Raw genomic sequence first — 64,270 nt, forward strand, 5'->3', positions numbered from 1 at the left:
TCCCCGCTGACTTTCAACTCTTTCACCGGAATCACGTTAAAATTGTCTCCTTTCGATACCCGTAATTCGCCGTCGATGGCCGCAAGAGTCGCATTTTCTGTCGCCATCTTCATTGATAAATACTGTTTAAGAATGTCTGCAGTAATAAGAATAAATAGGCAGAAAACTAGAACACAAGAAAGGGAGTTTTGAAACTCGATAACATCAACACCGATTTAGCCAAACTCGAGGATCAATTCGCATCATCATCCGCTAACTACTTCTTGGCTGCGGCAAGTCGAAACTCTCTTCAAATCACTCAGTTTTGTTCAGAAAATAGACAGGCGTGGAATTTCACTGATAAAATCCGAGATTTTCTGGAGGTTTCACCGTGTTCTCTGAACTCAAATTCCACAACAGAGAGAAAGAGAGAGAAGAGGAAAGGAATGGATCAACGTAACCTGTACTAATGAAGAACTTACAAACTGCCTTGAAATAAACTGGGCAAATTTCATACAGTACAGAAAACGGCGCCTGTCTATTTCACTATTGCATGCACATTACGTTAGCAAGCTACGCTAGCAGACAGCTTTAGAAAAGAAGCATATCGCCCTCTCTCGCCAAATACATTACATTACTGATCCAGGCCTCTTCGGGTTGATTTGTCTCCCCGCGCGTGTCTATCTCTTTCAATTTATATTTACTATTTTGTTAAAAAACATATATATTAAACAAATATATCAGGCTTTGAGAAAGTATAGTGGAATTATTTATCCGAGGTTGGTCTGGCAATTACTATTTTTCCCCGAGGGGCGAAGCCCCGAGGGAAATATAGTAGTTTTGCCAGTCCAACCGAGGATTAATAATTCCCACTATGCTTTCGAATGAAACGCCTGATATATTTGATTTATATCCTACTTTTAATAATTTATAACCAAAATCTATGCGCTGAGCATGCAAAGTCCTGTTACTTGCGTTGAATTACCTACTTTTCTCCGAGCCACCGCGCTCAGCGGAACGCAGATTATATTAGTGTCTGCGCTGACGCATCGCGCTGCATGCATGACTTGCATGCGCATATGCCCGGGAGAGAGAGCGCGCAAGCAGGTGCGCCGAGATATCCAGTTTTGTGAAATAATGACGTCAGAATATTGGTATATCCAAAAATATATCGAGGTCTGACGTCACGCAACATCATAGTTGAAATATATTAGGTCACATGATGCTACTTGAACCAATCACTATACAGGATTTACTCTATGTAGGATATAAATTTTATTATATCCTACATAGAGTAAATCCTGTATAGTGATTGGTTCAAGTAGCATCATGTGACCTAATATATTTCAACTATGATGTTGCGTGACGTCAGACCTCGATATATTTTTGGATATACCAATATTATGACGTCATTATTTCACAAAACTGGATATCTCGGCGCACCGGTTTGCGCACTCTCTCTCCCGGGCGCGCAAGTCCAGCGCGATGCGTCAGCGCAGACACTAATCTGCGTTCCGCTAGCTGAGCGCGGTGGCTCCATATAGGATAGGTGGCTCAGAGAAAAGTAGGTAATTCAACGCAAGTAACAGGACTTTGCATGCATGCTCAGCGCATAGATTATGGTTATAAATTATTAAAAGTAGGATATAAAACAAATATATCAGGCGTTTCATTCGAAAGCATAGTGGGAATTATTAATCCTCGGTTGGACTGGCAAAACTACTATATTTCCCTCGGGGCTTCGCCCCTCGGGGAAAAATAGTAATTGCCAGACCAACCTCGGATAAATAATTCCACTATACTTTCTCAATGCCTGATATATTTGTTTAATATAAAGCATCTTCATCATTCTTTTTCATAATAGCAAAACACATTATTGGTGTTTAATATACATTTTGCACTAAGTCAATAAAGGTTACAAGTTCTTCCAAAATTATTTAAATAATAATATTCGTCATCACATGGCATTTTTAAAACGGGTATCATGACATTTTGAAATCTTCATATATCTCAAACATATGAGAAGACCTTTTAATTTTCATACAGGAACCATACATATACACACACACATTAACAACAAGGGCTTAGGCTGGTTTGAGCATGGGGAGGTGGAGCAAAAATAGGGGGTCCCGGTGCACATCTAGGGGAGGTGGAACTGAACTTTGGAAAATCAGATGTTGAAAGCAGAAGAAGGAGTAAAAATTTCGTTGTCAGTGTCGGAACTATTCTGCCTCAGCGGGAGGGTGCATGTGCACCCAGTGCCCCCCCCCCCGCCTTCGCCCTTGCACACTTCATTTCCTATACACTTAAATTCCGAGGATTTAAAATAAATCCAGATCGGCTGTGAATAGTGACCAGCCGTATATTAGATTTAGATTTAAAAGTAGTTGATTTGAATATAAATCTAATTGATTTTAATTTAAATCTTTTGAGATTTAAAAGTTAATCCTTAAGACTTGAATTCAATTCAAAATTCGGCTGGTCACTTTTCACAGCCGATCTGGATTGGGATTATTCTTTCTAAATGTAGAAGATATTTATTTCTAGCTTCTGCAAATTTATCTTACTTTAGATTCTTATATCGATTTTCTTCCTCCTACAGAGAAAAAGCGATATACTCAAGAAAGTGGATATAGGCCTATATTCATAAAAATGATAACCATCCATTAGATTAATAATGTTTAACCAAAGAGTATCCTTTCCCATTTGTACATCAGTCGATCTTGTGTGGAGGGACGCAGTAATCATTTTACATCATTATATATATATATTATAAAGGAAAATTGCAAGCACTTTTTGTAATCATGAACAGGATGCCTATATTATTTTATGCAAATACACAATATTTACCAATCTGACCTGAAAAGGTGACATTTTAAGAACTCAAACCGGAGTTAAAAGATAAATCGAAAAAAAAATATTTCGGCTACAACGAAGACAATGTAAGTTTTATGCATATTCACCGCTTGACAACTAAATATTTTGCTTCATCATAATATTGGCAATATTGAATGAGTACGTGACGTCACACTGAGTCAAGACTCAAGAGGGTTGTGATTACATAGGTTTGTACGTACAAAAGAGAGATTAAGAAAAAAAAATAGCACGCGTTTCGCGCTCACATTATTTTTTGTTATAACACCGTGTTGATAATATAAAAAAAAAGTGTATGAAATGTTCAGGATTTGGGTCTAATTCTTATAGAAAAATTAAGCTCACGCACGCAATAGTGTCATATTTTTATCCTCTTCGTAATTTCCTACATGCACCAAGTGTTAGAAGGATTGCCAACTCTTTATTAAACCTGATTATTATGCTCATTCGCTTCGCTTTTATTCCCCCGTCTACTCCATGCATGCAAAACGTATAGCACCGAAGCATTTTAGATCGAGACCATAGAGATGTATCTCTATGATCGAGACCCATTGGAAGCTAGAGTTGGGGATTCTTAGGGAAAAGAAGTATGCCGCCCTCTGTGTTAATATACACTACAGGTTTGGAATGACATTTCGCGCTGTTGAAGAGAACTGAATCAGCATGATCAGTGCAGTGGGTCAGCCATGAAGGAGCTGGATCATGTCAGATGGAGCAAAAGGGTTTTTTTTAATTACGCGAGCGAAGTGAGAGAGCAAATTTGTTGACCTTTTTATTACAAAAGTCTACACATAGATTTTGACACAATGCTAAGACAATAACAATAAACATGTCCCTTTCCCTTTTTTCCCTATTTTTTTCTTGGTAGTTATACCTTTTTCTGGGAGGTGGGCGAGATGGCTCCGTAAGTCCACATCTTTTCGCCAGTGGATCAGTGTGGGATTAAGAAAAATATAAGGAACATAGTTACATGGGAATGCCTGTCATACATATTTTATACAGCCCCGTGAATTTGATTTGATCAAGGAGGTTATTATTTTGTTTGAACAATGCAAATAATTTATAATCTGTAAACAATTCTGATAAAGTTTGATTATATACTGAGAGTATCATTATCAGAAGAAAAACACATTCAAGCTATGTCAAGGTTTGTCCAATATTGGTCCTCCGTCATTAATCCCAATATTTAGAATTAAAAATTTTGTTTCAATAAAATTCTTTTTTGTAAATAATTTTATTCATTATTCACTGACACAGAACGAAAATAATTACCCTGGTTTGTTTTTCTTTCAATACTATAGGGGGGGGGGGTGCTATTTAGTACGGAAGTCTTGTTCGACATTCACTGCATTTGAGATTATAGATTTCATTTTGTCACTTTACCTGCATGTCCTTGACATTCATGTAAAGTCGTTGGGTCCAAATTGTATCAGTATAAATTAAGCATTATGTTTAAGTTATTAGGCCCTTATTTGTATGATTTCTTAATTTAATTTAAATTTACGGATTGAAGCGAGTTAAAATTATTGAATACACTATGAAGAATTTTGGCTTAATTCGCAAGTGTTGGGAGAGTTATTGCCTTTTTCACCGTATAGAAAGTCAAGCCTAAAATACAAACGAGTATATATATGTTTTTCTTTTTACAGCGCATGTTCGTTTTCTTATTTTCTTTCTTTCTTCCTTTATTTCTTCCTTATTTGTTTGTTTGTTTCTATCTTTTAATCTATCCCTTTTCCCATTTTGATATATTCATATTTCCGGTATATAATTTGCATGCACCATCATGCACTTATTGTTAAAATAAATTTAGTTTTCTTTCGGGAGGCGGAGGTATATAAAGCTTGTCATCCAGCTTACAATGATTAGCCCTGCTTCAGCAGCTAACTCGTTTTATAATGTTAGTGTTAATGTTTAAATGGGCCGTACTTTGCTTTATATGTGTTTTTTGTACTAATTTCTGTCAAATTATTGTAATTTTGTTTTGTATATTGAGAAATTTCAAACTTAGTCCTATTGTAAAAGGAGAAGAAAAGGAAATTAAAAACAAGTGCCCTGCATTTCATCTCATTCTGACTCCTGGCACAGTGATAGTTAGACAGTTTTTTTTAATAATTTGCACTTGTCAAAATGATTTATATATTTTTTTCATTATGAAAATTATTGCCCTTAAATGAATGTGTGAAAATATACTGGAATAATAAATTAGAAAAAAATTATCATTATTGAGTTTCTCAATTTTTAAAAATATTTCATTTAGGCCCTATTTCATTTTTTAAGACGAGATAATAGGTCTATAACTTAGTCATATGTACTAGAATTTTGAAAAGAGTGTTTGGAAGTTTGAGTGAAAAATCACATTTAGAATTTTGATGCTTTTTTTTTCTTGAAATGGTTTGATGTGTTTACAGAACCCCTCCCCTTGCCTCGGCTCATCATGCGTCAAAATAACCTCGTTTATTCTGTAATAGTGGGCGGGTCATTTGGTGACCGGTCTGTGAGGATTGATGGCATGCAAATAATTTTCAACCAATAAGAGAGCGACTCGAAAAGTGTCTTCTGAGCTGAGCGAGCGCGCGAAAGAAAACATGAATATTCATAAAACTTTGGACCAATAAAAAGGACTTGTTTCTCGGCAGCTTTATGATCTTATGACAATACATGCCCTTATTTGGTCATGTTTTGTTTGTGCATAGCGGTTTGATAGCGCATAATTATGTGCCGGAGCACCACCCACAGTCCACTCAATATTTTCATAGGGATGTATTCTGAATTAATATGACAGAGAAAAGGTAAAGACCTACAAATAAAAAAATATAACCTTGCTGATGTAAAAATACACAGTTTAAAATGTTGACAGAATTTTCAATATATCACACAATTGTTGATAAAATATCAATATTGGGACACTATAGTTTGTGTAGAACCCCGAGAACCCCCGAGATGTTAATGATAATGACCTAAATGTGCGCTAAAGTGTTGCGCATGTATCGCGCAGTTTGAAATTAATGGAATAAATTGCACGTGTCCAAAACTTCACTGTTCCCGGTACGGTACCGTCATCGAGCAAGTTTAATTAGAACTTCCAACTGATCTCAAACTTGTTCTAAGTTTCAGAAAAAACAAAAAAAAATCATCATCATGTATGACGAAGAAGTTGCTGCCCTTGTTGTTGATAATGGCTCTGGGATGTGTAAAGCTGGATTTGCAGGAGATGATGCACCGAGAGCTGTATTTCCTTCCATCGTTGGGAAACCACGTCACCAGGTAAAAACGTCATACCGTATACCCAGTTGTTGGGTGTCCGGACAGTCGATTTTAAACAGCCAATTGAAAAAGTTCACAATTCAAATCTCCTAAATGTTTTAGCACAAAATGTTAGACAATATTATAGAGAACAAATATTGATGACGATTAGCACTAATAAATGCACAGTTTTTGTTTAATCCAAAGACAAAAAAGAAGGCTTCATTTTTGTTACGTGTCCGGACACCCAACCCCCCCCCCCCCCATCCTACCGGTACGGTACCAACTACCTAGACCAAAAGCTTCAGTCTCTGTATTTTGGTTGTTCCGCTGAACTGCGTTGGCTCACTCACCAATACATAGGATTATAGTAAAATGTCAGAAATTGTTGAATAAATCCCCAGAAACGACGGTTATTCCTACCAACTACCATATGGGTAGGCCTAGAGGCTAGAGTCTACATATAGAATTAGAAGTAAGGACTGTTAACTTTGCCATTATGGCAAACTAGTGAACTACCATGGAAACCTTGATTATGATTGGCTGCTGAGCCTGTTAGTGTAACTCACTGTCAGTGTTATACCCAGTTGTTGTGTGTCCGGACGATCAATTTTAGAAAGTCATTTGGAAAAATTTACAAGCGAAGTTTCATCAATTTTTAATACAAAATGTTAGGAAATATTATTTATAGAGAACAAAATAGAAGATGATTGCAACTATTGAATTCGTATTTTTTGTGTAATCCAAAGACAAAACAGAAGGCTTCAAAAATATAAAGTGTCCGGACACCCGACCCCCCATCCTACTACTACTAGTTGCCATTATGGCAAAGATACAACAATCGCAAGTCCTTATAAAAATTAAAATATCAAAAGTAAACTTAACGGGTCGTTAGGTCTAACGACAACGTTAATGTTAGATTGATCTAACGTTAGGCCTAACAGTAACATTAGGCTAGGGCGCCTAAGTTAGATCTAACTTAATCATCTACTAGATCTAAGGCTAAGTAACATTAATGTAACGTTAGGCCTAGATCTGACGTTACTCATTAGATCTAACAATTAGAATCTATTAGGACTACTTAAAACAATTAGATCATCTAGTCTAACGTTAGATCTCAACTCGTTAATGTTAAAAGTTAGAATTAATGTTAACGTTAGATTCTTTCTAGATCTAACGTTAACTCGCATATCAAGATCTATTCTAGATCTAACTCTGTTAATGTTAGATCTAGAATCTGATTTGCAATAAAAAAACAAAACAGAATCTAAATCTAGAATCTAGATCTATTTTATTAAAAATCCACTGAAACTTTCCGAAATAAAGAACAGTGACTTTCAATATTGTGTCATTATGCAACTTTTGAATTTTGACCTTGCCCTACATTTCAAGGCACTGCATCTCCATGTGAACCATAATCATATCATGTAGGGTACAATTTTAAAGAGAATCAAATGATCTAAATCATTGGTATCAATCACACATCAACATTCACTAAAATTAAAAAACGAGGAGGGATTATCGATTTGTTAGATCTGACAACTTATCAGACAAACATGTTGATGAAATGCTCCCCTGACCCCCATCCTCTGATATCACAGAATTTATTTTAATATGCCTGCATTCTTTTCAAATAGGTTATGAAATTTAGATTTAGATATAGGCCTAATTGCAAAATTATGTAAAATTTTCATGGTGAAAAATAATGAATATTAATATATTTAAAGTGTAAGAGTCTAGATCTAGATTAGATTTCTAGATCTAGATCTAATTATGGTATGAAACATTGCTTGATCTAGAGATTCTACATATTTTTTTTTTTTGGGGGGAGGGGTTTAAAAACTGGTTGAAATAGGAATTTTAGGACTTGAATGTCTTTCTTGAATGGCCATCTAGCCATACATTCTAACCCTAAATTTGGTATACAACTCTTAGTAATATGACAAATGTATTTGTTTTTGTTTTATTTTCATTTTACAGGGAGTAATGGTTGGTATGGGTCAGAAGGATAGTTATGTTGGTGATGAGGCCCAGAGCAAGAGAGGTATTCTCACCCTGAAGTACCCCATCGAGCATGGTATCATTACCAACTGGGATGATATGGAGAAGATCTGGCATCATACCTTCTACAATGAACTTCGTGTTGCCCCAGAAGAACACCCTGTCCTCTTGACAGAAGCACCCCTCAACCCCAAGGCAAATAGAGAGAAAATGACACAGGTAGGTAATGGATTGGAAAGACGGTGTCAATGAATATTTAGAAGGTGTGAAAACAATTTTAGGCTTCCCAAATATATGATTCTTGAAACAGAAAGTATTAGCTTGCTGTAAAAATGATCTATCAATCAATCAATCAGAAATATGTAATGGAAATTGCTATTTATTACATATAGGTAAATTGCAAGTTTGCATCACTACTTTATGATAAACAAATAGAACGATAATATGTATTACGGAAATCTTATCAATTTGTACTGTGTGATTAGAAAATCCAAAATATTCATTGAGAATGAGCAGACATCAAGAAGAAAATGTTTATATAGATCTACAAAGATTTATTCATTATTTTTGGTGCAATAAGTACATGTATCTACTTGAATTGTTCTTTTTGTTGTATATTTATGAAAATATTTATGAATTCTTAATTATCAAGTTACACATACTCTCTGTTATGTGTGTACTATTTGCACTTTGTTGATGGGAGTTGGTGTATTAATTTTCCAATTACTCTTAGGACATCCTTTTTAACATGTAATGTGATTCCTTTTTAAACTACATTTTTATAAAAACATGGAAGAAAAAAAAATGCATTTGAGTGATATTTAACAAACCACAAATGTGAAAATAAAAAGTAAAGTTTATTTTCTCTGCGTGTATTTCACCCTACCCAGCTCATGTTCGAAACCTTCAATGTTCCAGCCATGTACGTTGGCATCCAGGCAGTGCTATCCCTCTACGCCTCCGGTCGTACTACAGGCATTGTACTGGACTCGGGGGATGGTGTCTCCCATACCGTACCCATCTATGAGGGTTATGCCTTACCCCATGCCATCCTTCGCTTGGACCTTGCTGGTAGAGATCTCACTGACTATCTAATGAAGATCTTAACTGAGAGGGGCTATTCATTCTCTACTAGTGGTGGGTAAACCTACTTATTAGTCTTGTGTCCTGTCCCATAATGAGATATTACAAGAAGTATTTACTATCAATCGTACACCAAGTGATTTGCCAAATATTGACAATTATCATTGATTATACATCTAACCCATTGGAGACTAAATGATTTTGAAAAACACTAATTTTCCATAGATTCCAACCCACATAATCATGCATGCTCAGTCTAATGGGGCCCAGAACCTATTGAAATTTCTGGCATCCTAGCTCATCAAAATTATTTGATTTCACTTAGAAAACAAAATTGAAATTGTTCCCGAAAGGAAAACATCGATAACTTCAAGAAATAAAACAGACATTTTGTAATAAAAGGAAATGTATGACACCTTATCTTTCATATGATTCATTGGGTGAATAAGATGACAAATTGATAGAATAATAATTAAAAGCTGAAATTCATTTGATACTTTTGAAAAATTGGTTCACTTTTGGTTTATTCATAAAAGTTGTCAGCCTCTTGTTGCAGAAAGAATTTTTATCAAATGCAATGTACTCTAGAAAATGAAATGAAACTTTTTTTTCAACCAACCAGTAGCCTATATTTGGGATTCCCACTTGAGATTTTGTTTTTAGATGAATTTAAACTGAACTCTTTCTAAAATGGGCTCAAGAATAGTACAATATCTCTTGTAATGTTGCACTGAAGCTCTATCTAATGAAGATATTAACTTACTACATGAATAAATGTGTGCTTCATGTGACATGTGCACGGTGTGGGTTATATCCTTTACAGATATACTACACACTTAACATTTAGAGATCAATCGGCCAAGATTTTGTAGGAATGTGAACAATATACTACAAATTTTTGAGCTCCAATCATCTATCGGTCAAAATTTGTCAGAATTTAGTATGTGACTATGTCTGAATTCTGCCTGTATATATAGTAACTTGTTGATTCACAGAAAAATACACTTTTGTCTATTTATACCATGTGATAGTCTCCGTGTAATATCTACTTAAGATGTGAATACATTCATGGCTAATTAAAAGTTGTTGTTTTTTTGGAAATCCAATGGAAATTTGGCCATACTCTATTCTCTGTTAACAAAGCATAATAATAATATTATTATTAAGAAAGCATGAGATGTATTCTTCTAGTCCTAGATCAGACATTTCCTTTAGTGAATTCTCTCAAAGGGAGATTGATGTAGTCATTGGCGGCGGAGCAGAGGATTATCTTTTGTGTTTGGGGGGGACGCAACAATACGCGTCCCCCCCCAAACACAAAAGATAATCCTCTGCTCCGCCGCCAATGGATGTAGTTAGTCTTGTGCTCTTGCCTTGTTGACTGATATTTTTCTAAAATTCTCTGTGAAAGAAATCAATACATTTTTAAATGTGTAACCTGTAAGTGTAATTGACTTTCCTAAGTTTCTATAAATTAAGTTATTTATTATTAATTGCAACTCTCAAGATATTTTGTTGGTATTTTATATCATTCTAAGATCATCTTATATGCTAACTATTGCCAGGTTATATAGAAATCTGCATTAAAGAATGTTTTTTTTTTAAACATGGAAAAATATAGGCTTCAAGAATCAAAGGTATTTAATCAAATTATATGTAATGTTTTTTCTTCTTTGTTCAATAGCCGAGCGAGAGATTGTGCGTGACATCAAGGAGAAGCTATGCTACGTGGCCCTAGACTTTGAGCAAGAGATGGTGACTGCTGCTACATCGGCTGCCCTAGAGAAGAGCTATGAACTACCAGACGGTCAGATCATCACAATCGGTAACGAAAGATTCCGCTGCCCAGAGGTTCTGTTCCAACCTGCATTTGTTGGTAAGGATCATCATGATACATACTAAAGTTATTAAACAGCTTCTGTTTCAAAGAAAGATTAACTACTTGCCCGGGGAAGGGGGGGGGGGGTGATCATTCCACATCGTTCTATTTATCACACGTCTGTCAAAGTGACATTCAGAAACGTGTCCAGACAGTGTCCTAGACTCTTATTTTGCATGCTGGGAAAGCAAACATATTAAAAAAAATGTAAAGTGAAATGTAAACTTAAGTAATGTTTGTAAGTATATAAGGTACATGGTAATAATAAATTGGTACTTATATAGCGCATAATCAATTAAAATTGCTTTATGAGCTTTATACAAATTGATCTCCAATATTACAATTACACTACAACAAAAATATGTTTTCAAATGTCTTTGGTACAGGCTTAATTCTCAATTTGTTGATATTTTTAACTGTAGATCCATTTTGGTTGTCAACTTGCCATTATGTAGAGATGAGTCTAGCAAGAATAAGCGTGTTTGTATTTTTTATTCATTTTCTGTTATTATTTCTCTCTGATAGGTATGGAGTCCAGTGGCCTTCATGAGACCACCTACAACAGCATCATGAAGTGTGACGTGGACATTCGCCGTGACCTCTACGCCAACACCGTCCTGTCCGGGGGTACCACCATGTACCCCGGAATCGCTGACCGTATGCAGAAGGAGATCACTGCCCTTGCGCCCAGCACCATGAAGATCAAGATCATCGCTCCTCCAGAGAGGAAGTATTCTGTCTGGATCGGTGGGTCCATCCTTGCCTCCCTCTCAACATTTCAGCAGATGTGGATTAGCAAACAGGAATACGATGAAGCAGGGCCTTCCATTGTCCATCGCAAGTGCTTTTAACTTAGTATGGACGGTTTTGCAATTGTTATGTTCTTGATGCCAATACTACTGTATACTCATTTTACTTGCTATTGGATGAATTTGCGATTTTGCACTTGACTTTTGTCAGCGTTAGGGTCAAGTTTAATTGATCTGACTTTATAGTAGATGTTCGATTTTACTATCAATCAATTACATTCCTGAAAACAGATACCGGTACTGCTAAATTTGATATTTTAAAAACATGCATAAATCATTGTATTGGCAGTTGGAGCTAATAGGGGATTGTAATGCTGAATGATGATGATGATGATGATGACAGCGACAAAGATGATGATGACAGTGATAGTGGCAATGGCTACCATGATGGAGATGGTGTTGTGAAAACTATTTCCACCATAGCATTGGCTATAGTTCAATCGACCATGTTGACCATTTAAAATGTTTCTGTTATCCCTGAAAAAGTTCAGGAAATCATTTCATCTTTATTACTTGTACCCCTGTAAATGATTAATGTTAAATCAATTGTTTTCTTTTGTTCAAGTTTCTTAACACTGTAATGTTGAGGCTTGTGATATTTTATACCTTGAAGAGAGCCTTCATAAATGGCCAGAAAATTAAATAGGAAATATAAGATGAAGGAGAAGGGGGAGGAGGAGAAGAAGAAGAAGTTGAAGAAGAAGAAAACTGAAGGTTTAGTGTATGTGGCATTATGTCTTAGCTTTTTATGAGGGACTTCATCAGTTGTCAAGATGATGATGATGATGATGACGATGATTGATGATAATGATGATGATGAAGAATATAGAAGAAAATGATGAAGAAGAAGAAAAACAACAACATGGTTTTCATATTGGAAGAAGAAGAAAATTGAGGTTTTAGTATGTATGTGATATTATTTCTTACCTTTTTGAGGAACTTCATCAATTGTCAAGATGACGATGATGAAGAAGAAGACAAATAAATGTGGTTTTAAATATTCTAAATTGAGGTTGAGGTTGAGGAAGATACTCAAGAAGGAGATGGAGATAATGATGAAGAAGGTTCAGTGTAGAAATCTGCATTCACTATAGCTTAGGGGATATATTCATAAAGTATATAGTATAATTCATTACTGTTATGACTACTATACAATGTACTTTCATTCATCTCTACAACCATGCATACTTTGGTAAAAATGACATGGGTTTTAAATAAAGTGCAGCATATTTTGTACTTCTTAAATTTCTCATAAAAATTTCAAAATTTTTAGATAAGTTTTTGTCGCTATGTTTAAAATTGAAGGTGCTACTTCTCTTAAAAGAGCAAACGAATAGCAATGTTAGTGGATTCATAATCTTAAGTATATAATTCTGAACTGTAACGTAAAATTTTGTGAAATCTAGATGGATTTTGACTGAGTAATAGAGGTTTACACTCAAATGTTGTGATCTCGTGGGGTTTAAAGACGCAAAATTATTAGGTGGTCTGTCAACGACAGATCACCTATTGATTTCGCCAGAATTTTCTTTCTTTATTTATTTATTTTTATTTCTTCCGTACACTTTTTTGTACACGCGTTCATTCGAAATCGACATGGTCAATTTCCTTCAAATTTCTGTCAGTCATCAAGCCCTATGATTTCTAGTAAAATTAACTTTTTCAAGGTCATCACGTCATCGTGACGTCATCCAGGCGCCATTTTGTAAAATCACATTGTCGATCATATCTCCATTATCAATTATAAAAAATGAATCAAATTAACATCACATCAACTTCAGGTCAAAAGTCAACAGGTCATGTCATCAAAGGTCACCTGGAGGTCACGACGCGCGCGTACGCGCTCGTCAAAAATTTAAAATGCTCAAAATCACTTTTTGACTAAAATAAAGTACGTTTCAGGTCATTTTAAGCATTTCAAAAATTTGCGCGCGCACAGGTATGCGCGCGCGTTTCCGCAGATAAAGCCTTCAACGCAACGCAGAAACGCCGTTTTTTTTATATCATTGCATTGATAATATAATTCTGAGCAATTTGATACATTGATCAACCTTCTACGACCATTAATAACGAAATTAACACCCGTTAAAGTTTGCAGCACGTGTGCGCGCGAGCTCTTACTATAGGCCATATATGGGCAAAAACATGCCTATTAAAAATTCACTGTAGCTCTTTAAATAGTCCGTTGACCCCTAATTTTTTTCATATATCGATAGAGTATGAGTTGTAGATTTGATTTCATGTCACCATTGTCCCTCAATTTGATCATGACGTCATCAAAATTGCGCCTAAACTTAAAATTTCATTTTTTCAAAAATGACGTCATCAAATTTATGCAAATTTGATCATAACTCCGTGAATATTGATCATTTTTCGCCCAGATTTCGATATGGTGTAGTTTAGAATGTACTCTTTCTCAACAGTTGGCATGAATTTTCATTTTGAAAAACGCATCATGGTGTAAAATTGCGATGAAAAGAGGCATGTCATTTTTCCTCATTTTACGTGTAATCTCTATGGGACATGACTTTTTCTCAAAACTAGATTCTACATTCCTCTATTTCGTGAGCTATATCTCCATTTTTTCTTGTTAGTTATCCCTGAGCTTTTGGTATGTTGTAGCTGAGATTCTAAGCTTTCGGAAGTGTGCCCTCCTTTTTTCAAAGTCATTAGGTCATCGTGACGTCATCCAGGCGCCATTTTGTAAAAATCAGGTCATTATCATATCTCGATAACGAGTCATCAAAAATCAACTATATATGGTATACATCAACTTCAGGTCAAAGGTCAACTAAAAATTTCATCAAATTCCGCGCGCGCACCTCGACGCGCACGTACGCGCGCATCAAAATTTTAAAATGCTCAAATTCGTTCCAAATAAATTTTCCATACGTTTCAGGCCATTTTAAGCATTTTGCAAAAAAACGCGCGCACGCACATGCGCGCGCGTTTTCGCGCGTAATTGCATCTTCCAACATAGAATCGCCAATTTTTTTATATCAATGCACCGATAATATAATTCTGAACAATTTGATACATTGATCAACCTCCTACGACAAGTAATAACGAAATTATCACCTGTTAAACTTTGCAGCACGTGTGCGCGCGAGCTCTCACTACAGGCCATATATGGCCAAAAAAAGGGGCAATTGAAAATTCACTATACCTCTTTAAATAGTCCGTTGACCCCAATTTTTTTTTCATATAGCGATAGAGTATGACTTGTAGATTTGATTTCATGTCACCATTGTCCCTCAATTTGATCATGACGTCATCAAAATTGCGCCTAAACTGAAAATTTCATTTTTTCAAAAATGACGTCATCAAATTTATGCAAATTTGATCATAACTCCGTGAATATTGATCATTTTTCGCCCAGATTTCGATATGTTGTAGTTTAGAATGTACTCTTTCTCGACAGTTAGCATAAATTTTCATTTTGAAAAACGCATCATGGTGTAAAATTGCGATGAAAAGAGGCATGTCATTTTTCCTCATTTTACGTGTAATCTCAATGGGACATGACTTTTTCTCAAAACTAGATTCTACATTCCTCTATTTCGTGAGCTATATCTCCATTTTTTCTTGTTAGTTATCCCTGAGCTTTTGGTATGATGTAGCTGAGATTCTAAGCTTTCGAAAGTGCCACCATTTTTTTCGATCAGATGCCAGGATCATGCCCGTTTTTCGCTTGCAAAATTGGATATGTAATTCTCAAATTTGCTTCCGTGTAATCTATTTGGGAACGTGTAATCTCTATGGGGAATATCGTGGCTCAATGGATAACGCACTTGACTTGAGTTCTCGAGGGCGCAGGTTCGAGTCCTGGGGGTGAACAAGATGATTTTTTTTTCATTTTTTTTTTCTTTTTACCACCTCGTACATGATCCTTTATGATAATTTAAAGGTATGAAAGTTAAAATTTAGCAAGATTAAACAGATTATAATTACTTTTTTCATATCACATGTATTTTCATATATCAAAGAGACCCTTTTCACAGTTCTTTATCATCTCCCGTCTTTTACAAGTATTCCATCCATAATGAACATTCCGTTGTCGTCATGAAGATCATATTGATCTGCATAAACATGGTATTAGTGATCATGATGGCGAGAATAAGGACAGACCACCTAATTCGTCCGCATGACGAATTAAAATCTAGTTTTTATTATTTTCTCAAGACCTTGCAAATGGGTGAACCTCAAAGCTCAAAAAAAAAATCAAGCACATATGAACCAATGTTAATTTTTGCATATTTGTAAAAATCAGGTGCTAAAGTAACTCTGTGCAAAATTTGGTGAAAATGACATGGATTTCATTTTAACTGGCTGAGAAACACAGGTGTGTGACTGTTGCAGTGGTATCTGTTGAAAAATGATAACTTGACAATTCTGACAACTTTTTTAAAATGGTTCCGAGATTTAAAACTAGGAAAAAATTAAGTCAAGTAATTTTGCAGATATTTGAAATGATATACATTTATTTTGTTTGGCTATGCCTGAATGGTAAACAATTCAGAGATATAGATCTTGAATGAGCCCAGATACTATACCAGGGGCCGTGGAACTTAGCCTCCACGTCTTTTTTTTTAAATAGACGTGTACAAATTACCATCTGATCGTGAATTTTTGCATAGTGAAGCTTATACCAAAAGTTTCAGTCTATTTTGTCAATTGCATCTCTGGAATATGACTTGCTTCTCTACATAATGTTTAGGAGGAGAAAGAAAGAAAAAAAACAAAAATTAAAATGTTTATAAGCTCCAAGCAGACAGATTTTTACTGTCTATAGGTCCTCTTTTTTCAAAACCGTTACAGTTTGCTATGGTTTATTTGTCTATATCATCAGGAATGTACTTCTAGATACTCATAGACATGTATTCTGACTTGGTGAGTGAATTAATATCTTTGGTTAAAAAAATTGTTGTGCATTTCATCATGCTTGTATAGTAGTTTATGACAGTAGTAATCCGATATTGTTGATTTGATTGTTTTCATATTTTTTGTTTATCCCTTCATTTTTGTTTTACCTTATATTTGAAATATATTTGGGATCTTTTCATTTTTGTCAGTGCATCATCAGTTATTCTTTTTATAGACAACAGCACCAAAATAGTGAAAGTATGTAATACAATTAATTCTTTGGGAAATAAAATTGAATTTTAGAAATTGCCAGATACTCAGATTCACATTCTTTTTTATTAAGTCAGTTTTGAAGAAGAATCAAAATCCCTCAAAGCTCGCATTCACCGGCATATTCAACAATATATTTATATTCATGAAAATCAAATAAAGGCAAGTTATACCCCCGCCCCCTACAAAAGGAAAAAAAAAGAGAAATAATACAAGCAGATAAATTTTAAGAAAATCACCAGATATTTATTTATCGCCTTTCCAATGTACGAAAAGATATAACTTTAAAGATAAATAACAGAACTAGAACGGTGCCTTAATAGTCCAATTATTGCTTCAGTCATTTAAAATGATGTTCAAATACATTATAGATGAAAGTAAAGTTCACTCATGAATAAATAAATGAAACTTCCGAAGAAAATGAAAAGGGAATATACAAGGTTGTATCAAGCTGGTTAGAAGTAAGATGAGGATAGAAAAATAGGCTCGGTGTAAAAATGGCAGAGGTAAAAATGGCAGAGGTAAAAATGGCAAAGGTAAAAATGGCAAAGGTAAAAATGGCAAAGGTAAAAATGGCAAAGGTAAAAATGGCAGAGGTAAAAATGGCAAAGGTAAAAATGGCAGAGGTAAAAATGGCAAAGGTAAAAATGGCAAAGGTAAAAATGGCAGAGGTAAAAATGGCACAGGTAATAATGGCAAAGGTAAAAATGATAGAGGTATAAATGGTCAGTTTTAAACCCCCATGCCAAAAAACCCAAAGCCCCTCCATGTACAGTAGATTAAATATGAAAGGTTCTGAGAAGAAATTTGGAATTATAATGTTTGACTAATGGAAAGGGTAACATTTCCAAGTGATGCTGTAGATCTTCTGCACCAAATTGATAACACTTGAGCTTGCATTTCTTATTTTTTCCTGGACTTGCATGCACGGTCTTCTCATGTCAAATCGCTCTTCTAATATTCAAATTTGAAGCACACTTTGGATCCCAAGTATTATACTTCATTCATTACAGGGGAAATTCACACTGACATAAAGATTATTGTAGAAATAGCAGAAAATAATTAAAATGATACTGGTGGGGGTTTTAGGGAATAATAATATAATAATAATAATACAGGCATATTTACCCAGGGAAGCCGCTTCAGTTCCGAAAACTGTTCTCCCAGCGGGCCCTGCTATTATCCATCAAGGATTTAAAAAGCTGTTAGAATTTTACATTTTAACGGTGACTTTATTTGCGAGCAGTTTTTCCCGCATATGGTGTAATAAAAAATATCAATGAAATGTCAATTTCTAAAAAAAAAAATGAAAATGGCTTTTATTGTAACATACAAATCATTTCACATCCGCACCTGAAATATTTTTTTTTTTTAGCAATCATGAACTGATTAAAATATTGAAAAGTATACATTTTGGTGCATTAAATACGGGGCAGCTGCTAGTATATGACGTCACAGATCATAAAAACTCAGACTTCTAATAACTATCTTAATCTTTGATGGGCTTGCCGCAAACTTTCACCAATATATTTTTCTGCTAATTTTACAGTAAACCATTTGTCAGGGTGAATTTCCCCTTCAAAACAGGTCGATAGAATGGTACCTAAGAAACACCTAAAAATTCAAATCCCTGATTCGCTACACATTTCAAAATTAATGCAGTAACCGTTACCATAGAAACTAGGTTAGGAACCTGACATCTACTTGGACTAGGTGCAATGAGGTATTGCTCTGAAAAACTGAACACTAGTTGCTATTATTATATCATTTACATTAAACTATATATACGTATCATATCAATATCTATTCGGATCCATTATGATGTTGAAATATGAAAAATTGCTTTTATTGCAGAACGTTTTGTTATTTTTCTGTTATCCAAGTTATGCCAGTGGTTCAAAGAAATCCCGAACTTGTCTATTTCAGTGTGTTAATGGTAGAGCACATTGGTCTTTACATTAAAATTTGTTGGTTATGTATGGGATGAAGTGCTGTTCTACTATACAAACTGGCCAAGATAAATACTTTCATCAATCACTAATTGAAATTATTTTGGCATGAAATAGTTTGATCATATCAACGATGAAGTATAGACCTAAAATGATGACAGAAAAATTCATATAATATCTAATCAGTTCATAATACTCCTTTCGTCGAGAGGAGTCCATTCAAGTTCAATAACTATGACTGATACTAACCGAAAAGGTTCTGTTTTTTTCCTTGTTGATGTAGCATATCATGATATTTACCTCTGCCATTTTTACCTCTGCCATATTTACCTCTGCCATTATTACCTCTGCCATTTTTACCTCTGCAATTTTTACCTCTGCCATTTTTACCTCTGCCATTTTTACCTCTACCATTTTTACCTCTGCCATTTTTACCTCTGCCATTATTACCTCTGCCATTTTTACCTATGCCATTTTTACCTCTGCCATTTTTACCCGGCAAAAAAAAAAATTAAAAAGGGTTTTAATAGGGGTGCCTTGTGAAATGACTTATAGACTATTGGGCCTACATATACCACGGGCGTAAATTCCGGGGGGGGGATACATCCCCCCACTTTTCGGAGAGGGGGTGGCATGTACAAACCCCCCCCCCCCTCTTTTCAAGACAGAAACGATGTTTTCTTATTAAATGATTAATACTACTGTTCATGTGTGAATTTATCTATAAATACGGTTAAAGTACTTAGATTTGCCAAATTTTGCATTCTTAAAATGCAAAATATCTCGCGCGGTCGCTCCGCTCCCGCGCTCAATCTAATCTTACAACAGTAAATTTTGACCATGACAAATTCCTACGTTTAGCATATTGCAAATGTTATCCCCTGCATCATGAGAGTATGATTATAATGCGTCCATTTATAAATTGTAAGATATCAATGACTTTTAAATATGGTTATAACTTTGATCATAAACCAATCAAAATATCAAAAGATAAATTAGATTATTGCTTCATTCGTATATATATAAATTATATTCAAATACATTACAGATGAAAGTAAAGAAATGAAACCTCCGAAGAAAATAAAAAGGGAATATCAAACTGGTTAGAAGTGAGATGAGGATAGAAAAATATAGGATCATGTTTAAGGGTTGCCTTAATTGTGAAATTACTTGTAGACCATGGGCCTACAAACCACGGGCGTAAATTCCGGGGGGGGGGGGATACATCCCCCACTTTTCGGAGAGGGGGGTGGCATGTACAGTTCCCCACCCTCTTTTCAAGACAGAAACGATGTTTTCTTATTAAATGATTAATACTACTGTTAATGCGTGAATTTATCTATAAATGCAGTTAAAGTGCTTAGATTTGCCCAATTTTGCATTCTTAAAATGCAAAATTTCTCGCGCGGTCGCTTCGCTCCCGCGCTCAATCTAATCTTAGTAATTTTGACCATGACAAATTCCTACGTTTAGCATATTGCAAATGTTATCTCCTGCATCATGAGAGTATGATTATAATGCGTCCATTTATGAATTGTATGATATCAATGACTTTTAATTATGGTTATAACTTTGATCATAAACCAATCAAAACATCCTTTAAATACACTGGCGTGAATGTGTGTGGGGCCGGGGGGGGGGGGGGGTCATACTATCCTAACATCTTTGTGGAAGCGGCATGGGCGGAAATTCCAGGGGGGACGTGCCCCCCTACTCAAAATAGTAGGGGGGACACAATATCAAATGTCCCCCCTACTATTTTTGGTCTTTTAAGATGGTAAGAAATACATAATTCAAAATCGAAATAAAACTTGTATTTTGGGATGATAACCTTTTTTTTTTTTTTTTTGCTTGTCAAATTTATTTTCGTCGAAACAACCTTAAATTTGGGGTGATAACCTTTTTTTTGCCTGTCAAATTTTCCAGCCCCTCGTCCCCCCTACCTTTTGGGAGAGATTTCCGCCCCTGGGAAGCGGGGATAATTTTGTACAAAACATCTATCTTGTCTATTAGCTAATTATACTCTATACTTCAACCTAAGAGTATACGATGAGTAACTGATGACATTGACTAAGTCAATGCCGTTAATGAAACACAGAGGCAAGTTAGGACAGCAATATTTCCCACACACTTAACAATTTCATCCGTTTATAGAATTTACTTCCATAACAATCTAATAAATATTTCGAATATGAATTTTGTTCCAATAGTGAATGTGGCATTACCTCCCAATATAATCTTAAAGATTATTCAAAATCTTTCCTTTTTGCAACATTTTCCTTTTAATTTGCATCATTGTGCTATTTCCACCTTTTGGTCTTTTGTGGCCTATGATGACCTACAATCATTTCATATAAGCACCCTTAATCCCGATAACAATGATTCCCTTTGCATTCTCATCTCACTTTTAACCAGTGAGCAAATGAGTTTCTTATTGAACAAAATATGGACTGTTTAATACTTACTAGTATTTGCTCTTTATATTTATTTTTTTTCCTTTGCTTCTGTAGTTTGATTTATTGATAATTTACCTCTATCCTCTTTGGTATTTATATGCACATCATTCTACACAAATGAAGCAACTTATTTGTCATGGCTCATCCACTACGCTCAGTTGCTGCATTTCATTACACACATCTTGAAAGTGGCTTTGGACATCATTTTGTCTCCCAACTACTGAAAATTTGTTCGCTCGCTTTGCTTTCTCAAATATTAGTGTTAACTGTAAATAATTTCTTTAAAGCCATTAAAAAAAATGTTACAGGGTTTTAACTGAAAGATGGTATTATGTATATATGTACATAGGCATATACCCCCGTATACATAGCCCTTGGCGTGGGGGTGTCCCAAATTTTTTGAATGTTCAGATCAATATATTGCTTGCTATCATCTCTCCCCCCCCCCCCCCACTGCTTCATCGGATTTACGCCAGTGCTACAGCACAATTCGTAGTCTTTGCCACATCTGATGTATCGCTAACAGCAAAGACACCTGCGGCCTCTTCCTAAATTATAGGCTACGTGATACCATTATAAATTATAAAAACTTCTAAAGTTGTGGAACTATCACAATTGCGCAAATGGCAAAAAATACGATTTCAGAAAGGAAATATTTGAATTATCTTGAGAATGATATTCGGAGATGAATTCTGAACGTATTGTCATTCATTGGATTGGTATGTGATTTTAAGTCTCCTATTAAAATGGGTGATATTCAGGGGCCGCGGAAGCGGGGGGGGGGGGCTTCAGCCCCCCACTTTTTTCCAACACCGTGTACAAAAACGTAAAAATGACCATATGATTGTAATTTTTTGCATGGTCAGCTCCCCCAACTTTTGGCTCAGCCCCTCCACTTTGAAAACCGTTCCGCGGCCCTTGATATTGTAAAGATATGGAAAATAATGCTGACCTATATTACGGCAGGAATTTGAGCAATGTCATCGGTAGCTCAGTAGGCTATACATGTGTAGCATAGTGAAGATTAATGTAGAGTGTGAATACACCAAAATGTACCTGAATTCCAGAAAAAGGGCAATTTTAGGGTAAACAAATTTTTTTCTTCACAGTTTTAAATGGTGTTGGAGAATGAATGGCATGAGCAAATGGAGAGATAGGTCGAGAATATTGAACTGTCCTGGGCAGAGAATTTATTTTTGTCAATTTTTAGTTATATATTTGTTGATATTTTGAATAAGGGCAGGTGTCGGTCTGTCACTAGTTAATTGACTCCGTAGAGCTTAAGCTGTCAGTAGGTATTTGATAGTAGGGGATAGAGAGAGTCCAGTATACCCACGCTGAATGGAGTAAGTCCTACCCCTCTATAATTGACCAATTAGGAGGTAAGAATAAACTTGGAATTTAAAATCAGAAATTTGAGATTTGAATTAAAATATTTTGGCCAATGGAAATAGGTTTTGCCCTGTCCATCAAAAACAGTGACAGTGGAGTTAGATCAGGTGACCAAAATATTATTATGGGATGGAAACATAATAGCAAATATAAAGAATTTTTTGGAATAGAGGTGTGAGCTAGGTATAGCTTGACTGAGTGTGAATGCAGCTAGTGTAAAATCCCATGTTTCCCTTTCCTTTTTGCACTTGCACCCGCATAGATTTTATCCACGTCCCAGGGCATTTGTCATCCCATCTTCTTCTTTTCTTTTTTCGTCTTCGTAACCAAATGGACTCCTGAAGAACCTGTTATAGTTAAATCAACGTAGAAACTTTTAAAATTTTGTCGTCTGTGTCTTCGATTTGCCGAGCGTTAAAGAGAGCAACGAATTAAAGACTGTGATTTGGCGAAGCAATAATCTTCAGTTAAAAAGCCTATAATTTTGTTCTTGAAATTTAAACAACTGGACATGATGTATCTTCTTTACTAATAAGTTCAGTAACGAACTGCAACAAGTTAAAGTATTCCAAGTGGAGTGTTGATCCTGGTGGAAACCTGTGGAAAAGGAGCTAGTGAACCGACCGTGGATTTATTGAGATGGAGGAAACGTCAGTCACATCGTAGCGAGGAACGTCGAGAGAGAATCCAGAAATCAGCTAAGTATATAGACAAGTTTCTTCATATAAAAAGGCCTATATAATTAGAACTATAAACATTTAATCTAATTATACTACGAAGGACATTAAAAAATTAGGGCCCACGGACTATAAAACTCTTTCTTTTCTCCTTATCCCTTACTAATATTGTGAGTGATAGTGTGAATGTACATGTATGTTGAGCTCATATTTTGGGTAATAGGCTACTAGAAAGTAGAAAGTAAACCATGTTAATGGGTTTTGAGGAATCCGACTGTTGAGAAAACCAAGGGAGACGTACGTGTAAGCATAAATTTTAGATATAATAAACAAGCGACCAAGTTAGAAATTTAAATCTTTTATTTGTCTTTGGCGTATATTTTACGGTCGTCTTTGTGTTAACTAACCTCCCCCCAGCTCGGCAGTGTTGAGGCGGTGCTTTTCCTGAGCTATATATATACAAACCTTACCAAACTTACCATTTCCCCGCCCGCCGGGATAAAGCCGCTGTCGAGGAGGGGTACGTGGGGGAGCGTTAGACATGTACATTTTAAAATTATGGATTAGGCCTATATACATTATCCACCGCTTCCACAAATATACCAGGATATGACACCCCCCCAAAAAATCGCAAAAGTATTAACCATGAAAACATTATAAATTGAATAACCAACATAATCAAATAATGAATAATGCGAGCGCAACGCGAGCTTAGAATTTTTGACAACCGTCCTCAAAACGGCCAAAATGAAAAAGATGCATGGATCGATATCTGTACCGGCTCTAAGCTGCTTTATAGGACATCAGAGAGAGGTCGAGTATTTTCCCTATGAATTATTAACAAGAAAAATGTGGTTGTTGTTTTGCTTTTTGTCATATTTCCCGGGCATATTTCCGGGAGGCTGGACAGAGGATGTGACCATGTAAGGTGTATAAACCACATAGGCCTACAGAACTTCGCTGTGGCTGTGCACCAGGGGATCCCCCACTGATGACGTCTGGGCTAGTTAGAACTTGAGCGCGCTCAATAAGCCGCTGGGATAGTCTCCATCAAGTATAATCATCGACCGAGAATAATATACAAAAATCATTAGAATATCATTAAGAGCTATTAAAAAGGCTGAGTAATAGTTTCTCTAATACTTTCATTATTTTATTTTTATTCAGGACTGTGCAATCCTTTCTATTCATTAAAAATACACCATTACCGGTATGAGGTATAAGAAAAAATCTCTTACAACAGCTGAAACAGTTCTGACCAAAATAAATCGGGAGAGAGCTCTAGCGATGATTCGATCTGCATATGCCTAGCTCGTATACATACGTACAAATGCCTATGGACGGACGTGGTGGTCGTGTGGTCTCCGAATTGTCGCAAAGTCAAGAGCCTGATCAAATTTTGTCTAAAAATTATTGCCTTGGTAAGTAGCTTTAAAGCCTTTGAATTAATTGGTGCAGTAAAACGGAACATGCGGGTCTGCCGGGAATGTTTCATTCCATAATTATTAGAGCCCAGGGCCAGGCCAAAGTTAGCCGTGCCAGGTTGGATTCTGAATTCTGGAAGTGGAAAACAAAACTTAACCTAACATTAACAACCTGCTATAGGCTGTATGATATTTGCGCTCATCCAACTCCAAGTACAATGCTTTATGCAGAAACTCGGACACAGGAATCGGTTGGCAGATCGCGCATGTTTTTGTAATTCTTTTCACTTTTCTACACTTTTTATACGGATTACGGGGATATCACAATTTTATGATACCCCAAGTGGAATTGCACACAACTGAAATTTAAAAAGCTACTGATCTTATTAGTTATTTGGAATTTTTATTTGTGTGTACTGCACTACGTCTTTGTGATTTATGATGATCGATTGATTTGGTGATTTCAAGTACAGTGTTGAAATAGTGGTGTTGCCTGTCACCAGTGTGTTGTGAGTGTGACAGCGAAAAAAATACACGAGTGCGCCCTCGAAATCACCCAAAATCATGCTTTCGGGGGCGACATAAAATCTTAATGTCGCCCCCGAAATTATTGCCGAGCGATAACAACTCAGTGGCCCACGAGCGCCATATGCTCGAGCTCCGCTTACCATTTAAAAATCATCAAAATCCGCACTCAAAATCATGAACAAGCCTTGAAAATAGCGAGGAGCACAGTTTCAAATTCCGAAGTTGCGTCTTTTTTTCTGTACCATTACATGGTATTAAAAAAAATCAACGCAACGGTCGGGAAACGGTTGCATGTATAGGGGTCCATTATGACTACCACCATGTGGAATTTCTAATGCACATTTTCCCCTACAGATATCACAATTCTGTGATAAAATAATTCGAATTACACAGGAAATAAATCCCACAGTCTAGACACCTCGCATTGCCATTGGTGAGTTGTCATTCGGCTTTGCTTTTCAAAACGGCCTATTAACATCCAAAATAACTTACCTTATTTGTTGATAATTACTAAAAAATTATTTGTTTTATTTTTCTAGGGGATGAGGTAAATATCAGACAATAAATCATCAAACAAAGCTCCATCTATTTTACAAGGCCGGCGGGAGGCTCACGCACGCCCGCATTGGCGTTTGTACTAGCTAGACAGTCTGAGCTCTGTCTCTCTGCCAGAGCTCTGGGGGACCATTCGCTCAGTAAAGGCCTCAATGATGGTGATTTTCTGTTTCAGACAGAGTTTACATTTCGGGTATATTATTAAGAAACTGCCAAAACAGTTTGATGATTTCTTCATTGTCATGTATATTTAAGTTATTAATGAGTTCATTCTCACCAAATTTAGACTCCCCCATAGAGAAATGCAATTTTCGTGGAGATCTGCGTTTTTAAAGTTCAACTTTAGGAAAAGTTAGGGTATGTGGGCCTTTTATAACATGGCCAAGTACAGGTTATTGTACTGGATAGGTGGAGTAGAAATTAGATATTGAATTCATTTATATATATATATCCAAGTTCAACTCACAGTCACACCCACACAAACACACACACACCCACATCCAAGATTCTAAGCATGAAAAAAATAACTTAAAAAATCATACAATATTAAACAATAAGTAATAATTCATTAATAAGTGAACAGGTATTCCTCAAAATACAAAAAAGCAGCATTTGAAAAGAGCCCCCGAAATGCAAAAAGTAGCCCCCGAAAGGTAGAAATGGAGCCCCCTGGAGTGTGACAACACCAACAGGCATGACAGCCCGCATGACAGGCAACACCAGCCACAACAGCCAAAACACCGTACTTGGAGTTGATGCTGGTGATTGGATAGACCAAAAGCTTTGGTTTCTGTTATATTGGTTGTTCCGCTGAACTTCGTTGGCTCCACTCACCAATTAATGAATTACAGAGGAGAAAAAAAAAATGTAAAAAAAAAACTCCTCGAAACAGATGGCTGCCAGCTCTCTAGTGTTGGGAATGGGATTGACCTTGGAAAATATGACGTATTTATACTATTTATGGCAGTTCGTGTTGAGCGCTGGTGTTGAATGTCGCCTGCACTGAACCGAGCACACAGCTGGTGTTGACGATCTAATTCACCAACACCAGCCCCCAGCGATTGGGAAAATCGTTATTTTAAGTTCTGTGTTCGTGTTGGTGATTTGAAGCCCACAAACGGGTGGTGAACAGGATGAAACATCCCTGTAAATTGTAAAATTAGATTTTTACAGTTATGATGAGTGCAAATCATTAATGTCGTACACAATTTAATGGACAATAATGTGTATTTTTTAGGATTCTTAAAGTAATTTTAGCCTAAGTTGCATTCTGTACGATGAGATTTACAGTAATTTCTCCCCAATTTCATTTCGTCATTGAGAAGTTCTCGCGTAAAGTTGAGATGATCAGCAGGGCAGTGCAAAGGCATGACGTCATAGGCTATCCAAGGCTCCACACTAACTTTTTCTTGGTGGCCGATCAATCCACCAGAATCATCAATTCATATTCTTCATGGCCTGCAAAGCAAATTTGGTGGCCCTGAAAGAAAAGAAAACATTACAATTTATCAAAAGTTTGGTTGGCCAACCGGGCCACCAAGTGTGGGCTTTTCCAGAATTTTGGTGACCCGACTCTCATTTTTGGTTGCCCCGGGCCTCTGCTAATGTCAAGCCGTGGGCTATCGATAACATGATCGGTATTGTTCCTCTGAACCCAGCTCGGTGTTGGAGCTCGGTTCAGCAGCCTTTTCACTGATTGAATGTGCTGCTGCTAGTGCTGGCTTGTTAAAATAAGATTGCCTGTCATTCAAATCTTATTCTTGGCACATGTCATGTGTGTTTCTACTTAAAACCGTTAGTGTTAGATGAAAAAAGGAAGAAAGACTTGAATCTAAATCTTGATAAAATGATTTTTACAGCTAATAACAGCAATACACCAGACAGTGGTCTGTAGGCCTACTGTTAGAAGAAGGTTTTTACCTGCAATACATATTCAAGCCCCCCGCCATAGCTATGTCCATGATGTCTGTACACTAAGAAAAACATCCCTCCCGGCCCGGGTTCTAACGTTACATGTACGTTCACTAAGATGTTAGACATGCAAAGATCCATGCGCTGCAGATGATGCCAGCTGCCCATTGACACAAACGGCAATGTTTTACAACACTTACATAGATGCCATGTTCTGAATCCCCAGACAATTATCAGTTTACAATGCTTCAGCCGCTTTTCAAAGATCCTGGCAGGTTGGTTCTACCTTCTGCTGCTGTGTGAAGTGACGTCGGTAGAAGTGGGCCAGTGCCAATTCAGTCAAAGCAGCGCAGCGTATGTGTGCTTGTGCTGTGCGACTGGCTGATGATTGACAGCTGTTTGCAAATTATGTTGATCTTCGTATGAAGATGGCAGTTCATAACAAAATGTCCATTAGTGCCCTTTTGAGTTCCTGGGATAGATTATCTTTAGGATAAGACATGAATTCCATTTTACATTTCACAAAAGTTTCAGTAAATATTGTTCCTCTAATTTAAACCCGGCTTGCACGAATGTCCATACCAATATACTCCATTCTCCTTCACCAACTGATTCACCACTTCTTAAAACCAAATAACTACTAAAATATACTAGTTTTGTAGACCTTGATATTGATTTATGAGTCCTGTTACCATGGTAGTACAATGGTAAGTTTTGTGCACCAGATCAGACCCCTAGTTGCAGATTTACAGAATTTTTCCAATCTTCTGATCAACAGGCATGAGGTGAAGAAAAGAAGCATTCAGAATGGAGACAATCCAAAACAACGTAGCCCAGAACCTGATGGCCATGTTCCCCATGCGCCCGGTGGAGCTTATCTTACAGTGTGTCACACACCCCAGAAACACCTACGAGCCTGTTGATGAAGGAACACTCCTCAATCGCTGCATTGATGATCTCCTCTCAAGAGAAGACCGAGTAGCTGATAATGATAAAGTTGATGTCCAGAAGCAGAAGCCTCTCCTCAATGAGTTTGTGGCCGACGATAACTTTGATTTCATGGTCGATGATATTCCAGAAGGGGATCCTGTCGTGATAGAGGACTCAGTGGTTGTTCCTGACCCGGAGGTCATTCTAGCGTCTGCTCCAAATCACAAAGACCTTCAAGTCAAGCAAGATGTGTCCAGGAAAAGTGACATTGTCATTGATCTCACTGATGATGGTAAGTTTTATAGAACATAATTTTATTTTGTAAAATTTTTATATTCTAATTTTCACAGATAGATTTGTAATTTTACAAGTTTCCTTTCATGAAATATTGATATAATGGTTATCAAGTATCACCACGGGTATCAATTTAATTTTAGGTCACTTGATGGAGGTGAAAGGTAATTTTTGGTCATTATATCATTATTAAATTTTGTTGAAAAATTAATGAAACTAAAAACATGATAGTTATCAGATATCACTAATCATTTTATATGAATAGCATGTTACCAAGTCACAGTCAAGGGTCACTCAAGATAAAAAACAGAGGTTTTTGTCATTAAAAAAAATAATTCTGCTCTATAGACACTGTTAATCTTATTTGTTTACCTATAATTCTATAGAAGTGTGGATTTAAAGTTCTTGCTTAGTTTGGAGTTCATCTCTGGATTAATTGTATATTTATTCAATTTTGACGTTTGTCCTTCTGTATTTAGATTCATGGTACATGTACAAGTACAATTTATGTTTGTGTTTATATTTTTCTTTATACAGATCCATATTTATAAAGGATTATGCACTCTGGCTGTTTTCATATAATGCCACTTGAAGACTTCGAGGAAATACTGTGTTTTAATTACATTTTAGTTTTACATGTACTGTAGGCTAATTGCATGAGATCAATGAGCTATGATTTTGAAAATAAGGTCAAAATGATTAACTTGCATAAAAAAAAATGAATACCAAATTCCTTCCATAAGAAATTCAAGAAATCTCAGTACTTAGTAAAAGTAGTTCGTGGTAAAAGGATAAAATCTTATCACCTTTAACTACACTAATGGTCTGATCAGATCTTGCATACTGTATTACATGCCATCTTTTCAATTAAAACTATACATGTACATATAAAATGCATTCAATTTTTTTTTACCATTCATCAATTGAAAAAGACTTCCACACACCTCTGAAAATAGAGTTAATTTGAAATCATTTATTCATATAGCCATGCTGGAACATTCTGAGCAGACAAATGTTTGAAAGGTCAAACAATTGTTAACACACAATAGCTCGCGTCTCCAAACCTTTCTCTTACTAGAATAGTCCACCCAACTTCATTCAGTCTTGCTAAAAAGGCACTGTATTAAAACAAGCATTTGCTTGGGAGACTGCGATAGCCACAACTTTAAAAAAAAAGTATATTTTTGTCTATTCTCAACTAATTTTTTTTTGTGTGATGTCAGGTCCCGTACAAGAAGTGGAACTAGATGAAGTTGCTAGTACGGAGAAGGAATCAAAGACCACTGCTGGTAATAGCATCGATGAAACTGATGGAGGTCTTCTAGGTTTCCTCGGAGTTTCAGTTCAAAACCATACTTCACCTCATCTGAATCAACCCAAAACCAAATCACCAAGTGATACACTGCCAGCTGCTGCGCTAACTTCTGGAAATTCACTACCATCAGAGACCCTTGTAGAATCTGTGAGAAAGTCTGATCCTTTACCCAGGAATCAAACAGATTATGCCTTCCCTGTGGGAACAGGCAGTGTGACTCAGAATAAAATGAAGGTACATGATATCCCTGGTTTTCAATCTAATTCAATTGAACATGGTATTCATTCCAAAGAAAAAACTCCTTTTAGTACAGGGATGTCTTTTCCTTTTAGAGAATCAGCAGCACCATCTACAAGCACTAACTCTAGAACTATGCAGGTTGAGGTTGGAAAGTACCCTGGACAAGAACTGGTAACACATGAAATTCCTCTGAATCAAAGCACAGCAACGTTTGCTACATCAACTTTGTCAGCTGGTCGAACACTAAATGCTCATTCAAGACCTGTTTTCATTAACGGACCTGTCGGCTTGAAGAGTGTGAATGATAAGGTTGTGATTCAAGTTGGGAAAAATGGAAACTATATGGTACCAAGTTCGACTCCAAGGGTATTGACAGTTAGGCAAGAACTTGAAAGGAAGAGAGCAATTCCTGCAACTCTAAGTAGGGCACCAAGTGACGAAATGATATCAAACATTCAGCTTCCATCCGCAGCCAGCTCTTCAAATCCTTTCACACCAAAGACTGATGTTAAGGAAGATAACCCTACAACATTTGTGGTCAGAAGTGCCAATGCTGTTAATGGCGTGAAGAATGCCAGTTCTACAATAAGTGTTGGAAGTACTGGTATTCCTATTAAAGTCCAAACTCCTAATGGCATCAAGGTGCATTCCAAACCAGCAACATTAAGCAGGGCCCCTTCTGGTAATCTTTTGAGACCAGCAACTACAGGGCTGCATGCAAACACAAGCGTCAATTTGTCTACACCAAACTCGCAGATTGGTTCCAGGCCTGTAGGAGAACAGATTAGACCTGGAATACTGAAGCCTGCCACGCTCCTAGGTAGTGGCACATCTCAAGGAAAGGGGAGGGGTGTGAAATTGAATTTACCCCAGTCCAACCAAACAGCCAATCTAAGACCTACCCTAAATAACAGCTTGGTACAGAACCTATTGCTTGTATCGTCAAGTTCTTCTACTCCTACCCAAGGAATGGTGAAACAAAGCAATGCCCAGTTTGCACCTGGCACCACCAGGAAACCTATTCCTATTCTTTTTAAGAGTACAATCAATGGAAACGTTCCACACAATAGTGCCTTTAATGTCGTAAGACAAAGACCAGTAGTGTCTGTTCCACAAACTACAGCTCATTCGCAGGTACAAACTTACCAAACCGTTGGAAACCTTGGTTTGAAACAGATCAGTAAAACTTCAGGAGGCGTAAAGGCTGGGCCTTCTAAACAAACAGATCACCTTCCAGCAAAGAATCATGCTGACCCATATCAAGAGCGATTGCAAGAGAGTTTACGTCAGGTCCAGCAGCTGCAGAATAAGATAGCTGAAAGACTAATTAACATTAATCGTGCAACTCACCCTGAGCCTCGGTCACCGATTCACCTACTTCCTCCTATGGTTCCTCTTCAGCCTCCAATGCAAGCTCCTCCACCACTGCCAACACCGATACAGGTAGATGACCCGGCTGGAGGACTCCTCAACGTAGTGATCCCAGAGCCTAACCCAGCCTCCAGACCTGCAACAGCAGCACAAGCAATGGGTCAAACTACACCTGCAACTGATGGGGAAGGGATTAAAGCTGCTTCAGTAGAACTTGAAGAAATGGTGCAATTAGTGGTAAGTAACTTTTGTGTGGCTTACTTTGATTATCTTGTAAGTTTCTATGCAGAATACAAGTCATGTATGTCGATCTCTCGTTTTGGATCAGGAGAAAAAAAATCTTTCCATAATCAGTGCTACTAAATTTTCATAAATTTCGAAATAAGATCTTGTTGATATATTTGACATTTAAGTTTGTGTATATTCACTCAATTTTATTTGCTACCTCATATATTAGTGCTCCCCTACAATAGTGAAAAAACTTGGATACTTTTGGTAGTTTGCACAGAGTTGCGTTTGAGTGCATCTTTTAATGAAAATCATGCGTAAGTCTTAAATGTGTGGAGCGTTGTGGCCCAGTGGATTAGTCTTCGGACTTTGAAACAGAGGGTCGTGGGTTCGAATCCCAGCCATGGCGTAATTTCCTTCAGCAAGAAATTTATCCACACTGTGCTGCACTCAACCCAGGTGAGATGAATGGGTACCCGGTAGGAAGAAATTCCTTGAATGCTTTGAGCGCCTAGGCAGCCCAGCTAAAGCCGGGGTAATAATAATAGCAGGGCCCGCTGGGAGAACAGTTTTCGGAACTGAAGCGGCTTCCCTGGGTAAATATACCTGTATTATTATTATTATTAATGTGCGCTTCAGATTGGTTGAAAATTCAGTTCCATTTGATTTTTTGAGATGCGTTAGGGTGCAACTCTTTCCGCAAGACCCCTTGTCTTTCATTTCTCATGTTCAGAAATTTCTGATAATCCATGTCATTTGAAGTAGCTATGTTTCCCTCTCCATGTAGTAAGAATCAAAACTACACTGGCTAACAGTCCCTTTAATACCAATTGATGTTTTTTTTCCTTCCTAGATGAAGATGTTTCCCACTGCCGATGAAACAGTTGTCCGAGGAATGCTTGCTGAGCACAGAAATGTCAATGCAACATGCAACTTCTTGCTAGAGAATCCTGATGTTGCCAATGCAGTTATCCCAGCTGCTAACCCAGTAGTAACACCTGAAAATAAGGTAAGTAATGATAGATTATACTTGCTCATATAGTAAGTACTTATCCCTTTGTATATCTGGTGACTGTTTCATAAATTCTAAATTTTCTCAAATTATATATCTTATAATCTTTTACACATATTTTTTATGTAATTTTCTGATAACATGTCCAATGTCTATTTTAAGTTCATTGATCATAATGCCCTTGGTATATTGGTTATGATATTGACTCTTTAATAATGCAGCATAATTGCCCTAGCTTTACCAGAGCAGCTGTTATGCACTTCTGCGTTTTAACAAATAAATTCTCGCTTAGTCGACACTTAACACACCTGGGTTATGTACAGCACCATGTGGACAGATTTGTTGCTGAAAGTAATAAATGCATGTACAGTAGCAGGATTTGAACCCAAGACTCACTGATTAAGTGATGGGAATTCAAACCACTCCACCGTGGTGTCTCTACAAAACAAATAAAAACAATGGGAACATCAAGAGTAACTACATTCAGAAAAAATATGGCATCTTCATCCAAATGTGTGTCTAGACATTGGTAACATATGGTTGTGTGCATTGCATCATTGAGTATCATTTTAACAACTAGAAGAAAATTGGCATCCACAAAATTACATGGTAATGTTATTCATCTTTGCAGAAAGCCTAAAGAAATTAGACAGCCTCAAGTCATTTGGTTATAAAGAAGTGTTGAACAACAATACCAACCATATCTAAAATAAAAAAGAGCTCAAGAACAAGAACATGACCACATCAACAGCAGTAAAATCAAGACACGAGATTTCACAACTAACTTTTCTTTTATTCTTGCAGGAAACTGAAAAGGAAATTGACTACCTCAGTGTTGATAATCGAAGGAGAGGTATCTTTCCAAATTATCACCAGTACATCACCCAAGGCATAGATCTACTTTCAAATGATTTTGTCAAGGTAAGCATTAGTCCACCAGTTCTTTTTTTCCATTTATGCTCCAATGAAAAGCACTTTACAAATAGGATGGATAGCGGTGATTTTTTTACCTGATTGCTAAGAAAGCATGAATGCTTGTAGGCAAGCAACCAGAGGACCGATGGCTTAAGGTCCTCTCCGAGGGACCTGGTAATGAGGATTAAGGCCTTACCAAAGGGCACTTGCGCACCGTGTGGGAAACGAACCCGAGTCACCGGAATCCGAAACCCCCGCTCTACCGACTGAGCTATCGCGCCTCCAAATATTAATTGATATTGATGTGATTTAGTCATACCTTTGCCTGTAATGACAAAGGAGATATTGGTCTCTTTAACTCTTCTGACATAATAAATTGAATATGAATCATCCGTTCCTTTCATTTGGATTTCAGATCAGCTAGACAATTTTAATATTCTCTCTGAACCATGACTCTAATACCAAGACTTGGTAGACCCTCAAAGGCTCGTTACCAAATCTGGATCATCTCTTTTTTCATTGTGGCTTCGGATCAGCAAGACCATTTTGTGCCATGTGTGCAGTCTTTGAACCACCATTGCTCATGTTACATAGATCCTCAAAGGGTTAAAAACACATTTTGGTTATCCTTTCATTAATTGGAATTTGAGATTAGGAAGACCACTGTACACATTCAGTTGCTATCAAACCATCATTCTTGTGCCAAAGATCCTCAAAGGCTCATATTTTTGTCTCGCACACCTTACGACCCGACTGGTCTGTGACTGGCTTGCGACTGAGTGAGGGGAGATGAATCGCAAGGCGGTCATAAGCTCGACACTGCACACCTTGCGATCCGACTGCCACGCTGTCTGCGACTCATGCATGCGCTTTTTGCCATAACAGCTGAGAAAATGCGCTTACTACTGCGTATGCGCGTTGTTTATCATATACGTGTCGTACAACTCTGCTGTCTGATTGGCTGGAAGTTGGATTGAGCTTGCGATCCAGTCATAAGGATTCGACATGTCAAATCCTTCCGATTTTCCTTGCGACTTGTCTCTGACTGGTCTGCAACTATCAAGCTGACAAGATCTGTGACGTCACATCTCCCCCACTCAGTCGCTTGCTAGTCGTAGACCAGTCAGGTCGTAAGGTGTGCGGTGGCCTTTAGGGATCCAAATGTCGTCCGTCCGTCCGTCACAAACCTTATGACACATAACTCCACAACCGTAAGTCACTTTTCAACCAAACTTGGATGGTAGATGGACTGGGGGGACCTGCATGTTATGTTGCAGTCGGAGGTCACATGGTAAGGTCAAAGGTCATTTTCAGGTCAACGTTAAAGTTTCCGTGCAAGACTCTCTTATGACACATAACTCTGCAACCGTAAATCACTTTGCAACCAAACTTGGATGGTAGATGTACTTAGGAGACCTGCATGCTGTTGTGTTGGGAGGTCACATGGTATGGTCAAAGTTCATTTTGAGGTCAACATTAAAGTTTACGTGCAAGACTCTTATGACAAGTGTTATTCCATCCCAGTCATTTCACAATGAAGTTTTGATACAATTCTGTTGCATGCCCTCGCAAATCACAATATTTCTGGTTATTTTCATAAGTGGGCGAGACACAAAATCGCTTTTGCCTTGTTTTCTTTGATGCGTCTTGATGAATTCTCTGAACCATGGTTTCTATGCCAAAGATCCTCAAAGGCTTATAACAAAACTTTAGATCATTCCTTTCATCTTGATTTCAGATCAGCAAGACCAGTCTTCGCCTTGTGATGAATTCCCTAAACTATGGTTCCTATGTCAAGACCAAGAAGGTCTTAGATGATGCTATCCATGCAGATCCCAATATCCAGGTGATGATGTGTGATGACACGAAAGGATCATTCTTTAATGTGGAAAAAGGTGGGTTAACTCATCCCTGACAAACACCCTTTTAACAGGGTGGTGTTTATGAGGTACACATGACTAGACGGTATAATTGATGTTTTCTGTGATGCTGAACCAAATTTTCCATCATTTTGATTCCTATCATGTGGAATATGTGTAGCCCTGCTGTGTTGCAATGGCATTGACATATTTTGGTATTGCTATTGTATATCATCCTCAATCAAGGTTGTGATGGTGGGGCAGGATATGAATCAGCATCAATTATATTTTTATTAATACAAGATCTTCCTATCAAAATAAATATTTTTAAAATTTATTTTGAACATTTGTCGGGGTAGTCCATTCACCAACATTGAGTGGTCTTCTAGTGGCCTTGAATAATTAAAATTGTATTTTTCATTAAAAACCAAAACATTTATACACCAAAATTAAAACTAATCGTCCATTATGATATGAAAATATTAAGTGAGTGGCGGTCATTTGCAAAATTTTATAATGTTCTTATCTAAACTATTAAACAATCTCTGAAATGAATTACACTTTTTCCTGTATTCAAATATTTCTTTGCAGACGGTCGTAAAGCTGAGGTTCGGCTGATGAAAAAAGCTCGCAAACCTCTCCACATCCTTCCACCTCTACATCTGGAACTGCAGAAAGAAATAGACTTCTACAAGAAGCATATCATCAAAGAAACCGCTGTAAGTTCTCAGACTGATTATAATTAAGCCACATTTTGTGGTTTGGTTTATTAACTGTTCATGCAAAGCCCCCAGATCACACAAACTACATTGGAAGAAAGTGTAATAAAATCTACACAGACTGCTCATTTTCATTATATGTTTATTTTTGTCAAAGTGAAACTCATAATAATAATCCGATAATTTCAACGCAATTTAGACATAAGTAAATCACAATTTTCTCTGAAAATTTTCAAAATTCTAACTTCTGATCAGTTTGAATAATCTCCATTTATTTCAAATGAATAATCTTTATTCAATTGAAGCAACAGTGGACAAATACAGATGCGATTAATTGATTTCTTATAAATATTTTTTCTTTGTTTTAATCAATTTCAGAAAGCTGATTTTGAAGTTGCTCTGAAGCTGAATGAAGACCAGTATGAACAGGTGAGCTTAAATTGGCAACTTTTGCGCTGAAATATCCCCTTCCAGCTTTTGACACTATGGATGTTCATCACATTTGATGTCAAATTTGTGTTCCTTGTATGTTTACCTTTTTGCACCCCCTGAAAGCAGCACAAGGTATTAAAGTGCCCTTTTGAACATTTGACCCCTTATTTATTATGCCACTGATTTGATTTAAAAGAGCAAGGTTAGTGCTACCCAAAAGTAACATTTGAGATTAAGATTTATGACATGATAGACACTTACCTACAGATAAGCACCTAGGAACTGAACTTGAAGCAGCCTGGAAGAATTGCAGGTCATGCCACATCTTGTGTCTTTTGCACTTTCAAAGGACTTGGACATCATTTCCCGGGATTCTTCCCGGCCACCCTTTACAGTGCGCGAGCATTTCAAGAAATGAATATTTCTTGGGGCCCGTTTCATAAAGAGTTACAACTGTTGTAACCTTGTCATTATGGCAACTACCATGGTAACAGGCCTCAGCAGCCAATCAGAATGAAGGTTTCCATGATAGTTGCCATAATGGCAAAGTTACAACAGTTGTAACTCTTTATGAAACGGTCCACAGCTCCCTGTTGACCTCATCACATCTGGGTTGAGTGTAGCATAGTGTTCCCTTGCAGAATTAATTTAATGCCTCTGCTAGGATTTGAACCCATGACTGATTAAAATGCAAGAGTCACAACCACGATGTATGAGATCCTAATTGTCGTCATGCTTTTCTTTTGTAGGAGGGTCAGATGATAGAGTGTGGTTGCTGCTACCTGGAAGTGACCTTTGAGAGTATGATCCAGTGCCTTGAGGGACATCTCTTCTGTCAGACCTGCCTTCAGAGGTATACCAAGGAAGCAGTGTATGGCCAGGGTAAAGCCACACTGTCCTGTCTAGAGGATGGATGTGACAGCATCTTTCCAAGAAGTGAGTCTACAGTGTAAAGTTTAGTTGACTTCCCAAAGTCAGATAAAATTAAATTGCAATGAATACTGCAAATACATTTACATATAAATGTTCCCTCCGTATATGAAGAAACAAGATTTTATCAAGCTGTTGGATATGATAAAAATTGCAAGAATATTGTTTATACATACGATTACAAAAGTATGTGGCACATGAGAAAAATGTTCTTTATACACAATCATGAAACCTTACCTGTCTTCGTTAAGTTTTCGTGTTTTTTTTTAAATTAAACACCTCAAAGAACCCCACTATACCACATACTTTTGTAATATGTAACTCTATTCTTGAAATAGTTCTGTTACTATTTTTACCTTATATCCTAGTGAATGAGGTACATCCACCTTGACACATGCTCTGTTTATAGAAATTTTATGTTTGTTTCCTGGAAAAGACTCTATTAACATGATTGACATCCTCCTACATTGACCTAAAAATGAAATGAAAGCTCCTTAGTAATTGGTTTGACCATTATTCATTAACTCCTTGGTCTGTAGGTCAACTGGAAAAGACTCTTACCAAGGAGATTCTTCTGAAGTATGATGAGAGGGTTGTAGAGGAATCTATCAACATGGCTGACATGGACAATCTCCTACGATGTCCCAACTGTAACTATGCTGCCGTCCTAGACAAGGATCACAAGGTCTTCTCTTGCCCTGAATGCCACAAGGTTAGTGTGGAATTGGGCTTTATTATCCAGATAGTTCCATGACATTGTCTCCAGCAACAATTGCTCCTACAGATGGAAATTGTGTGCATGTGACTAAACATAAACCTTTACCACAAACCTACCTTAATCCTTACCCCCCTGTTTTTCCTCTAAGCCATTCCCACTCACACTATGCTGAACCTCGATCTTTCTCACAACCCTGACCCTTTTCTTCTGAGAAATTAAAGTAGGAGCTGTTTCATAAAGAATTATGTAAAATCTGCTACTGTGGTAGCTATAGCTCATCTGCCAATCAGAATAAAGATTTCCCGAGCAGTTACCATAATGTCAAAGTCATTACAACCGTGAGTCTCAGTGACATGTTTTTTGAGCAATCGTCATAGGAGCAAATGTCTCTGTCCAGACAAGTGGCATGGGTATCTCTTTTCTCTATTAGTTATTTACTGTACCTTGGAGATCTTTCATGTGAAGTAATAAAGGAGGCACAGTTGAGAAGTGTTAAGGAAGTAGTAATTGTCCTGATTTGAAAACCCCAGCATGATTGGCCTGTGTTCTTGGTAAGGAATTAGTTATTTACTGTACCTTGGAGAACACTCATGTAAAGTAATAAAGGAGGCACAGTTGAGAAGTGTTAAGGAAGTATTAATTGTTCTGATTTGAAAAACCCAGCATGATTGGCCTGTGTTCTTGGTAAGGAATAAGTCCTTTTTTACCAACCCTCTTCCCTCAGAGAGGATGTAAAGCCAACAGCCTAGTTCCTTATTTAGAAGCATTCATGTTTTTCTAATGGTCATGTAAAACAAAACGACCAACTTTTCACCTAAAGAGGTTTATCTGGGAAGCGTTTCATGAAAGGATTTATCGGACAGAGTCCCATTTCATCCGACAGTTACCATAGTTACATTGCTTCTCAGCCAATCAAAATCAAGGAAAGTTGTCAGATATGACAACTTGTTGGACGAAAATGTTGATGAAACACCACCCTGATTGATATGACGACATGGAAAAAAATAGCTGTCACAATGAAGAAATTGTCTCTTTTTCATCACGCTCATCCTTTCTATTAACCGAGAATGTATAATTTCTTTATTTCATTTGTTTTGATGTGTATTTAGGAAACTTGCCGTAATTGTAAAGAGCCTTGGAAGGATCATTATGGTCTGGAATGTGATCAGGTCAAGAAACAGTCATCAATGAGGCTTTCATAGTAAGTCATTTCACAATTTTGATTGTTTTTTTCTTAATAAGATATTGAATTCAGATCTTACAATAATAGAATTAAAGACGAATTGTTAAAAGACTCATATTATGTCATTTCCCAATGATTGCATTTATTTCATGAGATGGCAAGTTTATATCTTAAATATGAATTGGTCATAAATCAATTGACAATGAGACTCTTGCAGTAAGTACTGTTACGCTGGGTAGTATTCTTTTCATAATATTTAAATCCGGTCTGGATCAATCCACAGAGACTTGTATAAAGTACCTTGCAGAGTGCTATTCTGTGACCTGATTGTGTTTTACAAAGATTCAAGTCATGCTAGTGCTGTCGCGCAAAATATTTAATGCATAATATTATTTATTGATATGCAGAAGGGTACATCGTCTAAACATGATTTTAACAATGCGGCGATGCATTTTATAATGCATGTTACTATAAATTTAAGAGTGACTTTATATCACACTTAGATCTTTGTGAAACACCTGCAGGTGTCAAGTTAAGATCTCAGGTGTAAACAAGGACAGTTGAATGTTTCAATGCTCTCATAGTCTTAGAAGGGTGCTAATTTAGATTACACCCATCTTCTCCCTGCTTACTTTCCTCTATTCTCTCGTTGTCCTTTTCTGTATTTATCCAATACAGTCAAGAGAGGATGACTGAAGCCAAAGTGCGGACATGCTACAAATGCGGGACAAAGTTCACCAAATCTGAAGGCTGCAATAAGGTAAGATTGATCCAGTCTTGTATCCATTTCATTTCATTCCATTTATTTCTCTTTATATGTCATCAAAATGACACATTCAATAGTGGCTAGATATAATAAATTTTAACACAAGACAAAAGACTGACAACAGGTACAATAGAAAATCTACAGCATGAACATTGAAAGCTAAATAGGGTGTCCAGGTCTGGAAAAAGCAAAGCTTGTCAAATCTATGTGGACACATTGATGTGGGGCTAAGCTGTGATATATATACAATCACCCTATCAATGACTATTTTCCTTTTGAGAACAGTGCAGCCGCCCCCTTAAAAAAGAAACAAAAGCAACTGAGATGTCCTTTTCATAGTTGCCTTTATGAGTGAAAAAAATCAGATTTAAGTAAAGAGTATTCTTTCATGAAAATTTATCTTTTTATCCCCTAGATGACTTGTCGATGTGGAGCTAAAATGTGCTACATCTGCCGTCAACCCATTAAGGACTACAGTCATTTTGACAACAGGGCGGCACCTCCAAATGGTCAAATGTGGATGCCAAAACAAGGGGAGAAGTGCCGGCTGTGGACCAACTCAGATGTAAGGATCAATGTTTTCTTTGGAGGGCAGTAGTTTAGTTGAGGTGTTGTGGAGCATTAGATAAGTTCTGTGAATCTGAACCACTAAGTTCTTTGATCAAATCCCCTGTAGCTTCAAAATCTTTTGGCGAGATATTTATCTACTTTGCCACTCTCCACCCAGGTATGGGTACCCAGTACGATGTGAAAAGTCACTGTAGAAGTCACTGTAGATTGGTCGGCATTGTGGATGCCTCTTGTGGTGACTGGCGGGAATACTCAATGATCAGGGGATGAAGAGTGGCATTCAGTGTTATATTCAGCAGCTAATCAGTTCCATATTATTGTTATCTTGGTTATTGGATATAAATATGCTTGCCTGCACACTGGGGGAAATTCTGAAATATGGGCCCATCATCAATAAGATGCGTAACAATTTTGATTGAAAACTACTCTGTTAAACAGTGCAATGAGGGTGAAAGTAGATGAAGATATTGGTGGTAACGTTGTTTTCGTCAGTTTTATGTACAGTTTAGAGCCTAAACACTATTTCTTTTTCCTTTTTTGGAGGAGGGAGGAGGATGGGGGGTGTACCTGGTGGTACCATTACTAACTTCCATGAATAAAATTTATATCAGTCAATTATACTGCAAGATCTTGGGAGCACATAAATGTATTTTCTTTGGAGCAACAGTCAAGCCAAAGACCAGCAAAAATTGAAATTAGCACCTTGATTTAATAGCACAATTCAGAATCAATTGATTGATTAATTTATTTAATTCTGTTCAGCAATCAAGATATGGGTTCATAGTATTTTACAGAGTGGATAAGAGTACATAGAAAGTTGCATTATTGTTATTAAAGCGGGAGCTTGCAAGTTGCATCAAATTGAAGTGGTGACCCAGGTATGGATTTTGGTGCAAATAGAGAGATTTTATGGAATATGTTTGCCCATGGTTTTTGAGCATGTTCCTGGTATGACTGATAAGATGCCATTTCTTGTTTTGTTTACCAGGAGGATGATAATAGAGCTGTAAAGGAGATTGAGAGACAGATGAATGCTGAAGAGAAAGCTATGAGAGACAGATCAGCAGCAGGTAAGGATACAAAAAGACTGAAAGATAGTGGTCAATTTTATCAAATAATCCACGTTTTTGTAACTCTGACCCCTTTTTTTCTTGATTCTTCACTTTTTGAACTGCTCATGCCATAATAATTTTAGAGCATTACAACTTTTAATATGAACCAGAAAATGAAGAAAGATCATTTCGTGAAGGTCCCACACACATGTATCTGGGCTGGACTACATACTAAATGATATGCATTGGAAGAGTATCTTATTCTTTTCCTTTTTTGTTGTTATTGAACCAATTGTCAAGCATGGAATAGGGTAAACATTTCTTTATACAGCTTTCTAAAAGATATACGATATTAAACCAAACTACCACACCACAAACTACAATTTCTATAACAAGCTTCATATTAGCCAATCAACTTTAGTAATTTCAGTACCTTTGAACTGTTATAGTGAGTTTGTTATCATTACAAGTTTTATGAAACTGCCCAGTTCCAGCTTTGATGAGAGGCAGAGTGTATGTGTAGGAGTAGACAAAGAAAGACCATTAATTTTCATTTCTTTCCTGTTTGTTTACAGACTTGAAGAGACCAAGCATACCCGGTGTTGATGACGGAGGTGGCAGTGATGCCAAGAGACCTAGAACAGGTTGAAAGTAAGAAGAATAAGATAAGAGCTTGGACAGCCAAAGAACATATGTAACACTCTCAGGTTCAGTTGAGCAATACAAGAGTTACAGCTCGCTTCAGCAAAGGGTGTGTTCTCTTGACAGTCAGCATGGGATCAGGTTGTCTAACTGAAAATCTACATCGAGAGGTCCAAAGGTGACAGGAGTTTTGATGATTCTAGTGTTTCATTTGCCCTCAGGAATAGTCTTCACCTTTAAAAAGTTGGCATTGGATCAAGATGACTACCGAAGCACCTTCATCTAAGGAAGACGAAAAAGACCAGAGTTTTGACGAATAGTGTCATTTTGTTCCAGAAACAAGTGGGCAGCACAGTGAAACTATTCAAATTCTTTAATAAGCATCTACTTCCAGTGAGGACAGGAGTTTCATGAGACGATGCGTGTTGCAGTCCCAGAGATCATGTGGATTCTGTGTGTGTGTGATGCATATTTAGAGATCAGGGTCCCGTTCCTTAAAGATCCTGTTATAGTAACTTTGCATGGTAACAATGCTCAGCAGCCAATCAAAATCAAGGATTTCAAAGAAGATACCATTGGATGGCATTGTTTCCATAATTGTAAGTTTTGTAAAACATGGCCCAGAGAAGATGAGGGAAGGGTGTTATGGTGTTCCCCTTCCCACTAGGCACTGTAGGCGGTACCTTGTACAAGAAATAATTAGCTCTTAACTGTTTGGATATATATTTTTGCAAACCTGTGTTCTTGTAATACAATTTTGGCAATATCAATGGCCAATCAAAAAATCATTGTTGCATGGACATATTGTTGAAAATACTGGCCAGAATCGAATCAGCCTAGGTCTTTCATGCTTGCAATCCATCACAAACCTTTGTTGAATGCCCCAGAATGTAAAAAAACCAAAACAACGTAGAGATTGATGTCATTGTGCTGCCTTCTTAGAGATTAGTGCTATTGCCTTGCGTGCGCTGGTGATCTGCAGCTGGCGCATCTCTGACAACTCTGTTTATGTGTATTCCTATAGGCTTTGAGGGAGGGATCTATGAGATTTGACGTTACATGTTGTGTATGAGGTCTTGTATTTCTGACTCTGGCCTTTTAAACAGGCGGTTAGGTTTCGCATAAATTTTCCTTTGCCAGAAATTCATCCAGTGTTCTGCACCGAGTACTGGTAGTGGCAGCTCGAGCTAAAACTTGAGTCATGTTACATGGTGCATCTTGGAATAGATAATTTCCAAATATACAAACGCCTATTAGTGGTATTAATAAGGACCCATAAATCCAAGTATCAGTTACAAATTCATATGAAATATATACCTTTTACCACAACCAAAATATGTTTGTACAAATAATACATGTAGAGCCTTGATTACTTACAGCTTTATAGTTTTAATCTTGCCACAAGTATGTGTGAATAACTATCGTACCGTAGGTTTAATGTTCTTTTACTCTGTCATGTCTAAAGGAGTCGGTCGATTGAGGTTTTCTGTATGAAGTCTACATGGCTTATATTGCTACACTCTACTAGGTATGAGATCTCAATTTACACGTTTTTCTGTGCTTTCTATAAAACATAAAGTGGAATATTCTTTCATGCTTCTGTTTTTGTTCATTTGTGGGTAAAATATACAAATAATACTTGCCAGCATGGCTATATGCAATAATTAGATGCATGAGGAGCATGTAATTCTTGGAACAGTTCTAAAATGCCCTAGGCAATTATAGCCCAGGGTGTTTGGACTGTTTTTAAGGTACAATTGTAGGTGATTGAAATTGCCTGAGTTCCGCTTATCACTCGTTAGAAGTAAAATTAAACACCTGTTCATTTATAAGTGTGCTACCAATCATTTCATCATCTTGTAATGGTTCAGAAGTGTGACAAAAAATCTACTCGTCAAACCCTTTGTCATTTTTGTGTGCAGATATAGGGATGGGAACACAGGGGGGGGGGCATTTTAAAATGGAAGAAGGAAGAGAGTAACAAAAAGTTTTTGGTCGCAAACCCCTATTATTCAATTGAGAACCAAAAATATTATGTCACCTTTAGGTTGTCTCTCCTCACTTAATATGGAAATACCCTGGTGCTGCCTGGGCACTACATACCACCTTGTAATACATTAACCTGACAGCTCTCAAATCAAATGAGACTTTAATAATGTGCAGTAATAAACACAGCATATTGTGTGCCAATTGTCTAAATTTGATTGGTCTTTTGTAGAAAGGCAGCAAAAGAACATGTTAACTGCTTTAGAGGATAATTTTAACCGTGCCCTTCAAAGCAGTCGATATTTGTGTACTATTGGCAGTTGCTGTAGAGTATAATTTGTATATTAACCCATAATCTTTGAATACCATGTGGTTGGTATGTATAAAGGCTATTGAGATATAATGGATAGTCTGTTAAGGTTTTGAATTCTTATTCAGGGAAGATTTTTGTTAGCAAATGTTATTGCCATCTAGAAAAACGTAAAGCATTGAAATTATATTGTATATAGAGATTATGTTTATTTTCATTATAACTGTATATGTGTCTTATGCAATTACACAGTAAGTGCCTTCTTACAATAGGAAATTAAAGCAACTCACCAGTTATTCTGTGTACACATATAATTCCATTCTTTCTTATGCATCGTCTGCATACACATAGATAAGAATGGAAAAGAGTTACTCTGTAATTAATTCAATTTATCATCACATTTTGTCCATACATGTATCATATTTACAAAAATGAAAGCTGTAGTAAGTGGCAATTTAATAGTATTGTTATTTTCTGTGACAGTTGGATCATGGACCTATTACAAATGGACATTCAACGAGAGCATTTTATGGCCACCACCTGTTTCTAGCTGTCAAAATTGCTGTCACACAGTTAACTTTCTCTTTGTGCTTTTTTTACGAAGAGCGTCCGTGGCGATTTTTTACTCAATCCCTTCTCGGACCATGACAGTCACCACTTGATCTCAGGCCCTCTTTCGACCAGATACGGTCATGTAAGCTCGATTGCTGCGATCAGGGAAAGTCCCTGCATTACCTATAATGCAATGCGCAATTTATTCTGGTTTTCAATAAATTATTTCATGCTGTCAATATTGTGCAATTGTCGTCTGATCATCAGAAAAAATCCTATTAAATTTCGCCAATCCTCTGGAATTTTACGCCCAAATGAAAATCAACTTCTGACCGAAGGTAAGCGCGACTATCGACATCAATACTGTTTGAAAAAGATGCATTTGTAACATTTTCCGCACATTTCTCCGTTGAATTTTAACTGCTCTTTTGCTGTAGATATGCTGATCTGCAGGGTGATGTCAATGCATTTTGTGAGCGGTTGTTAGCGATGTACGTAAAAAATATGTTTATGCATGCCTTTTTTCTTGTTTCTGCAATCATTTTCATAGCGCTAATGTTCGCTGCTGTGTGTTGCTTTTGATAAAGTGAACGAACAACATCACAATGTGTAGGAGCAGCGCACAATTGATTTCCGCTGTCCATCAGTGACAGCGTAGTTTATGACTGGCTTGATGGGCGTCAGCTGCCAGCGCTCTGTTTATAAAAGGATTAGCGGTGATGGTCTTCGGCCAAAAGGAGGGGATTCGTTGAATGTCCATTTGTAATAGGTCCATGGTTGGATTTAGTTTTATGTATGAAATAGCCAAACTGTGGCACAAAAGGTAACTTTATAAACTCTAATAACGCTTAATAACTTTAACCATCTCATTTGCTCTTAACTATCAAGTTGTCTTTTAAGTTGTGTATATCTTTTCAACTAGCTTTAAGAAATGGCAGCTGTTGGGTAACATTGGGTAACATTTGGGTTTTATTCCAGCAATTGAAATAGTCCATCCTTTCTGTGGGCATGACATCGCTGCATTCATGCTGAAATAAGTGGAGTTGAAAAAAGTGAGAAAGAATAGAATTTTGAAAAATTAAAGATTTTGATCAAAATAAGAATGTTACAGATTTAAAGCCTTTATTTTTTTGGGGGAAAATGTGTCATGCATATTATTGGAGTTATGCATTGGCTTTGATGATGTCATAATCCCATTTTCTCTGTTGTATTTTATTGTATGAAATTCTTATCATTCTTCATACCTCAGTCACATTTACTCTACAGCGGCTGTACGGCGAGTCGTCTGTTTTCGAATCGCCGTATGGCCGCCATAGAGTAAATGTGACTGGGGTATAATGAATGTGCAAAGAATCACTGCTTTGTATGAAATAAGGTACGATTATGGCTGCACATGAACTTGAACTGTGCTCAAACTTTTTTGAGCTTGAAAATTAAATTTCTGGGTTTTCACATAATGAGTATGTTTAATATGTAAAATTATTGTTTTGTTATTCGCCAAACCCATAGTATACATGTATGTCCGACCTATATATGTGGTATGTCTCTGTTATTAAAGTTCAAATAAAAGGATGTAATGTTCTTGTATTATCATGGCTTGAGCAGTAGAGTAAAAGGGGATCTGATATAGGCTGTTTATTTGATGATTTTATTTTTATTTATATCACTCCATTGATACAACTCTACTCATTTTAGCAGAGGTTGATCCAAGGTCTTATGCTCTGAGCCATGTCCTATCAGACTGCTTGAAAAGATTAAATTCTTACATGCGACGGACTGAGAGCTAACCAAGGAGGCTAAACAGTTGCTTCCCGGCTGGCCTTGGATCCATCTCTAAAATTTAGCGATGGACTTGCCCTTTTTTTTACCATCATTATTAATTACCGGTAAAGTGTTTGCTAGAACATTGTTGTATGTGGTTGCATTATTTGTGAACTCATGTTTTCATTTTGTAAGTGCCAAATACAAACACCTTCCTTTGACGTAGTCAAATGCACAAAACTCAACGTTTATGATCTATTTGAACTCCATTTCCTTTCATCTCATGTAACTACACTGAGCAATTTCAGGTATTGGTGTTAGGTGTTGGGGTAAGTGTTGAGAGTGAAAACTCATTCTGTGTAACTGAGCACCATGTGTCATTGAAAGTTCAACACCATGGTAATGTTTAATCATTCATTTTTACTTTGGTGTTTTGGCTGGTGTGTGTTATGCCCCTACTGTTAATACCTACACCAGTGTTCAACACCAGTGTAGACACACTACTTGAAATTATCTTCTAGCTGCAAGTAAAATTTATGTTAAAGACCTTATATATTGGGAGCCAAAACAAGTAAACATGATCTAAAGAAATGAAGAAGTAGAGTACAGTTATACGAGTTTCATGCAATTCTCACTACTGTACCGTACCTGCTGATTACTGTACTTTTAATAGAGACACTTAAATTCACGAACTTTTCAAATGGGCTTTGTTACGCTCACTGGCCTGAATTCAATAATGTTATTATATTATATGAATTGATTTGTGATATCTTACGTTTGTATGTACAAATTATCAATTATCTTCTGGCTTTCCAGATTACGAATTCAATTTTAAAAACAATATGCATGTAAAGAATGTGCTGCTCATATTGATAAAACCTGCTCTAGAACATTAATTATCTGTTGTTTATTTTGCACAGATGTTCACCTGTCTCTTTCATTCAGATTGTACTTTACAGATTTGTCTGATAAAAATCCAGATCTATTGGTTTCCATCCATTTGAGTGCTTATGAACATTTCCAATTTTATTTGTATAACTTTTTTTTCAAAACTGTAATTTATAATCTGGCAAATAAAACTTATAGCACATATAATCACAACTCTGTTTCCATGAGATGACGTCATGCAGTCTCGGTATTTGTGCAAGAAAGCCGATTTTTTTTTAGGCTTACAAATTTGAGTGTTTCTTAGCAAATACTGAGCTGGTAGGCTGTCAATATGTACAAGACGGGTAAAGTTGTATTTTGTTGCATATTAGCGTTCTATTGACAGTATAAAATTTATCGCTTTACATTTTTTCTTTTGAATATACTTCAATGAGCTATTTTCATTTTCTCTATTCATTCAATTTTGAAAGATTTTAATTTAAATCTTTGTTTAGCCATCACTTGGCTTTAGTTGACGAACCTGCATTATGTCCATTTTGTCAAAAGTTAACTCATTTAGAATTAAAAGACTTTAGTCCAAAATTGACAAGCTGTAAAAATCAAATCATATTTTCACAGTAGTTGTTTGCAATATCCTTTTTAAAGAATTATTGGCAGCTTTTCGTAAAGAGCCAACAAAACAGATGCCTCTCTGATATTTGTTTTGTTTTGCCTCATACCATAAACATCTTTGACTGAAAATGTCACTGATAGAACTTGTTGCACCATGTCTGAATTAGCCTTATTTTCTTCGTAATATGTGGATTTATATTTCTGCTTTCATTCTCATGTTAATAAAAAATGTTTTTGACTTATGAAATCATTTTACCAAAAAAGAAGAAAGTTTACATTGATTAAAAGAAACCATATATTGATCTAGCAATAATAGACTCTTTGTTGTTTTGTTTTCCATTTTATTTGATTAATTCAATTGAATGCCAAGGTAACATTTACCTGTATGCTAGCAAGACGTTTGAATAAATAAATACATATATATAATACATAAATTTGTATTTAAAATTAATGGATGTATTATTTTAAATGAGATTAGTATCAAAATTATGGAGTATTTTGGGCTTGGGACAAGACCTTTGGGTGTTTCACAAATATTTAAGTGTGACTTAAAGTAATACTTAGTGCTGATGCGCACATGATATGTTACACGCAATCTTATTGATTAATGAGCAGTAACACGTCCTCTTAGCATAATTTGACCAATTCTGCTGTGATGCCTTACATTCAGCACCCAACTAGACATTTAAGAGCGACTCTAAGTCATACTTAACTCTTTGTGAAACACCCTTCTGATTTTGCCTCCCTGGACATGTGGCTGGTGATGAGATAGACATTTTGAAGAAAAAAATTGTCTCTGGAAAAAATTTGGGGAAATATGATCACAGATATATTGTTGGACAAATTGGCATTTCCTCTTTGTATTTTGATACAAACTTTATAAATTCATAATATTATTTGTACGAAATTTTAACAATTTTGCTTCTTAGGAGTTTTCCACCTTGCATATTCAAACCTTTCAATGGGTTGGATTTCACTTGATACAAAACACTGATTTTTTGTTCATCATGATTTTGGTCAGGTGGTTGATGGGGGAGGGGGGGGGGGCAGGAAATTAATTTTTGTGGCAGAATATAATGAAATATATGAAAGTTCAAGTGAAACTGGGATGAGGATGGAATTATTTAATCCTGAAATTCAAGTCTATAGATATAGATATTGTGATTTGTTAATTTGGGTAATATAAAGTAGTTACTACTACAATGTATTAAAAGTTTTGACTGATATATTTGGAGAGAACATACCAGGTGCATTTGGTGCATGAGGGAGGAATAGACTGATATGAGAGGGTCAAAAAGGTGAAATTATCCAGGGGCATGATTGATGTTTATAAAATTTTCTTTTTACATTGACCCATGATTGCTTATGGTATATGTCTTAACCACCATTTTCTCAAAATAATGCTCCCCTGAAAAAGATAAATTTCCTCTGAAATGCCCCCAACTTTTTTTTACATCACTTCCTTTCTCACATAAATTAATAAATGAATGAACATTTATTTCCTTTTGTACAGTACATTAAAAGAAAAAAAAATGGTACATTTTGTTTTATTTTTAGTTGTATTAACATACACAAATATATACAACCAAAATGCCAAAATGCCCCTTTCCTAAAATCATCTAAGAGCTGACCAAACATGTTTTTTCTCAAGCTGGCGCTTTTACATATGCCCCATCCCAATCTATGCAATACGCTCGTACGATACGCCGATATAGGAAAACATAACAATGTCTTGCGTTATGAAAAGAAGCCTCCACAGATAGAAAACATCCGACGGAATTCCTGCGATCAAAGAAGAGCGGTACATTTGATGAAAGTCATTTTGATCTCATTTTTGAGGTGAGGATATATTTATATTGCATTCATGGATTTTTTTTTTAATGAGTGATGTGTCGGTGAGAAAGTATGGAGTTTTGTGAGGGTGGTCTGACTCTGAGCGGACTGGGCCGAGCAGCGCATGCATTGTCTGTGGTCAACTTGTAATTTTTGTGCCTGGTCCCATCCGTTAAAATCCGTGAGGGTAGTATAATATTGTGTGACGTGTGATGTGATGCCTTAACTTTCATCAAGAAAAACTTAGATTATTCCTCCAAGGAACCCATTTCCTCTTTAGTTTGCCATGCATGATGTATTCATGACCTAAAAATTAAATCCACGTTGGGACGTATAGGCCCTATAGTCTAGATCTAACGTTACTAGATTCTAATATTAATATTAATAAATACTAATAATACCCAGTTGTTGTGTGTCCGGACAGGTTGTGTGTCCGGACGATCAATTTTAGAAAGTCATTTGGAAAAATTTACAAGCGAAGTTTCATCAATTTTTAATACAAAATGTCAGGAAATATTATAGAGAACAAAATAGAAGAAGATTACAACTATTGATTTCGTATTTGTAGTGTAATCCAATAACAAAAAAGGAGGCTTCAAAAATATAAAGTGTCCGGACACCCGATCCCCCATCCTACTAAAAATAAAATAGGGCCTAAATTAAATAAGACTAATAATGGCAATGCCACATGAATTTGCTGTTTGTTTGGCGTCGCTACTAACATTAACAAAATTGGTGATTTAGAGCCAACATGAAGTTCCTCACACATATAAATAAATCGCTGCTGTATCGCATGCGATATGCGCGAGGTACGGGTCCGGTCTGAGCTCGGACCCTCGCCCGCGCATGCGATGTTTTGAAATCGTGTGAGGAACTTCATGTTGGCTCTAAATCACCAATTTTGAGACTGATAGAAGCATGGAAAAGAAATGAAACTTGGTGTAAAGTAAGAATATTAGTTTTAATTGATTTTAAAGATCGTAATGTTGCATGAATTTTATATTTTCCCCCCATAAAATCCCACCTTTGTCACTCGGAATATCAGATAGAGTTCACGGTCTCAAAGTTCGGGTAGGTGGAGTGTAGTGTAGCGGTAGTGAAGTGGAGTGGAGCCTGCACGAACTTCGCTCGAGGTACTAACAAGTTAGAGTTTAGACCCTGTTGATTGAAGGGGGCCCCATGAGGCATGACGATGTCTGCGCACTTTAAAGGTCAAGTGCACCCCAGAAAATTGTTGATTTGAATCGATGGAGAAAAATCAAACATAACGCTGCAAATTTCATCGAAATCGGATGTAAAATAAGAAAGTTATGACATTTTAAAGTTTCGCTTATTATTATTTCACAAAACAGTTACATGTAAATGCACAACTCAGCAATATGCAAATGAGAGAGTCGATGATGTCCATCACTCACTATTTCTTTTGGTTTTTATTGTTTGAAATTATACAATATTTCAATTTTTACAGATTTGACAATAAGGACCAACTTAACCTAACCATAAACTGTTAAAATAATGGTAATTCTACATGTTCAGGGAGAAATAAAACTTTGTTTCACTTGACAAGGAGGAGAAAATAAGAATATTTCATATAATAAAATACAAAAGAAATAGTGAGTGGGTGACGTCATCAGTCTGCCAATTTGCATACCGACCAGGATGTGCATATTATAACTGTTTTGTGAAATTAAGCGAAACTTTGAAATGTCATAACTTTCTTATTTTACATCCGATTTTGATGAAATTTTTAGTGTTTTGCTTGTTGGATTTTTTCTCCTTTTTTCAAATCAACTTTTTGTTGGGTGGACTTGTCCTTTAACTAAAAAAGTCTTAATAATCGCTAGAGGGTATTCATTTGTCTCGTAATCTACTATGGTCAACAAGGAAATTTGTGATCACTCTCGCTAAAAGTGTTCACTAGCTTACAAGTTCACGAGCTTTCGAGTGCCGCTGCAACTCTTAAAAAGTCTTTTAAGATAAAACATAATTTTCTTTTTATTCCAAAAAAAAATCAATTGACAATGTTTCTTATATTGTCATGAATAAGTGCGCCAAAAATCTCACAAAAATGTGAAAGAAAAATATGATTATCTTTAAGAAAATTATTAACATGATTAACGGAAGATATAACAGTTAAACCTTGAGGCTTGACAAGTCATTTTCAGATTGAAAAATAAAATGGTGCCCCATGTCTGTGCACCCAATAACTTTACACACGATTTGGTAAAAAAGTCTTCATTTTGAGGTCATCCCATGACATGAAATTACCTAAAAATCAATATTTTTTCCACCGTTTTGAGTAAGATTTTTTAAATGAAATACCTCTCTATGTATTGCAGGTGTAAAATTGAGGAGCGTATCTTATATATGAGAATCATGCAGGCACGCATGTGCACAGAAAAGGGGGAATGCGTAGACTTGGGGGACCTTACCATATATGGAGGCAATGATATCGATTGTCTGATTTTGTCAGAGTAAATCATGTCAATGACGATGATGATTGACAAGGTCATTAATGGAATGATGACCACAAAAAAAGATAAAAAAACCCACTAAACCCAGGCCAAACACAACAACTGTTGACTGGTCTCTGAATGTTGGTGTCAAAGTTTATTTTGCACTAAATTCCCTCTTGTAAGATGGTCTCTGGGTTGGACTCTCTTTTTGGGGTAATCCATTTTTTGTAAACTCTTAAGACGTGACAAAAAAAGTTAGTAAATTGACTAATGTGGAGCTGGCACAAAGATGGTAGTTTGGACGTGCGCAGCGATATTCAATTCCTGTATTGCTGGCATAAGGGCATTCGCTCAGTCATGTGCTACATAAAGAAACGCACAATGTTCTTGAGAGTTGCCTGACCAACAAGAATTAAATGCGTAAATCCAATAACCCCTATGCTAGGCAGTTGATGAAATAGTCATCCATCGCTATAATAAAAAACTAAGTAATATTAAGTAAAATGCATTTTATTATTTTTATAAAGATTTCAAAAGTGTTTCATATTTTTTGTATTGATTTGCATTGAGTCAAGTGAAAGTTTGCAGAGTTTAGAAAGTTGGAAGCTGAATAATATTAAATCCCTAGTTCATTTAGACTTTGAACTATACTTCAGCCTCTATGGTTAAAAAATATAAGAATCTTGGCAATTCAGCCTTTAGATTAAAAGACATTTATTTAGGAATAAAAAGAATTAAATGATGAGGTGTATATTTGGGATTGAATAATTATATTATATTGGATGGCTCAGAATGGAATACAAGAAATATTCCAAGAGTTCGGGAAAATATTCCACGAATCGCAGATGAGTGGAATATTGGCCCTAACGAGTGGAATATTTCTGGTATTTCATGATATAACGCCATCCAATATAATTATTATCATCTATCCCACCCCCCCCCCTCAAAAAAAAGAGGGAGAAATTTGATTTAACAAGTCATATCACTTTAATATCACATTATGCCATTATCACTTCATAGGATCAATTTTGGTCGTTGACATGCGACTTGCCTGTAGTTTATTATGACGTCATCGAGCGTAGTTGTGCTCTATGCTGCACATCGCATTGCTTTCATTGTTGTATGCGTTGTATATTTCACGCATTCGTGCACGTACCCTAAACTGTTGAATAAGCTCTCATATTCAATAGCTAATTTTGTACAGGAGCCTATGGGATATTTGTCGGATTTCGGTCCTTTTTAGGGATAAGCTCTGATACTGCACGGGCAATTGATGCAGACCAAAATACGCGTTTTTAATGTATCGCTAGAACACTATATAGATGATAATGAATGTTACCAATTCTCATTCGACACAGATAGCCAAAAGCTCATCTCAATGCAAGAAGCAAAGGTGTCTACTTTAAGACAGCTATTAGCTTTTCATCATGAACTATAGACCATGAGCTCATCATAGTAAGACATTGATGTCATCCCCATGGCAACGACAACAAGCGAGACGCTGCCTACTGCGCCGAAGGATCGGAGTGACAGCCACAGCTCTTGTGATAGCAGTTGTGGGGTCACCACTAACAGTGGAAGCAGCAGTGGAAGCAATGCTGGAAGTGGAAGTAACAGCGGTAGCAGCAGTAGAAAGAATTCTCTGACTGCCAGGACTGTAGGCAGTAAGGGAAGCAATGGAGGGAAGACTAGCTCAGGAAAGAAACATAGTGGGGAAGCGTACATAGAGGGCGACATCAAGTTAAGATTTCTTTGCCCGGAGGATGTAGAAGCTGTCAAGCAACTCTGTAGGGACTGGTTTCCTGTCGAGTAAGTTTACCTAGTAACCATTTATAGCAACATTTTATGGACACATTAAATTGGAGCAAGTGTAGGATAAAATTTAGTGGATGCATGAAAGAAATGTCTTCACATTGAGTTCAGATTTAAAAAAAAAAGTAATACAAAGAGTTTAGTCTTTGTTAACTCCAGCTTGATGGTATATGTAAAGCCGAGGTGAACAATAAATGTCTATGAACAGATGCATGCTAATATACTGCGCAGACCCATGGACTTTGCAAATGTTTCAAAACTTGTTCCCTGTCAAAAAGGTTAAAAAGGATATTTGTTTTTTATAGTGAAATTTAATTCATGTCTCGGGTCTTGTTTCATATAAAAAACTTTGTTTCAAATGAACATAATTTTTATGTTTTTTTAACAAATTATGAAATGCAGACCTTTGAAAACCTTGTTTGCTTCTAGAACTTTAAGTAATATTACCATGAATTCACCTTTGATTTGAGTTATTTTGGCATAGGTCAGCTTGTGTATAATATCTTCCAATTGAAGTTCTGCACAACTTGTTTGTTTTTGAAAGATATATTCTATGGATAGAACATAAAGTTATTTACTCAGTTTAAACAAATTAAGGAATTATAATTATAATAATAATAATAGCGATATATTTACCCAGGGTAGCCACTTCAGTTCCGAAAACTGTTTTCCCAGCGGGCCCTGCTATTATTACCCCGGCTTTAGCTGGGCTGCCTAGGCGCTCAAGCATTCAAGGATTTAATCCTGCTGGGTACCCATTCACCTCACCTGGGTCAAGTGCAGCACAGTGTGGATAAATTTTTTGCTGAAGGAAAACACGCAATGGCTAGGATTTGAACCCACGACCCTCTGTTTGAAAGGCAAGTGTCAGAACCACTAGACCACGACGCGTCCACCCTGACCATTCACCCTGTCATCCTAGCATAATGCATACTATATGACTGATTTTTTTTTATTGGTTATATTATTTATTAACAGGTATCCTGATTTCTGGTACAAGGATATTACAAATGATAAGCGGTTCTTTTCCCTTGCTGCTGCCATTGGCTCTACCATTGTGGGTTTATTAGTGGCGGAGGTCAAGACTAGAGCCAGATGTCACAGAGAGGTTAGTAAAAAAGATAAAAGTGGCATTTATATATAGCGCGAATTAGCCAGATATGATAATTTCTGAGGCATCTTAAAATTATTATTACCCAGGCTTAAGCTGCTGCTTCTAGCACACATTGCATTCAAGGAATTAATCCTGCCTGGTATTCATTCACCTGGGTTGAGTGCAGCAAATTGTTCATTGATTTCTTGCTGAAGGATAATGTATGGTCTGCTCTCTGGAGTCTTGTCTACAGGTTTCATGCTGATGCAATGCCTTTGATGAGGGTAGTAATGTTATTGTATATGTTGTTTTGTATTTTGTTTAATACTACAATCTAATCTACCAACATCACAATATATTGGTTTAGTGAGATTTTTCTTTGCAGTTAGGTGTACATGTATTTATACTTAGGTCAGTCTCCAAAAAAGCATTAATCGTTATTTTCCACTCCATCATCATCATCATCATCTTGTGTCCATATTTCTCTCAATTAGTTGCAAAATTTTAAGTGATTGATGTACAGTTTCTCAGGTGTAGGAGTGTGGTTTGGTGAGAATGTGCATGCATCGGTTGTGTGTGGATTGAATTTGAAATGGTCTAAATGCTAAAATACAGTGTGATCATTTCTGTTGAAATTTATCGGGGGGGGGGGGGATTTTGTTTCATAGATCTATGTCTGACAAAAATGGAATTCCCATGATGCATCACTAAATTGGTCAGACCATGCTCAGGGGAACTTTTACCTATAGTAAATCAATGTAACATGTTGTCCAGCAGTTAAGTATGACACATTTAACTGCTTGTTAATTATCCCTCAGGTTTTATTGATGAGATATACAATTACTTAACTAAATCAATACTTAGAGATACTATAAAAGTTCAGCCTTAAAATGAAGCTTCATTTACGATAATGTATACTGTGGTGGAACTACTACCAATGGAAGAGTCTTTCCTTTGATATGAATGATGTAGTAGTTTCATTTTTGAGCTAAATTTGGACAGGCCATCTCTTCTACAAAAAGAATGTTGCATATTAAATGGTCTGTGTTGACCCAATAAAACATGCAATAAAAAAAAAAGAATGTTGCATAAATATATGCAAATACGATTGTACTCAAACCATTTTCATTGGTTATAGACATGATTATCTTTCAAATGCAAAATGAATTTATGTAGTTCTGAACTTGTATAGGGTAACTTTTGAAATGTAATTCTGCTGAGCCACTTTACCGGTATCTGAGACTCAATGGAATGCAATGGAGATCTCTGGACAGGGTCTATAAGAGGAAAATCAGGGCCAGTCACCAGGGAATCTGAAGCCTACATGTACATTACACTGAGCAGTGGTATATCTTGAAATCAGGGAGGATTGGTGTCAATAAAGAACACTCTCCCACAGTAAACCTTGTTTTGTTGTGTTGCTTTTAATTTGTGAATATAATAGGAAATTGACTGAACTCGTCCACACCTCACATCTCAATATGAATGTTGGCAAATTCATAAAAGAATAGTTGTTTAAAAAGTGGAAAGATCAAATGTAGGAGCCTTATTTGTTTGAAATGAATTTTGTTGCTTGAATTGGTGCTTTGTTCTACATGTATACAGTTACAACATATTTTACAAGACTATTTAACGATAACAAAGTTCAGTTTTATTGTCTATTACTACTATGTAAATACATTTAAAGAATTTTTTTTTTCTTGATTGTTCAAGATAAAATCAAGAAAAATTCATGTCCTATCCATTGGTTCTTAAAATTCATATTGTAAGCTCTATTTATTGGACAATATTTTTTTTCTTCACCATGATAATAAATGATAATACAAAAATAGAGACACGTGCAAGGATCAATATAGCCCACTTTTCATGATTAGATGCTCAAGGAGCTTCAGAGCATTTTAGAGAAAGGAAAGACAAGAAACTACATGTACATGTACAATACATGACAGGTTCAATCATAAACTAAGTTGTCTGTTAAAAATAAGATTCTTACTTCATATTGTGTGTCTTTAGGTTGTCCCTATAAATGGATGATTTCTGACTTTTCAGGGCTTTTTCTTTTACCTCAAGCCAAGGGCTACTTTTTGTGGAATAAACAAGTGATTAATTTATTTTTTATATTGATTTTCTAATATTCTTAAATATTACTTTTGGCAGATCTTGGGGGATTGCTAGATGGTAAATGCCCTTGTTCTATCTGGAAATTTATAATAGAAATAATAATGATTAATATATTGTCAAATAGGTAAAAAATGAAATATTGTATAATTCAAACGATAAAAAACAAAAGAAATAGTGAGTGAAGGATATCATCGACTGTCTCATTTGCATGTCACTGAATTGTGCATATCACTGTTTTGTGAAAAATAAGCAAAACTTTAAAATGTCGAATAACTTTCTTATTTTACGTCCGATTTTGATGAAATTTTCAGCGTTATGCTAGTTTGATTTTTCTCTATTTATTCATATCAACATTTCTCTGGGGTGGACTTGACCTTTAAGTGTCAATATCGAAATGGAAAGTGCATCTTGTTGGGATATCACAATTTATCCCAAAGAACTATGTAAGTAGTACTTGTTTCATGTAATTATCTTTAACATACCAATCATTTTTACATGCTCATCCAATTTGAAAATTGATCACAAATTCAACATTCTCAATTACATTTTTTATATTGCATATATAATAAAGTGAGATAAAGCATATAAATTTGATTTCTTTAGGAGATTGAAAGCTGGATTTATGGTTAAAAATCATACATTGTATGTCCTTTTTGCATTTGAATATTTTTTCTTATAAAAATTAAAAAAGCCTCCAGAATTGATCAAATAAAAATAGAAAGCTACATAAAATATATGTTATCTACACCTGTACATGTATAATAGGTCTACTGGGTATATATACTGTAGTTCCACAGTATAAGTATTGTTGCTGTGCATAATACCTGAAACTAGACTCTGATGATACATGGATATAAATATCCAGATATTATAAGGGTGGGCATGCATGTATTGTTTATGGCAATGAAGGGTAATTATCTTTGTTTAATTGCTCATTTTCATGGAATCAATCTGTAATTTTATTTATCATCCATTCTTGAAGGGTCCTTTTACTTTAAGAGTTGTGATTGATCCGATCAACCACAACTAGAAATCAAACAAAGCCAATGGGTGATTTCAAGTACGGTGTACGGTGTTGGTGTTTAGAGCATAAAAAGGCAGCTGAACCAATCTCCGACTCCGGGCTGGGTTCAGAAGAACGATACCGATCGCGTTATTGATAGCCTATGATGTCACGCCTCTGCTCTGCACTGCTATATCATCTCAACTTTACGTGAGAAGTTTTGACGATGAAAGTGAAATTGGGGAGAAATTGCATTAAATTCTCATGGTACAGAATGCCAAACCTGAGCTTAATCAATGCAAAAATTCAAAAGAGTAAACATTATTGTTCAGCAAAATATATAAAGCTCAAATGATTTGTACTCATCTTAAATGTAAAAGCTAATTTTATGGGGCTGTTTCATCGTGTTTGCTGCTTGTTCACGAGCTTGAGATTACCAACACCAACACCGATTGAAATCATGATTTTCCCAATCACTGGGGGTTGGTGTTGGTGAATGGGAAATTACAGGTAGATCGTCAACACCAGCCGCAATGCTGGCTTCAGCAGACGACATTCAACACCAGCTTTCAACATGAAATATGTAATATTATCCGAGGTCAATCCCAACACCAGCCTTATTTCAAGTACGATGTTGTGGCTGGTGGTGGTGTTGTCACAACACTAGCACCAGATTTCAACACCGTACTTGAAATCACCCAATATGCATTATGTCTATTCAAATTGTTTGTTCTGACCAATCAGTGTGTCCCGTTTGGGGTGCGTTTATTCGCCACTTTTTCACCCTAACATCATGATTTAAAACATGTTTTGGAACACATTTCAGCAGAATTACATTCACCGTTGTGTTTTAAGAATAAAAAATAAAAGTAAAAATTAAGCCTGAGTCATATCGATTATTTTGAAAACCGGTGTTCGACAGCTTTAATTCGATCGAACATTGATGCATCGAATGTTGAAGGCGGGGAAAATCGAGTCAATTTTATTTTGCTCCGTCCGTCGCGTCAATGCACTATGCACGCACTGCGCTAGCACTGACGACGGAGCAAAGTTCGTTTGTATTTTCCATGATCACAAAACACAAAAAAAAAGGCCGGGGACCAAAGCAGAATTCTTCCCAAAATATCTTCAACAATGATATTTGCAGATGACAACATATAAGTTTAAAATGAAACAATATTAAAGACATGAATCACGCAGAGTCGATCCGAATGATTTTCAGTCAACTATAGCATTCGCAGTCCAGACTCGCACACACCTAGCCGCCCCGTCCGCAGCCCCGTACCGTACACTCACTCTCCTGAAACGACAGGCGTGCTTGCCAACCAGCAAACAAGTGCACCTAGCGGAGAGCACTGTAACTTGAGATCGTGTAGTTGGATCCAAAATGAGCTCCAAATTGATGAGAATAAATATAATACATAATTTTCTCTGGATGGTCATTTGAATTGGTATTTAATGCTGATATAACGATTGTGAGAAAAGATTGTGGAATATGAGTTATGACGATGTTCGAGAATTAATCCTGATATGATAATCCATCTTTTTTTAATTGTAGACACAAGTTCACAAGAGCATGCGATCGAAATAAATACAAATGTCTCGGATCGAGCTCTGAATTCATAAAAATTATTATTGGATGTTGAATAATTACGATTTAATAAGATTGGCCATACTAAAAATATTGACAATGTCAGCAAAGTATGTTATGTTCATATGGAAGTATTAAAATTGTCATTATCTTTATTTTTATTCCATCAAGACGTCTCCGAGAAAAGAAGCACAATGCGCATGGGCGTTCGATGACGTATGACATATTTTCCATTCATGAAATCAGAGCCCAAATTTGGGCACAAACTAGCTTCAAATTGATGGAAAAAAATATCAAACGCAATTTTCTCTGTTTTGTCATGTAAAATGTTATTATACAAGGTGATATTATGATCTTGAAAAGAGATTCTGCATGTTGACAATGTTCGAGTATCAACCCTGACGTGATAATTTTTTTTTTAGACAAGTGCACTCACTCAACTCGATCGTCAAGTGATGTCCGTCATTGAAAATTGAAACGAAATACAAACGTTTCACATCAAGCTCTAATACATATTAATGATTATCATATGCAAATTATTGTTAAATATTACGATTAAATATTATTCTTCGGTATTGGTGTATTGGTGATTTTTTACCTGATTGCTAAGAAAGCATGAATGCTTGTAAGCAAGCAACCAGAGGACCGACGGCTTAAGGTCCTCTCCGAAGGACCTGGTACTGAGGATTAATGCCTTACCAAAGGGCACTAGCGCACCAAGTGGGAATCGAACCCGGGTCACCGGAATACGAGTCCCCCGCTCTACCGACTGAGCTATCGCGCCTCCTACATGTACTACTCATTAATATTGTTCATGAATGCAAGGTATGTTTTATGTTGATCGCGTAAATTTCCCGGCAATTTTCTGGTTTGATTAAAGCACAGTACTGCGCATGCACGATCGATGGCGATGACTTCCATTCATGAATTCATCGTGCATAAATTATCTCGGCACGAGTAAGACTCGAACTATGATCGAAATCATCGAAATAAACTTCAAATTAATGGTGAATAGGCATCATAATTGCACAATCGGTTTCATTTTGGGGGAATATAAATCAAGTACATGTAGTAGTCAAGTTGGACATTACTGTTTATTTTGATGATTGTGTGAACCAAACGAATCGGCCGGCTGACCATTTTTTTTTTTTTTTTTCGATGCACCGATTTTGCAAAATCTGCACCGGCGCTCGATGACATCGATCGAACACCGATTTTAAAATCGATTCGACTCAGGCTTAGTAAAAATGTTTCAAACCACAAACATCAAAACATGGAAAAAGGGGCGTTCATTTCCTCGATGAAGAATTATGACCATGATGTACTTCCATCTATGAGATTTATCAGATCAATTACATGACAACTCTTTAAGATAGGACTGCGACTGCTCATGGAATTATTGCTTCATGATTGTTTCCATCCATAATTGCATTAGAAAAAAAAAATTGTGCTCTGTTTCCCGAGATGAAATTTTGTATTTTAAATCACCAGCTAAAATATCAATTGTAATCCAGTAGTCAAGTACAAATCTAAAGTCAAAACAGTAAAAAGGATCCAAATAATTTGATTGGTATAAAACTGTGCTACATCTAGATTACTGAATACTATGCACTTGATGTGAAATGCCTCAATTATGAACGTGCATCATGCAAGCAGAGCTTCCCAGTAATTGAGAGAAATATTCAATTTACCTTCACCTTATGGCCTTTTGACTAATGACCAAAGATTGTTCAAAGTTTCACTTAACTAGTGTTCTGTCCTGGAGGTCTATTACAAGCCGAGGAGATGAAATTGATACCTTTCTGAGATTACCTGCTGATTGTACAGGCCCTCAGGGACATTGAACTCCACGCTGGAATTCGGCTGATTTTACGAGGGACGTGATTGCCTTGAAATCGAGTTCATGCATATGTATTATGCCATATTTTCAGGAAGATTCTGAGTGGTAGAGCAGTACTATTAGAGTCTGCTGGATTTTTTTTTTATCAATCGTCAAAATTTTAAAGGACAAGTCCACTACAACAAAAAGTTGATTTGAATAAAAAGAGAAAAGTCCAACAAGCATAACACTGAAAATTTCATAAATATTGTATGTGAAATAAGAAAGTAATGACATTTCAAAGTTTTGCTTAATTTCACAAAGCAGTTATATGCACATCCTGATCGGTATGCAAATGAGGAAACTGATGACATCATCCACTCACTATTTCTTTTGTATTTTATTTTATATCCCTTACTTAAGATTGTGGTATTGAGAGTGAACACGAGAAGAAAAAGAATAGTTTTACTACGAAAAACGTTTGCCATGAAATAGTTCATTTTCCTTGCTGACGTCACGCATAGTCAATTTTTTCCCTAGGGAAAAAGTGAACTATACGTTTATTTGACCCCCCCTTCCTCGCGATTCGCGAGCTGTGCGGCGCGATACGAGCAGAGCGCTGCTCAGCCAAACGGTACTCTGCACTGCATGCCACGGGAAACTTTCTGCGAGCTGCACTAACCAGGTGCGCTCGCTGAACAGACGATCCATACAGCAAGACTTACTATTTTCTCAACGATTGTTCTATATCGACTTATTAAAAATCGTTTCGCTGTAAAATAGTTTGAGTGGAAGGGATATAAAACAAATATACAATGACCCATTCTCGGAACAGGCTAAAACTATTCGCACTCAGGAACATCACATACTTATCATTCTCCCTCGGGACGATGGCCCTCGGGAGAATAGTACTATGAGATGTTCCTTCGATGCGAATAGTTTTAGCCAGATCCTCGAGTGTCATTGTATATTTGTATAATATGAAATTTGAAATATTCTAATTTTCTCATGTTCAAGTGAAACAACAATTAATTCCTCCCTGAACATGTGGAATTAGCATTGTTTAATACTTTGCGGTTCTGTCAAGTTGGTCCTTATTTATTGTCAAATCTGTAAAAAATGAAATATTGTATAATTCAAACAATAAAAAACAAAAGAAATAGTGAGTGATGGACATCATCGACTTCTCATTTGCATGTCACTATGTGCATATCACTGTTTATGAAAAATAAGCGAAACTTTAAAATGTCATAACTTTCTTATTTTACATCAAATTTTGATGAAATTTTCAGCATTATGCTAGTTTGATTTTTCTCTATTTGTTCAAATCAACATTTTTCTGGGGTGGACTTGGCCTTTAA

General features: G+C 36.4%; 3 protein-coding genes across 3 annotated transcripts; all 3 read left to right on the forward strand.

Annotated features, from left to right (window-relative positions):
- The first annotated feature begins 5,894 nt into the window (after window positions 1-5,894).
- LOC129269289 (actin, cytoplasmic A3a-like) lies at window positions 5,895-16,227 on the forward strand. Its single transcript, XM_054906774.2, has 6 exons — window positions 5,895-6,120; window positions 8,080-8,319; window positions 8,991-9,237; window positions 10,868-11,059; window positions 11,588-13,354; window positions 16,035-16,227. Exons 1-5 carry the CDS (start codon window positions 5,995-5,997, stop codon window positions 11,911-11,913), a joined length of 1,131 nt encoding a protein of 376 aa, XP_054762749.1. The 5' UTR covers window positions 5,895-5,994; the 3' UTR covers window positions 11,914-13,354; window positions 16,035-16,227.
- Window positions 16,228-24,781: 8,554 nt separating this feature from the next.
- On the forward strand, window positions 24,782-43,571 carry LOC129269290 (uncharacterized). The gene is made up of 15 exons (XM_064105566.1): window positions 24,782-24,899; window positions 28,675-29,118; window positions 30,344-32,283; window positions 33,128-33,283; window positions 34,091-34,207; window positions 35,940-36,096; window positions 36,652-36,779; window positions 37,158-37,208; window positions 37,961-38,147; window positions 38,681-38,853; window positions 39,969-40,060; window positions 40,721-40,802; window positions 41,224-41,373; window positions 42,367-42,448; window positions 43,006-43,571. Exons 2-15 carry the CDS (start codon window positions 28,704-28,706, stop codon window positions 43,077-43,079), a joined length of 3,804 nt encoding a protein of 1,267 aa, XP_063961636.1. The 5' UTR covers window positions 24,782-24,899; window positions 28,675-28,703; the 3' UTR covers window positions 43,080-43,571.
- A 7,318-nt stretch (window positions 43,572-50,889) lies between these two features.
- Window positions 50,890-58,077, forward strand: LOC129269986 (uncharacterized). Its single transcript, XM_054907424.2, has 3 exons — window positions 50,890-51,020; window positions 54,829-55,279; window positions 56,261-58,077. The coding sequence occupies exons 2-3, from the start codon at window positions 54,948-54,950 to the stop codon at window positions 56,424-56,426; spliced, it is 498 nt and encodes a 165-aa protein (XP_054763399.2). The 5' UTR covers window positions 50,890-51,020; window positions 54,829-54,947; the 3' UTR covers window positions 56,427-58,077.
- The last annotated feature ends 6,193 nt before the right edge of the window (window positions 58,078-64,270 follow it).

The sequence above is a fragment of the Lytechinus pictus genome, chromosome 10 (genome assembly GCF_037042905.1).
Source record: "Lytechinus pictus isolate F3 Inbred chromosome 10, Lp3.0, whole genome shotgun sequence".
Classification (NCBI taxonomy): domain Eukaryota; kingdom Metazoa; phylum Echinodermata; class Echinoidea; order Temnopleuroida; family Toxopneustidae; genus Lytechinus; species Lytechinus pictus.

What these genes read in the sequence shown, in the direction of transcription:
- LOC129269289 (XM_054906774.2), top strand. Translation starts at nt 5,995, where the DNA reads ATGTATGACGAAGAAGTTGCTGCCCTTGTTGTTGATAATGGCTCTGGG. An exon ending in ATAGAGAGAAAATGACACAG is followed by an intron (nt 8,320 to 8,990) that starts GTAGGTAATGGA and finishes CACCCTACCCAG; the next exon opens with CTCATGTTCGAAACCTTCAA. An exon ending in GTTCCAACCTGCATTTGTTG is followed by an intron (nt 11,060 to 11,587) that starts GTAAGGATCATC and finishes TCTCTCTGATAG; the next exon opens with GTATGGAGTCCAGTGGCCTT.
- LOC129269290 (XM_064105566.1), top strand. Translation starts at nt 28,704, where the DNA reads ATGGAGACAATCCAAAACAACGTAGCCCAGAACCTGATGGCCATGTTC. An exon ending in TAGTAACACCTGAAAATAAG is followed by an intron (nt 33,284 to 34,090) that starts GTAAGTAATGAT and finishes TTATTCTTGCAG; the next exon opens with GAAACTGAAAAGGAAATTGA. An exon ending in TCATCAATGAGGCTTTCATA is followed by an intron (nt 40,061 to 40,720) that starts GTAAGTCATTTC and finishes TATCCAATACAG; the next exon opens with TCAAGAGAGGATGACTGAAG.
- LOC129269986 (XM_054907424.2), top strand. Translation starts at nt 54,948, where the DNA reads ATGGCAACGACAACAAGCGAGACGCTGCCTACTGCGCCGAAGGATCGG. An exon ending in AGGGACTGGTTTCCTGTCGA is followed by an intron (nt 55,280 to 56,260) that starts GTAAGTTTACCT and finishes ATTTATTAACAG; the next exon opens with GTATCCTGATTTCTGGTACA.